The following is a 72,089-nucleotide window of genomic DNA, read 5'->3' on the forward strand; positions in this document are numbered from 1 at the left end:
AATATATAAAATGCTAAATATCAAGTAGCAATTATGACACAAAAGTCAAATAAACATGTAGCAATTAAGGCATGAAATCAAGGCATAATAGTAGGAAATGAAAATAAGAGAATCAATTAATATAACAATTAAATCATGAAATAAGGCAATTAGTGAAATACGTAAAAGCATGAAAACAAGCAATTTGATGACCTATAGACACTCGTCACCTCGTCTATATGCTGCTACACATGAAATTCATGTAACACATAGTTCAAGGGTTCTATTCCCTCAAATCAAGGTTAACTACGACACTTACCTTGCTTCACAATTCAAGTGATCACTCGACCATGACCTTTCTTTTCAAATTAGTCTCCAAATCAATCAAACATAGCAATTTATTGGCCAACAATTCAATTGGAGCTTTAGAAATTGTTCACAAAAATCAAATCTCCGGTCAAACTTTAGAAAATCAAGCTTTATAAAATTAAATCTTTTATTTTTTTTCAAAAACTAACGGAAAACGTGCCCACACACCTTGGAATAACTTTAAATTTTGTATACAAGTCATAAATATTGTTACGAAGCTGATCAAACTCTCAGAATCCAAATCGGGACCCAGTATCAAGAAAAATCCAATTATGGCCAATTTAGAAATTCTTTAAACCTTTAAATTTCTAGTTTTGGTCAAATGTAATTCGAGCTAGGAACTTCCGAATTCGATTTCGGGCATACGCTAAAGTCCCAAATCATGATACGGATTCACCGGGACTGTCAGAACACTGATCCGTGTCTGTTTTCTCAAACCGTTGACCGAAGTCAACTCAAATGAGTTTTGAAGCATTATTTTACATTTTTATTAATTTTTCACATAAAAGTTTTTCGAAAAAATATATGGACTATGCACACAAGTCGAGGAATACCTAATGGTGCTATTCGAAGTCTCGGAGCATAGAATTGAATGTTAAATTTAAAGATGACCTATCGGGTCATCACATTCTCCACCTCTAAAACAAACGTTCGTGCTCGAACGGAATTAGAAAAGTACCTGGGCTGGTGAAAAAGTGTGAATATCTACTCCGCATATATGACTCAAACTCCTAGGTAGATGCTTCAACTGGCTGATCTCTCCACTATACTCGAACTAATGGATAACTCTTAGACCTCAACTATCAGACCTGCCGGGCTAGAATAGCTACCGACTCCTCCTCATAAGTCAAATCTTTGTCCAATTGGACTGAGCTGCAATCTAACATATGAGACGGATCACCATGATATTTCTGGAGCATAGACACATGGAACACCGAATGAACTGCTGATAAACTAGGTGGTAGTGCAAGCCTGTAGGCTACTTCACCCACCCTTTCAAGAATTTCAAAGGGTCCGATATACCTAGGGCTCAACTTGCCCTTCTTTCCGAACCTCATTACACCCTTCATAGGTGAAACCCTGAGCAATACTCTTTCTCCAACCATGAATGCAACATCACAAACTTTACGGTCGACATAACTCTTTTGCCTAGATTGAGCTGTGCAAAGTCGATCCTAAATAATCTTGACCTTATCCAAGGCATCCTGTACCAAATCGGTACCCAACAACCGAGCCTCTCCTGGTTCAAACTAGCCAACTGGCAAACGACATCGCCTCTCGTATAATGCTTCATATAGAGCCATCTCAATGCTCGACTGGTAGCTGTTATTATAGGCAAACTCCACAAGTGGCAAGAATCGATCCCAAGAACATCCGAAATCCATAACACAAGCGTGAAGCATATCCTCCAATATTTGAATAGTGCACTCACATTTTCCGTCCGTCTGAGGATGAAATTCTATACTCAACTTAACCCGCATGACTAACTCACGCTGTGCATCCCTCTAGAAGTGCGAGGTGAACTGCGTACCTCGATCAGAAATGATAGACACGGGCACACCGTGAAGGCTTACAATATCGTGGATGTAAATCTTCGCTAACCGCTTTGAAGAATAGGTAACTGCTACTGGAATGAAATGTGCTGACTTGGTCAACCTGTCCATAACGACCCATACTGCGTTGAGCTTTCTCTAAGTCCGTAGGAATCCAACAACAAAATCTATAGTGATACGCTCCCACTTCCACTCAGGAATTTCTAACTTCTGAAGCAAACCACCAGGTCTCTGATGCTCGTACTTGACTTGCTAACAATTTAGACACCGAGCTACATATGCAACTATATCCTTCTTCATTCTCGTCCACCAATAATGTTGCTGCAAATCTTGATACATTTTGGCGGCACCCGGATGAATAGAATGCTAGGAAGTGTGGGCCTCTTCAAGAATTAATTCACGAAGCCCATCCACATTAGGCACACAATACGACCCTGCATCCGCAAAACACCATCATCCCCCATAGCAACCTGCTTGGCTCCACTATGCTGCACATACAAGCAAATGAGGATCATCATATTGCCGCTCTTTGATGCGCTCATACAAGGAAGACCGAGCGACTGTGCAAGCTATAACCTGACTTGGCTCTAAAACATCTAACCTCACGAACTGATTGGCCAAATTCTGAACATTTGCAGCTAGCGACCTCTCACCAACCGGAATATACGCAAGGCTGCCCATATTCACAACCTTTCTACTCAAAGCATCGGCCACCACATTGGCCTTTCCGGGGTGATATATAATGGTGATATCATAGTCTTTCAACAGATCTAACCATCTTATCTACCTCAAATTGAGATCTTTTTGTTTGAACAGATACTGTAGACTATGATGATCAGTGAATACCTCACATGACACACCGTAAAGGTAGTGCCTCTAAATCTTCAGCGCATAAACAATGGCTGCCAATTCTAAGTCATGAACATGGTAATTCTTCTCATGAACTTTCAACTGCCTCGACACATATGCAATCACCCTGCCATCTTGCATTAATACTGCACCGAGCCCAATACGAGATGCATCACAATACACCATATAAGATCCTAAACGTGTAGGCAATACCAACAATGGCACCGTAGTTAAAACAGTCTTGAGCTTTTGAAATCTCAACTCACTCTCGTCTGACCATATGAATGGAGCATTTTTCTGGGTCAGTCTGGTCAATGAGGTTGCTATGGATGAAAACCCCTCCACGAACTGGCGATAATAACCTGCCAGACCTAGGAAACTCCGGATCTCTGTTGCTGAAGTAGGTCTAGGCCAATTCTGAACTGCCTCAATCTTCTTAGGGTCCACTTTTATGCCTTCTACCGATACAACATGCCCCAAAAAGGCAATTGAGTTTAACCAAAACTCGCATTTTAAAAAATTGGCATATAAGTGACTATTCCTCAAAGTCTGAAGCACAATCCGAAGATACTTCTCATGATCCTCTCGACTGCTGGAGTAAATCAAGATATCATCAATGAATACAACCATAAAAGAATCCAAATAGGGCTTGAACATACATCGGTTCATCAAATCCATAAATGCTGCAGGGGCATTTGTCAGCCCAAATGACATCACTAGAAATTCATAATGCCCATACCGAGTCCGAAAAGTTGTCTTAGGGACATCAGATGTCCTAATATTCAACTGATAGTAACTAGACCTCAAATCGATCTTTGAAAACATCTTGGCACCCTGAAGTTGATCGAATAAGTCATCAATTCTTGGCCACGAATACTTGTTATTGATAGTAGCCTTGTTCAACTACTGATAATATATACACATCCATATTGAACCATCTTTATTCTTTACAAATAACACTGGTGCACCCCAGGACTAGACGCTAGGTCTAATGAATCCCTGATCAAGCAAGTCTTGTAACTGCTCCTTCAATTTCTTTAACTCCGGCGGGGCCATACTGTATGGTGAAATAGAAATGGGCTGGGTGTCCGAAGCCAAATCAATACAGAAATCAATATCTCTGTCGGGTGGCATCCCCGACAAATCTGTAGGAAATACTTCTGAAACTCACGGACAACTGGGACTGAATCCATAGAAGGAACATCTGCACTGGGATCGCGAATATAAGCCAAATAAGCTAGACACCCATTCTCGACCATACGCCGACCTTTCACATAAGAGATAACCCTGCTGGTAGAATGGACATGAGTCCCTTTACACTCTAATCGAGGCAACCCCGACATGGCTAAGGTCACCATCTTGGCGTGACAATCTAATATAGCATGATAAGGTGACAGCCAATCCATACCCAAGACAACATCAAAATCTACCATATCGAGAAATAGAAGATCCACGCTAGTCTCAAGACTTCCAATAGTAACCACACATGAATGATAGACATGATATACCACGATAGAATCTCCCACCGGCGTGGACACGTACACAGAAGCACTCGGAGAATCACGAGGCACAACCAAATATGAAGCAAAGTAGGAGGACACATAGGAATAAGTAGATCCCTGATAAAATATAATTGAGACATCTCTATGGCAAACTGGAACAATACCTATGATCACGACATCGGATGACTTGGCCTCAGGCTTAGTTGGGAAAGCATAAAATCGGGGCTGGGACCCACTACTCTGAACTACATCTCTGGGACAGGCCCTAGCTGGTTGGCCTCCATCTCTAACAGTCTAACCTCCACCTCTAATAGTATGACCTCTACCTCTAGCTACCTGATCCCTGCCCCTAGCTGGCTGGGCGGGCGCTGGAGCAACCGGTGCCGGTATGATGGCTCAAGAATCCTGCTGAGATCTGTTGCTCGACAACCTAGGGCAATGCTTTCTGATGTGACCAATTTTCCCACACTCATAACACCCATTCACTGCCGTGGTTGCTGAAGCTGAAGCTGACCCGAACGTGCCAGATAACCTCTGTAGTGACTCTGGAGTGGTGGTGCACTGATATGAGCTGAATGTGCACTGATAGGGCAATGCCTCCTGATGTGACCAATGTTCCCACACTCATAACACCCATCATGCTGCCATGGCTGCAGAAGCTGAAGCTGACCCAAACGGGCCGGATAACCGCTGTAGTGACTCTGGAGTGGTGGTGCACTGATAGGAGCTGAATGTGCACTAAATGCTGGCTGCCCAGGGTAAGGCATATAAGGACCATGACTCCCTGAAGCACCGTGAGATGCCTAGAGTGCTGAATAAAATGGCCTGGGAGGATGACCTTTACCATAAGTACCCTACCTCCAAATGAGGCGCCTCTAAAATTACCGAAATGACGGAGCCTCTTATCTGACACTGGTCCTCTCTCTCCTGAGCACGAACTAACTAGATCCGCCTAGAAATATTCACGGCCGTCTGGAAGAAAATATCACTCCTATCTCCTTGGCCATCTGAAGCCTGATAGTATAAGTGAGTCCATCAATGAATCTCCTCACTCTCTCCCTTTCAGTAGGAACCAAAATTATGGCAAGACGTGCTAAGTCCATAAATCGAGTCTCATACTGACTGACGGTCATGCTACCCTGCTGAAGGCGCTCGAATACCCTGCGGTACTCCTCTCTCAATGTAATAGAATCAACTTCTCCAGAAATAGCTGTGAGAACTGCTCCCAGGTAAGTGCAGGCGAACCAGCTGGTCTAGTAAATACATAATCTTCCCACCACCTCTTGGCGGAGCCACTCATATGAAACATAACAAAATGGACCCTATTGCTTTCAACTATTCCCATATTCCGCAATACCTCATAGCAGCGGTCCATAGAGTCCTGTTGGTCCTCAGAAGGTGCATCACTGAAATGAATTGGAAATAGCTTGGTAAACTTGTCCAACCTTAACAAAGCCTCAGAGGACAAAGAGGGCCTATCGCCCGCCTATGCCGCAATAATTGGCTGAACTACCCGAACTGGCGGGGCTGCTGGAGCCTGATACTAGGGAGCTATCTTCTTTGGAGTGGGATTAGTGGGAGTTTGTGCTCCTTCCCCAGCCTGTGAGATGTCTGGTGCCACTGGAAATGTACCATTCTAGGCCACACCCTCCATAAAGCTAAACAAACAGACTAGAGCGTCCTGAAGCAATGGAGTAGCTATGAATCCTTCCGGGACTTGAACTGGTCCAACAGGTACAGTCTGAGCTGGAACCTCCTCTTCGAAATTCACCTGAGGCTCCACAACAGGTGATGCTGCTCGAGCTCGAGGCTGAGCTCTACCTCTGCCTCGGCCTCTGCCCCTAGTCGCAGCTGTCACTGAGGGTTCCAACTCCTATCCGACTGTAGATGCAGTGCGTGTTCTCTCCATCTACGAGAGAATAAGAATAGAAGAGTTCAATCATCAATGATGGAATAAAATCGCATGACAGAGAAGAATAGAAGTGAAATTGTTCCTAAACTCCATAGCCTCTGAAAGATAAGTACAAATGTCTCCGTACCGATCCTTCAGACTCTACTAAGCTTGCTCGTGACTCATGAGACCCAGGTAACCTAGTGCTCTGATACCAACTTGTCACGACCCGAAATTCCCACCTTCGGGACCGTGATGGCGCCTAACATTTCACTTGCTAGGCCAGCCAACGTTAGAATAATTTTAACTATTGTTTTACAATTTAATTTAATTAATAATAAAGAAACCAAATAACTGAAATAAAATCTGAACTAAAGTGAATAAACCAAAATAATAGCGATATCTAAATACCATCCCAGAACTAGCGTCACAAATGCACGAGCTACTAGAATAATACAAATAAAGGTCTGAATAAAAATAAAGTTGTCTGAAAGAAAATACACAGCTAAAATAAAGTATAAGGGGACTTCAGAGCTGCGAACGCCATGCAGCTATACCTCAAGTCTCCTCTGATAGCTGAATCCGAGCAAGTCTACGATATGCCGCTGGGACCAACTCCGGTATCTGCACAAGAAGTGCAGAGTGCAGTATGAGTACAACCGATACCATGTACTCTGTAAGTGCCGAGCCTAACCTCGACGAAGTACTGACGAGGCTAAGGCATGTTGTTTTTATTAACCTGTACACAATAATAATAATAGTAGGAATAGAGGTAGAACATGTAACTCATATCAACAATCGAGGCCAATTCGGCAATCACAATCAATTATTACTTTTATCATTCTATTGCGGCGTGCAACCCATTCCCATAATATAATCTTTCAATCAATTTTGTTGCGGCGTGCAACCCGATCCCACAATACAAACTTTTATTCAATTCTGTTGCGGCGTGCAACCCAATCCCCAATATATCTTTCAATCAATTATATTGTGGCGTGCAACCCGCTCCTTAACAATATCATATATATATATAAAAATAATATATATATATATATATATATATATATATATATATATATATATATATATATATATATTATTTTTATTTCTGTTGCGGTGAACAACCCGCTCCAACAATATAAATTAACAACACTTATACGTAAGACTATTTCAATAAATGCCATAATTAATATGAAACTATAAGGCAACAAGGTATACAATAATTATGATTTATGTAGGAAAAAAATTGGGACAAGTAACAAATAAGCATGGAATCAGGGAGGAGATAGGCAATTTAATATATGAAATGCTAAATGTCAAGTAGCAATTATGACACAAAAGTCAAATAAGCATGTAGCAATTAGGACATGAAATCAAGGCATAATATTATGAAATGAGAATAAGAGAATCAATTAATATAACAATTAAGTCATGAAATAAGGCAAATAGTGCAATACGTAAAAGCATGGAAACAAGCAATTTGACGACGTATAGACACTCGTCACCTCGTCTATATGCCGCTACACATGAAATTCACGTAACATATAATTCATGAGTTCTATTCCCTCAAGTTAAGGTTAACCACGACACTTATCTTGCTCCGCAATTCAAGTGATCACTCGACCACAGCCTTTCCTTTCGAATTAGTCTCCAAATCAATCAAACATAGCAATTTATTGGCCAACAATTCAATTGAAGCTTTAGAAATTGTTCACAATTCGAAAGAGACTTAATTTAAGTCATTTTCGGATAAGTCAACCGAAAGTCAATGTGGGGCCCACTTTTCGAAACTCGATAAAAATTCATGAAATTCGAACTCCCATTCCGATACGAGTTCAACCATACAAAAATTATCAAATTCTGACATCGGATCGCCTTTTAAATCTTCATTTTACATTTTTGTAAGATTTTATAAAAATCTTATTTTCTTCAATTAAATTCACGGATTCATTGTGTAAATAAGTATGGAATCATGAAGTATAATCAATTTAGGATAAAGAACACTTACCCAGTTCAAACTCGTGAAAAATCCCTTTGAGATCGCCCAAATCCGAGACTTAAAACTCAAAAACGAGCAAAAACATTAAACTCCCGAATTTTAAGCAATCTACCCAAGCAAGTCACATCTTTGAAATGCGACTTGTCTCATTATTTCTAGGCAAAAATTGCAGTACTAGTATTCAGTAAATCAATCATAACTTTCTGTACAAATGTCCAAATGATGCATGGTTTTCCTTTCTGGAAACTAGACTCAAAGAGCTACGGCTTTTATATTTTGATCATCTTCAAATTTCGTATAGAATGCGAGATATAAGCTTCCAAAGGCAGCTCTGTGTAGCAGAAATTTCTCGCGTTGCACACTACTGTAGCAAAAAACCTAGAGTTAAAAGTGGCCTAGAAATGGTCCGAAACTACTCCGAAACTCACCCGAACCCCTCGAAACCCCGTCCGAACATACCAACAAGTCTGAAAATATATTATGGACGTACTCAAGGTCTCAAATTACACATAACAATTGCGAAACTACAAATCGCGCGTCGATTCGGACTTATGAGTTTATGAAATTTTCAATTCTATAACTCGCGCCGAAACATGACAAATCAATTCGAAATTAACTCAAATTTTGCGTACAAGTCTCAAATGACATAACGAAGCTACTAAAATTTTCGGAACCATAATCCGAACCCGATATTATCAAAGTCAACTCTCGGTCAAACTTATAAATATTTCAAAACTTCAACTTTCCAATTTTTTGCCAAAATGCGCCGAATTGTCCTACGGACTTTTAAATCCAAATTCGGACATATGCCTAAGTCCGAAATCATCATACGAAACTATTGGAATCCTTAAAATACCATTCCGGAGTCGTTTACACGAAAGTCAAATCTCCGGTCAAACTTTAGAAATTCAAGCTTTATAAAATCAAACCTTTTATTTTTTTCAAAAACTAACAGAAAATGTGCCTACGCACCTCAGAATAACTTCAAATTCTGTACACAAGTCATAAATATTATTACGAAGATGATCAAACTCTCGGAATCCAAATCGGGATCCGGTATCAACAAAAATCCAATTATGGCCAATTTAGGAATTCTTTAAACATTTAAATTTCTAATGGCGATAATTCGAGTTAGGGACTTCCGAATTCGATTTCGGGCATACGCTCAAGTTCCAAATCATGATACAGATCCACAGGGACCGTCAAAATACTAATCCGGGTCCATTTACTCAAAACGTTGACCGAAGTCAACTCAAATAATTTTTGAAGCACTATTTCACATTTTTATCAATTTTTCACATAAAAGTTTTTCGGAAAAATATACGGACTATACACATAAGTCGAGGAATGATGAATGGTGCTATTCGAGGTCTCGGAGCATAGAATTGAATATTAAATTTAAAGATAACCTATCGGGTCATCACACTAAAGAGGCTATATGGACTAATCATATGTACATTTATTTTCAAGAGTGAACTTCTAGTAGATAAATAAAATATCTCAAAATTGCACATGAACTAAACACACTTCTAGAACTAATTCATGTTCAGTACTGTATTGCCCAAAACAATTAGTAAGACAGGAACAACATGAAAATACCTTTTATATTATCAGGCAAAAGAAATCTACATGACTTTGTAATGATTTGCTCGCCGTGGGAGCATGTCTAGGTAGGAGTTTGGATCTTTTCAAAATTCATATCATCATCAATGAGAGGTTTGTGCATACAAGGAAGAAATTGAAAAATATATTATTCGATGAAGATAGAATTTGCCAAAGAAACACGGGCAATATTACATGCACAGATATAAGATCATGCCTAAACTAACGAAAGGGTAATGTTCCTTTGCATTTACAGTCGCGCAAATTACAAATTTCAAACCCTGTAGTTTCCTAATACTTTATGAGTTTGAATGAGAATACTCAATTTTTAAGAACTACCCTATCTGCTAAGAATAAAGGCTAAACTGATATGAAAGAATTATAAAAAAAAAAAATCTTTCTTTCGCTAATTAGATCGAGGAAACAAACAAAAATTTTAAGAAATTCTTTCTTGTGTTTTTGTAACGACCCGACCGGTCGTTTTGAACATTTGTATTCCGTTAAGTTATTTGAAGTCTTGAGCAGCATCATATAATGTATTATGACTTGTGTGAATCTCGGTTTCGATTTTTATTCGGAATTAATTTGGAGAAATGAATTTCATGATTGAACCTTTAAAGTTGGAAGAGTTGACTAAGTTTGACTTTTTAGTATTTGACTTCAAATTGGAGTTTTGATGGTTCTGTTAGATCTGGATTGTGATTTTGGACTCGGACGTATGCCCGGATTTGCATTTAGATATTTCTAGAAGGTTTCAGTGCTAATTGGTGAAAGTTGGAAATTTGAAGGTTTGAAAAATTCATAAGTTTGAACGGGAGTTGACTTTGATGATATCGGGTTCGGATTGCGGTTCCGGGAATTTGAATAGCTTCATTATGTCACTTGGGAATTGTGTGCAAAATTTGAGTTCATTATGCATTGATTTGATATGTTTCAGCGCGAGTTATGGAAGCTGAAAGCTCAAAAGTTCATTAAGTTTAATTTGAGGTGTGATTCATCATTTCGTTATTGCTATGTGTGATTTGAGGCCTCGAATAGGTCCGTGTTATATTATGGGACTTGTTAGTATATTCGAACAGGGTCCCGAGGGGGTCCGGGTGAGTTACGCACGTGTTCCGGATCATCTTTCATTCATGTATGATGGCTGGCCTCTGCTGGATCTGGTGTGACCACACATGCGGAGCTGCAAAAGCGGCAGTAGCATCGCAGAATCAGAGACTCTGCCGGGGGTAGGAGTCCGCAAATGCAGAGTTTTCTTCGCATATGCGACGGCGCAGATGCGCCGCATGAGGGGCAGAAGCGAGAGGCAGTGCAAGTGCGTGAGGTTTGTTCGCACATGCGTTTGCGCAGAAGTGGAGATTTTCCGCAGGTGCGATGGGCTGACTGGCAGTGCTCTTCCACATGAGCGAGATTTTTGGTCGCATGCGCGAGTCCGTAGAAGAAGAAATTGGTTCGCAAATACGAACGACACTAGACAGAAGCTATATCATCGAGGGTTGGTTGTTTTATTCTCATTTTTTAGACTTGGAACTCGGTTTTGGGAAACTTTGGAGAGGAATTTCACTACACGAATCAGGTTTCGAGCCGTTCGGAGGTCGGTAAGTATGAGATGATATTTTTGGAGTCTCATTTGGCGCTCGGTATTGAATTTGACTTGTTCGAGGTAAGTAACACTTCTAAACTTGGTGCTGAGGGTATAAAACCCCGAATTAAGTGTTATGTGATTGGTGTTGAGATGACGCGCATGCTAGGTGACGAGCATGTGGGCGTGCACCGTATGAATTGTGATTTAGTCGATTCAATGGGACTGTGTAGCTATCTTATCTGAACATTTTTACTGTACTCTATGTGTTAGAGCTCGTGAGCTGTAATTTATGTTATAAATCATGTTTAGGCTATATGCTGGAATTATTAGGACCCACAATGGTCGTTCTTTGCTATTGAGTTATTTGCTTAATTGCAGTTATGTACTCAGTCGCATTCATCATTACATATCATATCTCAGTCTCTGTTATCATATATTGTCACATCTCATATGATTGATTAGGGCTGCTTTGCATTAGTGTGGTGAGCCCGAGAGACTGAAGAGATTGATGACTGAGTGAGGCCGAGGGCCTGTTATGAGTGATATTTATGGTATCGGGCTGCACGCCGCATTATTGATTCATGCCAGAATTTGGCTTATTATAGTGCTTAGGCTGGATCGGCCCCTCCGGAGTCTGCACATCCACAGTGGGCGCAGTTGCTATGGATTTTTGGGCTGGATCTGCCTTGGATTCTTTTGCATTGGGCTGGATATGCCCTGGATTCATTTGTATTGGGTTGGATCTGCCCTGGATTTATTTATATTTGGACTGGATCTGCTCTGTATAGTACTGAGTGACTGAGTGTGCTGAGTATTGAGCATGTTGAGTGAGAATACGAGGCAGTGAGATTGAGTACTCCGAGAGTGTGATTACGTTAGTTCATAACCGGGGTGCATTGTATGTGACATGCGTACTTGCGATACATGCATAGAAATGCATTTTCTCATGCTACCTGATTTTGGTGACATTCATGATTTCACTTGCATATTGACATGTAGGTATAGAGATGTACTTTGCTCATGCTATCTAAAAATGAAACATCTTAATTAATGTTGAAATATTTTTTGGGAGAAATTATAGTTTTTAGATATTTCTCATATCTCTGGTGATTTGGTGAAAAGAACTGAGTTTTACTGACATCTTTGAAAAACATTCCAATTTTTTCGTAACTGTGAACGAGCTGAGCATCGTACCTCTAAATTATTTCTTGTACCATTTTTATTATGTTGTTATGAACTATTGTTGGCTATTGGCGTTGGACTCCGACCCTTGTTCTACCTCGTCACTACTTTCAATCTAAGGTTAGGTTTGTTACTTATTGAGTACATGGGGTCGGTTGTACTCATACTACACTTCTGCACCTTACGTGCAGATGTTGGATGCTGATGTTGCTGTGTATGGTGGGGGCTGAATTTGAAGATGTACCCGTATTTCGGTCATAGCTGCTCTTGATTTTGGTAGCTTTAGAATTTTAATCTGTTCATGTATATTTCAAACAGATGATGTATTTTATTTCATACTAGATTTGTAAATTCTAAATCTTAGAATCTCATGATTTTGTACTACCAGTCCTTGGAATTTTGTATAAAAGTTCGGTTATTTTATCATCATTGTCTCATCAAATTTTATTGGAATTGATTTATTTTTAATTGGCTTATTTAGCGGGTTGGGTTAGGTATTATAACGATTAGTTGGATTTTGGGTCGTGACAGTTTTTTATATTTTAAAGAAGGGAAAGGTTTTTGTATTAGGTCGATAAAAATACAGTATATCATGATGGTGTTGAATCAATATAAAAAAATGGATCCTAGTAAATTGAATAACTTAGTCCAATTATAGAGAATTTTAGAAACGAAGAATCAAATCTTTTGGCCGAAAACATCGTTAAGCTATGCCAAAAATCTCTGCAATATCCTTAAGTATCCATGTGGACAAAGGATATCCATAAAGCTTATCAAAGTGAGCAGATCTTTCATTGCACACTTTAAAAATTAAATAAAACCCACAATCATGTGTGCATGCCATCCCACTGTCATACTCAAGATATTCATTGTCTGATCCCTCAAAGTTTGTTTATAAAATACATATATAAATCAACCTATTTGTTCTATCATGTAGTGAGATAGTGAAAGCAGTGTCCCCTATTCTCTAGAAGCTTTGCATGTTTCTTTACATTGCAATGAGCCACTTGACAATATAATATTAACCCAAACTGAAACACTTACCTGGAGTGATTTCGAATGCTAAAATCAGTGTTTTGATGCTTCTTTCAGATTTAAGTTCCTCTAGTTCTGCCTTCTCAGCAATGTTCAAGAAGACTTCTTCTAGCACTGTAAGAATGTGGATGTTCCGAATGCCAAACTACATTTAACTATTTCTATCTCAGTAATGAACTTCTAATGCAGGCGTGCCAATAATATCATGTAAGCAAAATACGAGAAATATTGTAATATTAAATTATTAATACGTCTGCAGATTCTCCTTGTCGTGAGGAATAACAAATGCCAAGCACGACTTATCTTCCTCTTTTTGTGACATCTAAGTCAAGTCAAACAAAAAAAATTAAGTCATGAGCATGAGTTTATTAATAATAGAAAATATTAAGAAAAAAATCTTAGCAAAAAGATATGTCTGAAGAATTCTTTGAAAGTCTCGTTACATTTCCTGTCTATCCCATTACTTGTGGAATTCACATCATCAAGGCAGTAAAGTATGCTCTTTTACATAACTCCAATTTGATCAGATAAAATATTGACTTCCTCCATAGAATGTGTTGTCAAAATGATTTAGCGCCCTTGCTTTATAGCATCAATTACAATTGCAATGCTATGCCTATTAAAAGTGTAGAAGGCTTCTGTAACTTTAGATTCGTTAGTACTGCACTTGAGATGCATAATAGCAGAATGATTCAGATGCTTGGCAATTTACTGATCGACCATCTATGACTTCTGCACTATGACATACTAACCGAATAATGAAAAATCACAGAGAACGATTTTAGGGTGCAATTTTCCCCGATGAATTTTTCGATGAGAGAAAAAAGGGAACTATACGTTTTGTTTAATCTAATATGCAAGAGGAGAAATTCAGTTAGTTTGAAAACTGACGGTGGAGAGGGGGAATGGAGGAAGTGGTTGTGGTTGGTGGTTTCTATTGTTTGAAAAAAAATTAAAAATTCAAAAAATTTGAATTCTAAAAAACACGTGTCCTTCACATTTCTTTAAATAAATTAAAATACCAAAGAAAGTTGGAGAATTTTTCAAAAATATTTGCATGTGTCAAATTTAATGTTATGCCACTTGTCATCATAACATTTCTCCTATTATATATTATATATATATATATATATATATATATATAAATAGAATAGATATAGATTTTAAATTTTACCCTATTGTTCTCAATAATACTATATGAATTTTAATTAATAAAATCTCTATTAAATTAAAGTGTAACGAGCCGACCGGTTATTTTTCTTTCTAGATCCCATTCCCCTAATTAAGACTCCCCGTATACGATCTTAATATTTTATGACTTGCGGGGATGGTTAGTTCGGGTTTGGAAGGGTTCGGGTTGAAATTGGAATACTTAGTTTTCGAATATTGGCTTAAAATGATTAAGTTTGACTTGAGTCAATGTTTTGAGTAAACGACCTTGGAACCGGGATTTGACGGCCCCAATATGTTCGTATGATGATTTTGCACTTGAGCGTATGTTCGTATCGAGTTTCGGATGACCCAGGAGCGTTTCAACACTTAATATTGAAAGTTGGCACATTGAAGGTTTTTCAAGTTCTTTAAGTTTGGTTTGGAGTATATTCTGGTGTTATCGAGGTCCGTTTGGGATTCCGAACATGGAAATAGTTCCATATGGTGATTTATGACTTGTATGCAAAATTTGGCGTCATTCTGAATTGATTTGATAGGAATCGGACGCGCGGAAGTGTTTTTAGAAGTTCTTGAATCTCATGATTTAATTAATGGATTCGTGATTCTAGATGTTATTTCGGTATTTTGATCGTGCAAGCGAGATCGTACGGTAATTTTAGACTTGTGTGGATGTTTGGTATGGTGCCCCGAGGGCTCGAGTGAGTTTCGAGCGCGGTTCGAAGAGTTTTGAAGATCTTCAGTTTTGTTGGTTTTTGACTGGTTCTTCAGGTCTCGCAAATACGAGTTCTTGTTCGCATCTGCGAACCTCGAATTTGCAAGAATGGATTAGCTTTTGCGAGGTTGGGGTAGAACGGATAGATTCGCATTTGCGAAGGAGTTTATCGCATATGCGAAGTCACCTGGGCGTAGCATTTTTCGCATTTGCGAGTTTTCTTCTGGTTTTGCGAGATGCCATGCTTTGCATTTGCGAGCCTTGTGTCGCATTTGCGACTGAGACAAAGTTGTTTAGGCTTCGCATTTGTGATGCCTTTGTCGCATCTGCGACCTCCGCATTTGCGAACCAGATGTCGCAAATGCGACATCTGTGACTGGTGAGTGGGCTTTTTATTACAGGACTCAGCTTCATTTCTGTTATTTCCCACTTGGTCTTAGGCGAATTTAAGAGCATTTTTGTGGGGGAATTTCATCAACATCAAGAGGTAAGTGTTCCCTATCAATTCTTTAGCTAATTACACGAATCATGGGTAGATTTAACATGGAAAACTTTTGAAATTAAAGGGGATTTGTGGAAAAACCTAGAGTTTTGGTAAAAATGAGATTTGACCACGGAATTGGTTATGGAATTAAGTAAAAATTATATGTTTGAGTTCGTGAGGCTATAAGTAATATTTATCTTCAAAAATTTTCATAATCCGGGCACGTGAGTCCGGGGGATGAATTTTAAGAATTTTTCAATTTGGGTTGGGTAATTACTCTAATAGCTAAATTATTTGTGAGTGTATATTGATTAATTTGTATAACATTTGACTAGCTTTGGATTGTTCGACACCAAGTTGAGGCTTTAGAGTGAATTCGTGGGTCGTAAAGTGAGTTTGAGACGAGGTAAGCCTCTTACCTAACCTTGTAAGAGGGAATTTATCCCATAGGTGTTTTAAATTACTATCTGCTTCTAATTGTGGGGGCTACGTACGCACGAGGTGACGAGAATCCGTGTCACGACCCGAAATCCATACCGTCGTGATGGCACCTAGCCCAACCCGCCAGGTAAGCCAATTAACAAAATAACAAACTATAATAACATTGGTGTGAATCAAAGATGAGATACCTGAATTTTATACAACTCCCCAAGGACTGGTAGAACAAATCATGAGCTTCTAAGATTTAAAATTTACAAAGCTGGTATGAAATAAAGTACATCATCTGTTTGAAATATACAGGAACAAATTAAAATTTTAAAGCTACCAAGATCAAGAGGCATCTATGACCAGAATGCAGGTACATCTTCAAATCCACCTCCCTCCGTGCACAGCAACATCAGCATCCAACATCTGCACGCAAGGTATAAAAGTGTAGTATGAGTACAACTAACCCATGTACTCAATAAGTAACAAACCTAACCTTAAGTTGAAAGTAGTGACAAGCTAGGACAAGGGTCAGGGTCCAACTCCAATAACCAGCAATAGTTCATAACAAGATGATAAAGATGGTACAAGAAATAATTCAGTTGGTTCACAGTTACGAAAAATAGGCATGCTTTTCAAGTATAACAGTAGATCCCGGATCTTTCACCGAAAACCTAAAAAATATATGGATAAGCTTGAAAACTGCAGTTTTTCCAAAAACCTTTCAACAATAAACAAGATGTTTTATTTTCAAATAGCATGGGAAAATTGTATATCTCTATACCTACATGTCAATATACATGTGAAATCATGCATGTCACCCAAACCGGGTAGCATGAGGAGATGTATCTCTATCTCTGTATCTCAAGTACGCATGTCAAATGCAATGCATCTCAATGATAAACTCATGTACTCACACTCTCAGAGTACTCAATCTCATTGTCTCGTATTCTCTCTTATAATGCTCAATACTCAGCACACTCAATCACTCAGTACTGTACATGGTAGATCCAGCCCAAACATAATGACTGCTAGCAATTGCGTTCACTGGGGGTGTGCAGACTCCGGAGGGGCTCCTTCAGCCCAAGCTCTATAATCCGCACGAACAACTCACGTGCTATAGTATCAATATCTGGATCCGCACAAAAAACTCACATATTTCATGGATAACTCACATGCTATACTATAAATATCTGGATCCGTACAGACAACTCACGTGCTGCACGAGCAACTTATGTGCTATAGTATCAATAATTGGATCTACATTGATAACTCATGTGCTGCACGGACAACTCACGTGCTATAGTATCAATAACCTCACAATCAAGCCCTCGACCTCACTCAGTCATTAATCTCTCCAGTCTCTCGGGCTCACAACACTCATATTAAGCATCCCAAATCAATGATATGAGATGTGATGATATATAATAACAGAGACTGAGACATGATATGCAATGAGGAATACGACTAAGTACATAACTGCAATTAAACAAATAACTCAATAGCAAGGAATGACCACTGTGGGTCTCAATAGTGCCAGCATATAGCCTAAACATGGGTTCTAGCATAAATTACAGCTCAAGTGCTTTAACACATAGAGTACAGTAAAAATGTTAAGATAAGGTAGCTACACAATTCCATGGAATCAACTAAATTATAGTTACTACGGTGTATGCCCACACAACCGTCACCTAGCATGTGCATTACCACACCATCAATCACATAGCACGTAATTCGGGGTTTCATACCCTTAGCACCAAGTTTAGAAGTGTTATTTACCTTGAACAAGCCAAATCCAATACCGAGCAAGCCAAACAATTCTCCAAAAATGCCATCCCGCGCGTACCGACCTCCGAACGGCTCAAAACTAGCCAAAAGTCACTCAAATACATCAATTAATGCCAAAGGAAACAATTCCAAATGATAAAGGCCGAATTTTAATCAAAAGCCCAAAAATTGACCAAGACGTCAAACCTGGGCCTGCACCTCGGAACCCGACGAAACTTATAAAATCCGACAACCCATTAAATTACGAGTCCAACCATACTAATTTCACCCAAATCCAACTCCGAATCGATGTTCAAAACTCAAAAACTCACTTTATGAAACTTTAGGCTAAAACCCTCAATTTCCTCTTTAAAGTTCATCAACCAATTGCCAAAATTGAAGGTAGATTCATGAAATATAGATAAAACCGAGTTAAGGATGCTTACCCCAATTAGTGAGGTGAAATTCCTCTTCAAAGTCGTCCAAAACCGAGCTCCAAGTCTCAAAAATGAGAATAACACGACCAACCCTCAAAAATATAGCTTCTACCCAGCACTGTTCCCATCTGCAAAGAAAATATCCGCTTCTACGGCAACATCACGCTTCTGTAATCACAACTAGCCAGCCAACCCCTCACACCTGCGGAACAATATCCGCTTCTGCAATATCGTAGGTGCGAGATCCTCATCGCTCCTACGCAAGACCCCACTTATGCGCCCAAACTCACCGCATCTGTGGCTTCGCAGATGCGAAGAAACCTTCGCTTCTGTAGCCTCCTGCTCCCAGCTGAACTCCCGCCTTTGTGATTCCACTGCCTCATTTTTGGCTCCGCACCTGCGCCCATAGCTTCACAGGTGAGGTTACACCAGAAGCCCAGCCACACCAGCCTAGCCAAAAATGATCCTAACGAACCGAACCTCGTCCGAAACTCCTCCTAGCCTCTCGGACCCCGTCCGAATATACCAACAAGTTCCGAAACATAACACGAACCTACTCGAGGACTCAATTCCTGGAACCACAATCTGAGTCCGATACCATCAAAGTCAACTCCTGGTTGAACTTGTGAACTTTTCAAACCTTTAAATTTTGACTTTCGCCAATTAGAGCCGAATCCTTCTAGGAACATCTAAATGCAAATCCGGGCATACACCCATGTCCAAAATCACCATACGGACCTAACGGAACCATCAAAACTCCAATCTGAGGTCAAATATTAAAAAGTCAAACTCGGTCAACTCTCTCAACTTAAAGCTTCAAACATGAAATTCATTCTTCCAAATCAAACTCCGGATCATCTGAAAACCAAATCGATGATTCACACAAGTCATAATACATTATACGGATCTACTCATACCCTCAAACTACCGAGCGAAGTGCAATTGCTCAAAATGACTGGTCGAGTCGTTACATCCTCCCCCACTTAAACATACGTTCGTCCTCAAACGTGCCAAGAAGTTGTTCCGAAGCTTTCGAACAGCCGTGCAACCTTACCATGCACATACCCGGGGGTGATACCACATCACCCTATTCCATATAGGCCCGACAACAAAACATAACTGAAGATTATAACTTCAACCTTAGCCGTAAACGATAGAATCCAATTTCCAATATAAAAAATTTCCTAAAAGACCCGAACCTCGTGTGTACACACAGTATAAGTCTGAACAAGCTGTATCAAGCTATTACCGTAACCCAATATGAATTCATATGACATACCATACGACTCGCATACTCGTAGCAAAATTTTCGATCACAGTAGCTGCTCAAAATAACCCAATACCGGTAATAAACCTCATATCAAACAAAACCTCATTCTAAAACCTTCGTATATTGCCGATGATGAAATAAACACCCATAAACTCATAACCACTCATTAGATCAACAAGCCATGGAGCCCCCTCTCCTTCGACAAGAACTATAGCCAAATTTCTAAGCCGACTTCCAATATTATTCTTCCAAACATACCGTAATCAAATATGATAGTATCCATCTTAGGCCCAATGACCTTACCTCATCAAGCACAACTATTTCATTGACATGCCACACCAATACTACTTAGAATCATAACCTGTGCTACCCGTGCACTAATAAGAAACAATTCAAATGTACCCAAAAATGGAAAATGACTCAAACGAGAGAACCATCCCGCAAGCTCAACAAGTACCACCACAACGCAATGATAAGTATCCATCATACACAGTAGAACCAAAACACACAAGCCTAACACAAAGAATCATGTCCTATCATAGCCCAACTGCAATACGTGACCCCATCTAAACACGGTTCCATATGAAATATCTCAAGCCACCATGCTCAAAATCAATAATCGCGTGCAATTTGACATCAAATACACAAAGTGCATGACCATAACCATGGAGAAGCAAATGACACAATACCACACAAACCCGAAAGAACATAGCCAATGCGCAATCAATCACTCAACACCTGAATACCCATCTCGCTCAAATTCCACTACAAGGCCCAAATAGAATCGCACCACATGTGCATATAACCAACATATCACAACCCTTAGTCGCATAGAAGAGTAACTCATAGAATATATCTGAACACAAATGAGCTCAACTCTAATCGAATGACATATCCCTCAACCATAGCAGTATGAAATCAACCAATCCGACCCGGTGTAGAATAAACATCCTCATTGGGCCTACCAATGGGCCCCAAATCAACTCTGGTCATCCACAAATAGATAAATAATCCCCTGAAAGTCCACAATGACCTAACCATAATACATACCATTATCTAGCTAGCTTTGGCCACATTTTTCATAGTCCACAACCACGAAACAATCTGCTCCTGAGAACTCCTGATCTCCAAGTCCATAGAACAAATCAATCACCATATCTTATCCGAACTCTACCGCCTGAATGTCTAACGCACCTCTCATACACGATTATCCCATGAGGAATACTTCTAAAATTCTTTCGTGTCACATAGCAAAATTTGAATATCAGTAGTCACTCAACCAAGCGAGTACAACAATACCAATGAAGCATCCGAAAGTCAACACACAGTGCATCTTCTGAAATGCGCACCCTTCTCAGAAATTACCAAGTAGTTATAGCATCCATCTAAACATCAGAACCGTCCATGTCGTCTAAGAATTTATGATCTTCCCTTAAAAACTGACCTTGACCTTGAACATTCAAATCTCAATCCCACACAACACATTACAACTATCATGCCATCATATGAAAAGTATGAGAATCTCATAATCAACTCTAAGTCGCAAGCAAACTACATAGTCAATTGGCCAGGAACCTTCCATTTGATCTCATCCAGGAGAAAATCACAATAAGTAACATGTTCCTCACGCCAGTAGGAAATATACACCTCTAACCCTGCTAGAAATCCTCGAGAGCACTTTGAAACCTATTTGCACACAATCAAGCCGTCAGAACTGAATTTCTCTAACTCAACCAAGCCATGCAGGTCGCCAAATCCAAGGGTATTGCCGTCGAGCACCTATAGAGACTCACCACCTCATAAGTACCCAAAGAACTGATCATATCTATTACCTTGTTGATCCAACCTACTATCAAGTTGTACTATTTCTCTGAGTTCCTTCTGAATTACCCTCAAGGTAACACTTCTTATTGCCAGAACACCACGATCCTTAACCAAAATTCACCCCGCGAGATCGTAAAATAAAACTGCACCGCCCTAAGGCCCATAAGCTGATGTATTCAATCTTAAGTACCCCAAAAGTACCACAACCGAGATACCCATTTTAAAGAGACCTTCTGTGAATCTAAAGTCATTTTCCTCCACCTTCCTGATACCGAAATGTAAAATCTATAATGACATAGAAATACCGTGAGTCTCAACACCATCCAACGTAAATATCAGATCCTATCCATATGCTAATACGGAAAAACTCACAATTGCTACATATAAATCTTGAATCCATTATATCCTTCTCAAGAGTCATACATTATGCTCAAATCTCAATTGCATCGCCCAACGGGCCAAACGACCTATGCCCCATTAGCACAACAACACCCAAAGAAGTAATCCACACCTCTAAGCTACCAAGCAATTTCCTACTCCACACGCTCCTTCACGAATAACAACTCAATCATCACATGATTCCCATATACCCATAAAGTGTAACATAACCTGTATTGAGAAATTTCTTTACTCGAGTCATCCTCGATCTCAACCTCTGCAAGTCATAACCGATCCACAAGTATGCCTCAGACCAAAACCAATACAACACGCAACCATGCAATCAAATCATCGATAACAGACTCCCCCACTTAGCTCAATGCCATAGAATAGAACATCTGATAACTCACCATACCCATACTCTATTACTGCCATAATACCGCAGGGAGATTCAACTAAATCCTTCATAAGCTCACATAACACAAACCATATAGTACCTCAAATTATCTACTAAGCTCGCATACATCCATATGATGATCATGTCAACTTTCTCAACCAAATTCAAATCTCAACACATACACCCCGCTGGTAGAAAAGAAACTCTCCACACAATATTATAAGGGACACACCTCCGTAGATTTCTCCGTAGGAATTAATCCACCTGCTTAGCCTCAAATTGGCATCTTGCTATACCTTTTCGCAGCCATGATTACTACGCCATCACTTAATCTTCCTGAGTTTGAACTCACAACAAGACATGAAAATCTACTTTATTCCACAATTAAACAACATGAAAGATCTTTCAACACACTCATAACTCGAGACTATACGTCTCGTCAAGACAACAATCAAGCACCCATAAGTCCTTTTCACATCCCAAGCAAACTCTTCCCGTCACATTCAAACTATCTGAACACTTCTCATAGGCACTTCATACTCATCATATGGCCATCCAGCCACTCATTGAGCCACAAATTCCGCTCATAGGGACACTAACAGATATATAAGTCCAAAAGCACATGCTCATACAACCGAAATCCCCTTGAGCAAGCTATGGTCAAACCCGGCCTCAAGTCCTCCAGACTGGCCTATCATCATCATGCCAAAATCACATCTCGCACCTCATCCATGGAATCACAAGCTGTCGATGTGCAACTAATACTGAGCGCTCACATGCGCATACGAATGCGTGGAAGGAATTCAAAAATTTACGCTTTAAGCTGAATCAATGCCGTATGATAAGGAAAGAAAGATGGAAAGTTTATCCTAAATTCCATGTAGCCTCTCAAAGATAGGTATGGACGTCATCATACCGATCCACAAGACTTTATTAGACACTTGCTCATGACTTGTAGAACCTATGAACCTAGAGATTTGATACCAACTTGTCACAACCTAAAATCCAAACCGTCGTGATGACACCTAGCCCAACCCGCTAGGTAAGCCAATTAACAAAATAACACAATATAATAATATTGATGTGAATCAAAGATGAGATAACTGAATTTTATACAACTCCCCAATGATTAGTACTACAAATCATGAGCTTCAAAAAATTTAGAATTTACAAAGCCGGTATGAAATAAAGTACATCATTTGTTTGAAATATAAAGGAACAGATTAAAATTTTAAAGCTACCAAGACCAAGAGGTAGCTATGAACGGAACGCAGGTACATCTTCAAATCTATCTCCCTCCGTGCACAACAACATCCAGCATCTGCACTGTGGTTTTTCCAAAAACCTTTCAACAATAAACAAGATGTTTCATTTTCAGATAGCATGAGGAATATGCCTACATGTCAATACACAGGTAAAATCATGAATGTCACCCAAACCAAGTAAAACCAAGTAGCATGAGGAAATATATCTCTATGCCTGTATCTCAAGTACACATGTCAAATGCAATGCATCTTAATGATGAACTCATGTACTCACACTCTCAGAGTACTCATTTTCACTGTTTCATATTCTCACTCATCATGTCAATACTCAGCACACTCAATCACTCAGTACTGTACATGGCAGATCCAGCCCAAACATAATAACTGCTAGCAACTGCGCTCACTGGGGGGTGTTCAGACTCCGGAGGGGCTCCTTTAGCCCAAGCGCTATAATTCGCACGGACAACTCACGTGCTGCACGGACAACTCACGTGCTATAGTATCAATATCTGGATCCGCACGGACAACTCACGTGCTATATGGATAGCTCACATGCTATACTATCAATATCTGGATCTGCACGGACAACTCACGTGCTATAGTTGCAATAACCGGATCCGCACGGACAACTCACGTACCGCACGAACAACTCATATGCTATAGTATCAATAACCTCACAATAAGGGCCTCAGTCTCACTCAGTCGTCAATATCTCCAGTCTCTCGGGCTCACAACACTCATATTAAGTAACCCAAATATATGATATGAGATGGGACGATATATAATAATAGAGACTGAGACATGATATGCAATAAGCAATACGACTGAGTACATAATTGCAATTAAACAAATAACTCAACAGCAAGGAACGACCACTCTGGGTCCCAATAGTGCCAGCATATAGCCTAAACATGGTTTCTAGCATAAATTACAGCTCAACTACTCTAACACATAAAGTACATAAAAAATTTTCAGATAAGGTAGCTACAAAATTTCATGGAATCGACTAAATCATAGTTACTAAGGTACACTCCCATACGCCCTTCACATGGCATGTGCGTCACCTCAACATCAATCACATAGCATGTAATTCAGGGTTTCATACCCTCAACACCAAGTTTAGAAGTGTTACTTACCTTGAACAAGCCAAATCCAATATCGAGCAAGCCAAGCGATGCTCCAAAAATTCCATCCCGCACGTACCGACCTCTGTACGGCTCAAAACTATCCAAAAGCAACTCAAATACATCAAGTAATGCCAAAGAAAACAATTCCAAATGATAAAGGCCGAATCTTTAATCTATAGCCCAAAAATCGACAAAGAAGTCAAACTCAGGCCCGTACCTCGGAACCATACAAAACCTATAAAATTCGACAACCCATTAAATTACGAGTCCAACCATACTAATTTCACCCAAATTCGACTCCGAATCGATGTTCAAAACTTAAAAGCTCACTCTTTAAAACTTTAGGCTAAAAGCCCCTGTCTCCTCTTCAAAATTCATCAACCCGTTGCCAAAACGGAAGATAGATTCATGAAATATAGACAAAACCAAGTTAAGGGTGCTTACCCCAATTTGTGTGGTGAAATTACTCTTCAAACTAATCCGAAACCGAGCTCCAAGTCTCAAAAATTAGAATAACACGACCAACCCTCGAAAATATAGCTTCTGCCCAGCACTGTTCGCATCTGCGAAGAAAATAGCCGCTTCTACAGCAACATCATGCTTTTGCGATCACAACTAACCGGCCGACCCCTTGCACCTGCGGAACAATATCCGCTTCTGCGACATCGCAGGTGTGAGCTCCTCTTCGCTCCTGCTAAAGACCCCACTTCTGCGCCTAAACTCACCCCATCTACTCCTTCGCAGATGCGAAGAAAACTCCTCTTTGCAGACTCCTACTCGCAACAACACTCCCACCTCTGCGATTCCATTGCCGCTTTTATGGCTCCGCACCTGCGCCCATTGCTCAGCAGGTGCGGTCACACCAGAAGCCCAGCCAAACTAGCCTAGCCAGAAATGATCCAAACAAATCGAACCTCATTTGAAACTCATCCGAGCCACTCGGGACTCCGTCCGAATATACCAACAAGTTCTGAAACATAACACGGACCTGCTCGAGGCCTTAAATCACACATAACAACATCAAAACGATGAATCACACCTCAAATCAAACTTAAATGGACATTGAACTTTCAACTTCCAAAACATACCCGAAACATATCAAATCAACTCGGAATGAACTCAAATTTTGCACAAAAGTCCCAAATGACATAACGAAGCTAATCCAATTCTCGGAACCATAATCCGAGTCCGATACTATCAAAGTCAACTCTTAGTCGAACTTGTGAACTTTCCAAACCTTTAAATTTCCACTTTCGCCAATTAGTGTCGAATCCTTCTAGGAACATCTAAATGCAAATCCAGGCATACACCCGAGTCCAAAATAACCATCTAGACCTAACTGAACCATCAAAACTCCAATCCGAGGTCAAATACTAAAAAGTCAAACTCAGTCAACTCTCCTAACTCTCAAACATGAAATTCATTCTTCCAAATCAAACTCCGGATCACCTGAAAACCAAAGCGTCGATTCACACAAGTCATAATACATCATACAGAGCTACTCCTGCCCTCAAACTACCGAGCGAAGTGCAATTGCTCAAAACAACCGGTGGGGTCATTACAATCCATGCATATCTACTAATCATGCTTAAGTCCGGGTAGTTTTAGGATCCAAATCTTGAAATACTTGTATTGTTTGCACTACACTTGTTAATTTAAGTGCCTAAATTATATTGAAACTTGATAAAGGATTCGTAAAGGCCGAATTTCACTTACTTTGAGTTTTGATGGGTTATTTGACCGTTAATGGAAATGGGCTCCCTTGTGTATTAGTCTTGTGATAACTTTTAAATCGGATTTTCATAGAGTATTCTCTCTTATTGTGGAGCGGGCCGAACGACTCGATAGTATAATAAATGCATCTATGGTTCGTTTCGCTCGACCCTCAACATAAATCGTGCTTGTTAAATGCTTGGAGCCCGAATACACTTGATATATTTTCATGACTTGAGAGGTTATTATTTATTTATTGGCTCGAAATTGATTTGGAGTTAGTATGTGTTAGTTGGTGATTTTGGAATTTACTATCAGTTAAAGAATTATTTATTTGCTGCTTGCTATTATGTTATTACTATTATTATTCACATATTTCATGCCTATTTAGAATTTTTATATTTTATTATTAGCCCATAGTAAGTGTCGATGTCGACCCCTCGTCACTACTTCTTCGAGGTTAGACTGGATACTTACTGAGTATATGTTGTTTATAAACTGACGCTATACTTCTGTACTAATCGTGCAGGATCTGAGGTAGGTACATCTAGTGTTCATTCCTGAGGCATAGTGGTGAGCTTCTCTCTGAGTTCGTTCTGCAGCACCCATAGTCTCTCTCTTTTGTATTTACTTTATGTCTATATCATTTCAAATAATAGCTTAGGTGTTTTGTATATTCTACTAGTTGGTCATACACTTGTGACACCGGCTCTTGCGATCATACTAGTAGACACTTTAGGGATTTTGAGTATTTATTTCAGCAAATTTTCTCTTTTATTGGTTTACGCTTTACCTATTTAATTTTCCACTTTTCATTTACTTAATAAATAAAAATCAACTACTTTAAAATTATTAATAGGAATAAATACATGGCTAGTTCATCGTTGGCTTGACTAGCGATGACGTTGGGCGCCATGACGGCCTATAAGAGGAATTGGGCCGTGACATAAAGAGAGTTGTATAGTCATTGAATAACCTTTTTGTTATGTATTTATCTTTATTATATTATCCAATATTTAGTATTATTGCATTGTTAATAAAAATATTTATTAGCATATTACTATCACGACCCAAAACTTAGCCTGTTGTGATGGCGCCTAACATGGTAATAGGCAAGCTGACATTTCAAAATATTTCCAACACTTTAAAAATGAAAAATTAGCTAAAGTAGTTTAAATAATTAAAGCTCTCTTAAAACTGGATGGAAAATCAAAGCTCAATACGGAAGTCCCCAAAACTAGGGTGTCATTGAGTACATGAGCGTCTATACACCACAAGTCATAGAATACTGTCTATGAAATGCTGAAACTAAATACATAAAGCTAAATGATAGGGAGGGAGAGTCAAGGTCTGCGAATACCGGGAAGCTACCTTGAAATCTCCAAATGATGAGGCTGCACGAATAATCAACACCCACCGTGACCAGAAACACCTGGATCTGCACACGAAGTGCATCGTGGAGCGTGAGTACAATCAACTCAGTAAGTAACAAGACTAACTATTGGACTGAAAGTAATGACGAGCTTCAAGGAGACAGTTCAATTACAGAAAATACAATACAGGAAAATAGGCATGCTTTCAAGTTCGACATTTGAAGTCAAAACAGTTAATTCATGTCAAGTTCAATTGAAACAAGATATAGTATCTCTCAGATATTTCATGACAGTGATATATGCCAGCTGAAGTACAACAATAATGAAATCAAGTGCATATACTCAAACTAACAGTCACTCAGTCCTCCCATTCACTCCAACCTCACAGTCACTCATTCCTCACAATCTCTCATTTCTCCCCGACACTCGGCACTCGAACCCGATACTCGCGCTCACACTCAGTAGGTACCTGCGCTCACTGGGGATGTACAGACTTCGGAGAGGCTTCTTTAGCCCAAGCGCTATAATAAGCCAATCATGGCATAAATCAATAAAACTTGTTACGGCGTGCAACCCGCTCCCAAAAATATTCTCACAATCAGGACCTCGACCTCACTCAATCATCAATCTCTCCAGTCTCTCAGGCTCTCAATAATCACGATAATCAGCCTAACCAACGATGATATAATGTATCAATAAATAACAATAGAGACTAAGATATAATATGTAAGTAAAACTGTGACTGAGTACAAAACAACAATTTGGCATATAATTCAACATGTAACACGACCTCTGTGGGTCCCTACAGTACCAACACATAGCCTAAACATGATTTATAACACGATTTGCAGTTCAATTGCTATAACACATGTAGAATATATGGATAATAACAAATTATTTAACTCTACGGTTCCTTGGAATTGACTAAGTCATAATTCCTATGGAACACGCCCACACGCCCGTCACCTAGCATGTGCGTCACCTCAAAACCAATCACATGACACATAATATGGGGTTTCATACCCTGAGAACCAAATTTAGAACCGTTACTTACCTCAATCCATGCAAATACCTACTCCAACACGCCCTTGCCTCGCGAATCGGCCCCCAAATGCCCCAAATCTAGCCACAAATAGTTTGATACAATCAACACAATCTAAAGGAATCAATTCCACAAGAAAATACTAAGTTATTAATCAAAAGTCAAAAGTCGACTCAAAAGTCGGCCCCGGGCCCACTTCTCGCAATCAAGTAAAAGTTACAAAATCCGAACACCCATTCAACCATGGGTCCACCCATACCAAAATTACTCAATTGCGATACCAAAATCTCGATCAAATCCTCAGAATTTGGCCGAAGAACGTTTCTCCATTCCCCTCCCCCCCATATTTTCCACCCCAAATCACTAATTAAATGATGAAATAAAAAATATAAACATGGCATTTAACCAAAAATAAGTACGAATCACTTACCCCAATCACCCATTTAAAAACCCCTAGACCTCAGACCTAGAATTTTTGTCTCAAATTTCCGCTGTCACTATAGCAGTGAACAGTGCCAAATAGTACCGTGAATAGGTCACTATTCATCGCGGACAAAGCTGGAGCTTTAGGCTTCAATGGCCACAATGGCCGGCGACCAGCCAGCTTTTTCGGCTGGTCTGCCCTCCCCCAGCGTTGCACAACAACATACAACAACTAACTCCAACCCAGCTCCTCTAGATTACTCTAAGATTTTGAAACCAAATTCTTTAAATCCTCCAGCGATGGCTACTGCTGCAGCTTCAATTCAACCCATTCCATTGCGAGGAGCAGTGTATTTGAATGGCCAACCAGTGGTTAAATTCATAGAGGCAGAAGTAGATCGAATGAATGTGATTGAAGGCCTCCAATATGCTGTTGTTGGCAAGCTTTCATATGGATCTCCGGAGATTCATGAGCTTCGCCGAATAATTCCAACTCAATGTGGTATCAAAGGTGAGTGTAATATAGGATTCCTTAGAGATAGTCATGTGTTAATTAGATTAACTCTATGGCAAGACTTCCTCGATTTCACATCAAAAAGTACGTACTACATCAAAGCCAAAGATGGGTATGAATACCAATTGCGTACTCTTATCTACGATGCAAAATTTAAGGCGGGTAAAGAAACTCCGATGGCGGTGGCGTAGATTTCTTTTCCTGGACTGCTGCCTACCTTTTTTTGTAAAGGAAACTCTATTTTCTTTGGATACAGCTGTGGGAAGGCCTGTGTGTCTTGACGCGGCAACTACAAACAAAACTAGGCCGAGTTGCGCAAGAGTAAAAGTTCTTATCGATTTATTGGCTGAACTACCTAAAAAGGTGCGATTGGATATTGATAATGAAGCCTCTGGTGGTGTTCGAACAGAATGGGTGAGAATTCAGTATGAGATGCTACCAAATTATTGTAAGGAGTGTAAACTACAAGGACATGATGAAATTGAATGTTGGCGTTTGCACCCCGAGCTTATTGAGAATCGAAGTAGCAAGAAAAGGAATGATCTTGCTGAGTTGAACAACTGGAATACTGCTGCTGATGAACAAGGAAAAACCAAAAATCACACTACCCCTTTAATGATTCTCACGAGTGAAAAAGTAGTCGAGAACGTAGGTGAACAGTGGAAAGAAGTTCGGGATAATCGGGGAACCAACAAAAATAACAAAACCCAGGTACAAGGGCAAACTGACAATGCAATCGTGCCAGTGAATGTTGGTATACAACAGGTGCACAATAACGTTTCACTGGTGGAGGTCGAAGAAGATCAGACAAACAAGGAAAAAATTTGCAGTATTAGAGGAGGAACAAAGTGATATAATCGAGAACAACCAACTAGGGGAAAAACCAGTCTTCAGTTCTAAAGATGGTCCTACTCCTTCTGGGATTCAGTCCACAATCAACTGGGTTTATAGAAGGTTTGGGACTAGCAAAGATGAGCTAAAACAACTCAATGTGACCACAAACCAATCTTGTCATGCGATTCTATCTCAAACATTTAAAGATTCTGGCAGATTGAGGATCTTGATGAGGTAAACTCTACAAAGGTCTTATGGAGGGATGCAGTTGAGGTTAAGGATGATCAGCTAGGCAAAACAAAGACAACAGAAGACAAGGTGAAGAAGGACAACAAGCCAAGCTCACCTGACGATAGGCTGGCGACGCCAGGCCTAAAGCCAGGCTCACCTGGCGATAGGCTGGTGACTCTAGGCCTAAAGCCAGGCTCCCCAGGTGTTAGGCTGGCGACGCCAGGCCTAAAGCCCGGTTCACCTGACGAGGAAGCTACAGTAAACCCCAACCTTAGTGCCACTGGAGAGATTCTGGCCTATGTGGATGATGTTGTGGCGTATGTCTATGAGCTACAACTCAAGGAGTATGAACAGGCTAATGAGCGGGCAATTGTTCCAAGAGCATCTGTTGAAATAGAGGGAGTGCCTATGGAATCTGGAACTGATCAAACTATGCAACTACATATTAATGTTCCAATTAAGACTCCTCTACAGAATTTACATGATTTAGTTACACACAATATGACACCAATTGATTAAGACTTATTGAGACAAAATCCAATGGAGGATGAAGGAGATGATGAATCAACTGTAGAAATCTTCAAACAAGTGGCTAGGGAAGGGGATTTATCACCCACAACTAGTGCTAAAAGAGGTAAAAAAGAAGAAGAAGAATTAGAGTAAAGATCCACCACAATCTTCAATAATAATGCCAGGAGGGCAACGTCTCTATCTAAATGATGATGATCAAAACATTAATATGAAAGATAAGGTCTGTGAATACACAACAAGCCTTTCCTAGGGTGATCAATATGAATAAGGAGCATAATTTTTTATGTAGTTGCATTGATGGAGTCTTTTCAAAAGAAGGGACTCATTAATAGATATAAAAGGAGGTTGAATATGGAGACTACTTATGCAAAATTAATGGGCAAATATGGTTGTTTTTTGATGCAGTGGTGGAATGGAAATTAGTGGAGGATACTGAGCAACATGTGACTGTGAGAGTGTTTCACCATGACCTGGGGCAGCACATGATGATGGCATTTGTTTATGCAAAATGTTCAGCAATGAAGAGGTTGGATTTGTGGGATCACTTGTATTATTTAGCAAGTGATATGGAATTACCATGGTTGGTAGGAGGAGATTTCAATGTGATATTGTATGAATATGAGAAAATAGGGGGACTTCTAGTACACCCTCCTGAATATGAGAATTTTGCATTTTGTGTAAACTCTTGTGGTTTGTTTGAGCAAGGGTACAAAGGAAGTCCATTCACATGGTGGAATGGGAGATCTAATGCTGAGTGTATCTTCAAGAGATTGGATAGGATTTTTGTGAATTTGCCATTTCAGAACATGTTGCCAACTATTGAAGTTGAGCATCTAATTAGAACTGGATTAGATCATGCACCAATGCTAATGACATGTGGGGTGCAGACAACCAATTTTGTCAAGCCTTTCAGATTCTTGAACTTTTGGACAAAACATGCTACATTTATGGATGTGGTGAGGCAGAATTAGGAAGCTGATTTCATAGGGGATCAGTTTTTGATGTTCAAGCAGAATATCAAGACAACACTCTCAAAATAGAGTAGGGAAACATTTGGTGATATCTTCAAGCAATTTGCTATTTTGGAGGACATTGTTAGGGTAAAGGAGATGTTGTTCGAAGAAGAACCTACAACTGAGAATAGGATTGTGCTTCAAAAGGCTCAATCTGAATTGAAGAAATACTTGAGTATTGAGGAGAAGTATTGGAAGCAAAAGGCTGGGATGACTTGGTTTGCTGAAGGAGATAGGAATACAAGTTTCTTTCACAATCATGTCAATGGCAAAAGAAATAAATTACAACTGAAGAGGATCAAAAGTGGCAGTGGGGGTATGGATTGAAGACCAGGAGCAATTGGCTACAACTGCAGTGGACTTCTATAAAAAACAGTTCACAAATGAAGGTGATGCTTTTGAATTTTCCTTGCTCAATAATGTACCTTCAATGGTCACTATGGATCAGAATTTGGAACTTAGAAGATTTCCAACAATTGAAGAAGTAAGGACAACAATTTTTGAGCTTAGTGGGGAGAGTGCTAGTGGCCCTGATGGACTAACTGGCTTGTTTTATCAAACATGCTGGGATGTTATTGGTGCTGATATACACAACATGGTGCTATACTTCTATGGAGGAGCTGCATTGCCTAAATCCATCACTCGTACCAATCTAGTATTGCTGCTCAATAAACCTAGAGTTGAGACCTTCTCTGACTTAAGACCTATTAGTTTGAGCAACTTCATTAACAAGGTTTTGTCTAGGGTGTTACATGCCAGATCAGAGAGTTTTTTGCCATCACTAATAGCTCCTAATCAATCCGGATTTGTAAAGGGTAGGAATATATTTGAGAACATCTTATTGACTCAAGAAATTGTCACTGACATAAGGTAAAGGGGAAAGCCAGCTAATGTGGTAATCAAGCTTGATATGGCTAAGGCCTATGATAGGGTTTCATGGAAGTACTTATTGCATGTGCTAAGAAAGATGGGATTTTCTGAACACTTCATTAACATGGTGTGGAACTTGATGTCAAATAACTGGTATTTGGTATTAGTGAATGGGCAGTCCTCAAAGTTCTTTAAGTCGACAAGGGATGTGAAACAAGGGGATCCCCTATCTCTAGCATTGTTCATTCTGTCAGCTGAGGTACTTTCCAGGTCTTTGAATAAGCTCTTTGAAGACAAGTCATTTGTGGGATTTGGAATGCCTAAGTGGTCGGATCCTTTAAACCACTTGGCGTATGCTAATGATACGATAATCTTTGCATCTGCTCATCCTCCCTCTTTGAACAAGATTATGGCAGTGTTGGGGAACTATGAGAAGATATCAGGTCAGATGATCAACAAAGATAAGAGTTCATGCTACATGCATTCAAAGGTTGATAATGGATTATTTCAGGCAGTTGGAGCTATTACAGGATTTGCAAAAGGTAAATTCCCCTTCACATATCTAGGGTGTCCTATTTTTTACACTAGAAGGAGGAAGGACTACTATGAGGATCTTATTAAGAAGGTGAAGGCTAAATTGCATTCATGGAAAGGAAAACTATTGTCGTTTGGAGGAAAGGCAACACTCATCTCTAGTGTGTTGCAAAGTATGCCAGTTCACATGTTATCAGTCCTTGATCCACCAAACAACATTCTGGGGCATCTACATAAGACTTTTGCTAGGTTCTTTTGGAGCACAAAGGAAGAAGGGAGAAGCAGACACTGGGATTCATGGAAAAATCTTTGCCTTCCTAAAGAGGAATGGGGGCTAGGTTTTAGGTCCTTAAATGATGTCTCAAGGGCACTGCTTGCTAAACTATGGTGGAGGTTTAAGACCACAAAAACTTTGTGGTCTAATTTCATGTGGAATAAGTATTGCAAGAAGGAGCTACCAACAGTGGTACATTTTAGGGGAGGGTCTCATGTTTGGAGACAAATGCTAAATGCTAGGGAAGAAGTAGAACATGAGATCGTATGGGAATTGAAGAGTGGTACAACTAATATTTGGCATGAAAATTAGACTGGATTGGGTGCACTTTATCACGTATTACCTGAAGACTTTCCAATCAATGAAGGTCTTCAGAAGGTGGCAGAACTGCAGCAAGGGGAATCATGGGATGATCAGCTGCTAGATCAAATTTTCAATGAGGAAATTGCAGAACATATAAGGCTAAATGTGCACTATGAAGGCAGTGAGGGATATTGGGATAGGCCATACTGGATACCAACTCCTTCAGGCAAGTTTAGTGTTAGCAGTGCTTGGCAAATATTATGGCATAAGGCTGATCCTAATCAGAAATTCAAGTTAATGTGGATTAAAGGTTTCCCATTCAAGATATCCTTCTTCTTGTGGAGATTGTGGAGGCAGAAAATAGCCACCGATGACATTTAGAGGAGGCAAGGGTAAATGGTGATATCTAGGTGTTGGTGTTATCAGCAGCCCCAAGAGGAATCCATTGAGCATATATTTGTCACAAGTCCTACTGCCTCTAAGGTATGGAACTTGTTCATGGGGGCTGCTGGAATTTCTGTGCAATTGATTCAATTGAAGCAGATTGTAAGGCATTGGTGGTATGCTAAGTGTTGTCCAAAATTAAAGCCACTATTTCAAGCAGTACCAACTATCATCACTTGGGAGATTTGGAAGAGAAGAAATGCAAGTAAACATGGTGGTTTAGTGTCCACAAATAGGGTGATTCATGAGATAAATAGGACATTGCATCAACTGGCAAGGGTGAGAGTAACATGGCAGTTTCCTTTTCATGGTTGGTACAAATGTAATGCGGATGGAGCTTCAAAGGGCAATCCTGGACCTAGCTCCCTAGGCTTTTGTGTGAGGGATGATGAAGGTGATGTGGTGTATGCTAGGGCAGTAGACCTGGGAGTGACAACTAATGTGGTGGCTGAAGCTAAGGCTATTCTTCAAGGGTTGGAATATTGTGTGGAGCATGATCTTCACCCTCTCATACTGGAGACTGATTCATTGGTGATGAAGAAGGCGATAGAAGGGGAATGGGATCCTCCTTGGGTAATTGCATAGGATGTGAAGAAAATTATAGAGATGAAGGACAACTTCAATGTGATCTTTCAACATGTGTTCAGAGAAGGCAAATCGGTGACGGATTTTATAGCTAACATTGTGTTCTCTTTTGCAGGTACATCTGAGTTTCATTCATTCTCTGAACTGCCTAGTGCAGGGAGGAGGTGATCAATCTAGACAAATATCAATCACCAAACCTTAGGGTTAGGATAGCAAAGAGAAGAACCCAGACTGATGGCTTCACAGGATTGGACTCTGCACAAACTGATATGTCCAAATACTAAGGAAACTGCTGAACCCATCATATGGTATTTTTGGAGATTGTTGAATCATTTATCAGTGGTATTAACATGATTTCATGCTCAATCTGAGGATGGTTTAGCAATATTTAGAATGATGTCTACATTAAAGGTTCTAGTAGGGAAGGCTCTGAGCTTACAAGATCACAAAAAGGCACAATTTCAAAGGCTGGCCTTTGCCTTGCAAAGCCTACTTAAAGCCAGCTCATGCTTGGCTTTTGCCTTGTAAAGCTTGGCTAAAGCCAACTCATGCCTGGATTTTGCCTTGTAAAGCCTGTCTAAAGCCAGCTCATGCCTGGCCTTTGCCCTGTAAAGCCTGCCTAAAGCCAGCTCAAGCTTGTCTTTTGCCTTGCAAAGCCTGCCTAAAGCCAGGCTCCTCTTCTACACATTAATCTTGATGAGTGAGCACATGATTAATACTTGAACAAAATCAGTCCACTGCATATGGAGATCATATAGTAGCTACACTTGGAAGACTATGCTGGCTTCAACTCTGTGGTGGAGATGTTTGGAATTCATTTTAGCCTATGGACAATATACTCTAGCACCTGGTGAGAGCTTGATAGGTGCTGCTTGGTATTTTCCAATGACAATTAGATTCACATACACTAATAGGAGAAGGAAGAATTTTACTTATCATGTTGTAATAGCTAGTTCATTAGATTTTAGCTTTTCTATCTTTTTAATAACTAGTAGATTCATGCAACTTCAACTTTTATTTTGGTTTGGACATCTTGTAAGCTTTGCACCCATTTTGGGATTTTATTTATATATTAGCCACTAGGCAAAAAAAGAAAAGAAAAAAGACATTGATATGTTCAATAAAAAAAAATAAAAATCACCCATTTGAAAATCTCTCCAAGAATCGCCTCCCACCGAGCTCCAAAAATCAAATTGTGAAACTCAGCTCAAACCGTCGTTTTGAAATATTTAAGTCTCTTTCCAGATATCCTTCATTGGGAAGCACAACAAATGTTGCCCCACTAAATAACCTTATGCAAACACAGAGACTTCAATGCGAACGCGAACCACTACTTCCTCATAGCTACGCGATCGCGTCCACCCTCACGCGATCGCGACACACAAACGCGTGTGGACCAGCTGCCTCCTCTCCTCTCCGCGAGCGCGGCTATGCCCACGCGTTCGTGATGCTCTGTATGGCCAACCTACACGATCGCGTACCCTATTTTGCGAATGTATAGAGTAAAACTCACCACTTCCCCAAATAAGCCTACGCGATCATGGACCTGTCCACGCGATCGCGTATAAGGAAACCAGACATAGACACCAGAAAACTTCAGCCATAATACCAAGTCCAAAATGGATCCATCCGAAACTCACCCGAGGCCCCCTGGACCTCAACCAAACATACCATCAAGTCCTTAAACATCATATGAACTTAGTCGAGCCTTTAAATCACATCAAACAATGCTAAAACCATGAATCGCTCATCGATTCAAGACTAATGAACTGTTGAACTTCTAACTTCTATATTCGAAGCCGAAACCTATCAAATCACGTCTGATTGACCCCAAACTTTGCATACAAGTCACAAATGACACAATGGACCTACTCAAACTCCTGGAACTCCAATCCGAGCCCGATATACACAAAGTCCACTCTCGGTCAAACTTCTAAATTTCCAACTTTCTCTATTTCAAGTCTAATTCAACTACGAACCTCTACTTCACAATCCTGACATACTCCTAAGTCCAAAATCACCCAACGGAGTTAACGAAATCATTAAAACTCTATTTCGCAGTCGTCTACACATAAATCAACATTCGGTCAACCTTTTCAACTTAAGTTTTCAACCTTGAGACTAAATATCTCAATTCATTCCGAAATCTTCGGACCCGAACCAACCACCCCGGCAAGTCATATAACAACAATTAAGCAGGGAATGAATAGTAAATGGGAGAAGGGGTTACAACTCTCAAAATGACCTGTCGGGTTGTTACTATTACTTTGTTTAATATTTTTATCTACTACTTTCTTTTTATAATATAATAGAAAATATATATTTTATTACTTTTGAAATATTTTTTTTATTTTAAATTTTATCATATTGTTCTCAATAATATTATCAGAATTTTAATGAATAAAATCTCAATTAAATTAATGAGACTTATATAGGCATCAAATGACTTTTTTGTTCGGTATTTTCCTTTATTATATTATCCAATATTTAGTATTATTGCATTGTTAATAGAAACATTTATTAGCATATTATTTTATTTAATTTTTAAATGCTACTTTCGTTTTATAATATAATAGAAGATATATTATTTTATTTTATATTTTATTCTATTATTATCAATAATAATTTTTGAATAAATAAACTTTTTAGTTTTAAAAAGAAAAACAAAAATTATTAAGAAAAACAAAGAAATTTTGAATTGCCATTATTTTTTGTAATTTTAGTTTTTTATTTTAAAATAATTTAAAAACTCCAAATTGAAACTATTCTCCAATTTGAATGGTCAGTGCTTTTTGTTAATTTTCATTTTTTACTGTAAAATATTTTTATTTTATTATTTTATAAATATTAAAATTCAAAAACAATAAATAATAATCAATTATTAACTAAATAACTAATTATGAACTACTTATGCCATGTGGCATTTTCTAGGCTACCACTTGGCTTAAGGAGAGCGTTTTTTCTCTCCTTGTAATAATATATATTTTGTATACACGTAAAACCAAGCTTATGATGCACCCCAGCCTACGACAAGATAAGACAGGCTCGAGACATGGTGGTAAGGGACCGAAATCGAGCCAAAAGTCCCACCGAGCCAGAATCCGGGGCATGACGTATGCCCTCGAGAATGTCGAGGTAATGGTTCCGGAATCGATCCTAGCCTCGAACGACTTCGAAGAACATTGTCAGACAATCAAGCATAGCAAACAGAAGGCCGAAACATCTGTGACCAGCCGGATATCACGACGGGGATCTCGGCACGTATCGATAAGGAACCGACAATTAGTTAATCATAAGATTTTTTTATCTTTTATAGAGTTGTACCTAAAGTAGGACTCCCTACTATATAAAGGGGGTCTGATACTTCATGAAGGATATTGTAACACGCATAAGCAATATATCGTTATTTTCTCTGTCACTAGATCTTTCTCTTTTTCATTGGTGCCGGCCATGACTCGAGGGTGACTATTTCACTAAGGTTGGAACTATCCTACTCGTGTGGGTTGAATTTATTTTATCTTTGTTTATTCTATAGTAACTTTATTTATCGCTTTGTATCGAATTAATCTGCGTATCCTAAATACCACTCACAAATTTAATTGTTATCCGATTTTAAGGGTAAATAATTTGGTGCCCACCGTGGGGCTAAGGATAATAGTGGCTATTTAATACAAACTTCTATAACACACCCTATTTTACACTTGTTCTTTGAAGTGTCTCTAATTTAAGGCCAAAGTTCAAAATGTCGAACTCCCAATCAGCCCCTCTAAATGTGGATGCTGAATCCGGCCACCATGGCGAGAACAATAATGTAGCACCCGGTAACGAGCCCCCCTCGCTGATCTCGACGGAGTTCCAACTGCGGACCCGATCGATGCTAGCTCGCATATGGCCATCAATGCAAATTTTCCTACCGATCCAGAGAATAACGTCCGTAAGGAAAGTCTAATCAATCGCCTAGAATACGCACATCGATAAAGGTGACGGGATCAATTTGCGGGTGATCTTTGAAATGTTACAGGCTCAATAGGCAGTGATAGCCTAGTTGCAGAACCAAAGCTGGGTGCCAAGTAGAATTGAGCTCGGGCCATCCTGGGAAGTTACCCGCAAAAATGAACCGATCACGGGGAGGCCAAATAAAAATGAATCGAGGACCAACACCGAGATCATAAAGATGCTGGAGGAACTGACAAAACTGATAGAATCGGGAGAGAAGAAAATCAAAGCCAATGACAAGAATATGGAAACCAAGAATTCCAGGGTCGACCAAATCCCATGAGCACCACCAATATTAAAGGGCCTGGATTCTAAGAAGTTTATTCAAAAACCTTTTCCTCCGAGCGCAGCTCCGAAGCCGATACCTAAGATGTTCTGCATGCCCGAGATTCCTAAGAAAAATGGAACGACCGACCCAAATGAGCATGTGACCTCCTACACGCACTCCATCAAAGGGAACAACTTGGAGGATGATGATATTGAGTCTGTCATGCTAAACAAGATCGGGGAAACTTTGTCCAAGGGAGCTCTGCTATGGTATCACAACCTACCTCCTAATTCTATTGACTCGTTTGCTATGCTTGCATATTTCTTCATAAAAGCACACGTCGGGGATATCAAGGTTGAGACCAGGAAGTTAGAGCATTTCAAAGTGAAACAGAGGGATAATGAGATGCTCAGGGAATTCATGTCCCGGTTTCAAATGGAATGGATGGACTTACCTCCGGTCGCGGACAATTGGGCCGTTCAAGCCTTCGCCCAAGGACTCAATGCTCAAAGCTCATTGGCTTCACATCAGTTGAAACAAAATCTGGTGGAGTATCCAACAGTTACTTGGGCCGATGTGCATGTCACGACCCAAAACTAACCATCGTGATAGCACCTATCGTGGAACTAGGCAAGCCAATTACTCAACCAGGTCAACCAAACTAAAGAGAGAAGTTGATCGTGAACCAAGATCGAGCAGGGATCGGTATCAGCCATATAATAGACACCAAAGAGGTAGTGGGTCTGGGCGAAACCCTGTGAGAATTAAAATGAGGAGTGATCAAGGTCAAAAAAACCGAGGACTCATGAACAAAAAAGGTTTCGATCGGCCCATCAGGCCTAAGGAAGCACCAAGGCTATCGGAGTACAACTTTAACATCACCGCCGCCACCATCATATCCTCCATTGGACGTATCAAAGTCACCAAATGGCCTCGACCTCTACAGTCCGATCTAGCCAAAAGGGATCCTAATCTAATGTGAAAATATCATGGAACTCATGGCCACAGAACAGAGGACTACCGATAATTAAGAGGGGAAGTACCCCGGCTATTCAACAATGGACATCTCCAGAGTTACCGAGGGATCGAGCTAAGAATCATTCCAGGAATAGAGATTCTAATAAATAGATCAAGCAGGAAGAACCTCAGCACGTCATTAACATGATCATCAGTGGGGTCGACATCCCCCAGGGGCCTATACTAAAGCGCACCAAAGTATCCATCACAAGGGAGAAACAGACTCGGGATTACATGCCAGAGGGGACCTTGTCTTTCAATGATGAGGATGCCGAAGGGATCGTGCAGCCCCACAATGATGCATTGTTAATATTTGTACTCATAAATAAATCTCAAGTTAAGCGTGTGCTAATTGATCCAGGTAGCTCAGCCAACATCATTAGATCGAGGGTCGTAGAATAGCTCGGTCTACAAGATCTAATCGTGCATGTGGTCCAAGTTTTAAATGGATTCAACATGGCATGTGAAAATAGATGAAGTAATAGATATAGAAAAAGACATTCAAATTTTCCAACAAAATCAACTAAAATTACTCAACCCTAAAATATTATATGATGTAGGACATTTCTCGAATAGTTCATAATTATATAGACATTATAGAGAAGAACAATTATTAGCCATAGGAAGAAAGGTTGCAACGTTAAACCTGATTAATCCTGAATCAACAATACAAATAAGAAATTGTAAAAAAGCATTTAATGCATATGAGATTAATAGTAATAGGATTAAATGGACTAACTAGATAGAATTTAGGAACAAAAGTGTTGGTTGTAATATATGATGATAGATGGTCAAGAATTCTGTAACCACCGGACCTATCGTTTTGTTTTCTAGATCCCAGTTCCCCTAATTTAGATTCCCCATATGTTCTTTTACTATTTTATGACTTGGGGGGGGGGGTGGTGGTGGTGGTTGGTTCAGGTTTAGAAGGGTTCGGGTTAAAATTAGAACACTCAATTCTTAATAGTGGCCTAAGATGACCAAGTTTGACTTGAGTCAACATTTTGAGTAAACGACCTCGGAACCGGAATTTGACAGTCCCAATAGGTCCGTATGATGAATTTGGACTTGAGTGTATGCTCAGATCGGGTTTCGTATGACCTGGGAGTGTTTCTGCGCTTAATATTGAAAGTTGGCGCATTGAAGGCTTTCAAGTTCTTTATGTTTGGTTTGTAGTAGGTTTTGGTGTTATCTAGGTCCGCTTGAGATTCCGAACCTGAAAATAGTCCTGTATGATAATTTAATACTTGTACGCAAAATTTGGCGTCATTCCGAGTAGTCTAAGTATGATTTGGCGCGTTCATAGCTAGTTGAAAAGTTTAAAGTTCATAACTCGATTCAATTTGATTTTGGGGTGTGATTCTTCGTTTCAATGTTGTTTTATGTGTTTCGAGAGGTTGAGCAGGTCTGTATTATGGTTATGGACTTGTTGATGCATTTGGACAGGATCCCGGGTGGCTCGGGTGAGTTTCGGACTGCCCAGAGCTAAATCCCAAAAATCTGGTATGCTGGTTCTGGTTTCTTTCTTCGCGATCACAAGGGCTGTATCGTATTTGCGGAGAAGGAAAAGGTAAGGGGCTGAGATTTATTCTACCAGTTCGCGACCCCTTGCCCAAGTTCGTGAAGGTCTGAGACCTGTAGCCTCCGTGTTCGCATGAAGGGGCCCGGGTTCACGTAGGGAGAAAAGCCTAGAGGGTGTGAGCTCATTCCTCTTCGCGTTCACGAGCTGGAACCCGCGTTCGCAAAGCTTAGGCTTGTCAGCCTTCAAATTTTCACGTGGGTCCTCATGTTTGCGATGATCTCTTTCCTAAGCCCTAGGCAGATTGCCTTCGTGATCGCGATGGCTTTTCCACGATCGTGAAGAAGGGACGCCTGGGCAGTGTCTTTTAAAAATGTTGGGACTTAAGTTTTTTGGTTCAATGCTTTCACTTGTTGGACGATTTTAGAGCTCTTTGAAGAGGAGTTTTTACCTAGCACTTTGAGGTAAGTAATCTCTAAATAATATGAGTTTAATACATGTATTTTGGGTAGGTTCTTAACATATAAATTCAAGAAATTATGGATTTAGTTGAAAAACCTAGGTTTTGATAAAAATAAGATTTAACCACAAAAGATTATGGAATTGGGTAAAAATTATATATTTGAGTTCATGAGATTATGGGTATGTAGCGACCCGACCGGTCATTTTGAGAAGTTAAGTCCCGTTTGGCAGCATAAGGCACTGAGCAGCTTCGTGTTATGTGTAATGACTTGTGTACGTGGTTGAATTTAGTTACCAGATGATTCGTAGTGATTTGGGACACTTGGTCCCTAAAACGAAAGCTTAAGTCTTAGGATTTTGACCGTAGTCAGAACTGTGTGAAGACGACTTCGGAATGGAGTTCCGTTCATGTTGTTAGCGCTGATGGGTGATTTTGGACTTTGGAGCATGTCCGGACTGTGAAAATGAGGTCTGTAGCTGATTTAGGCTTGAAATGGCGAAAGTCAAATTTTTGGAGATTTTGACCGGAAGTGGAATTTTTGATATCGGGGTTGGAATGCGATTCTGAGAGTTAGAAAAAATCCATTATGTTATTTGGGACTTTCCTGCAAAATTTGACATCATTCCGGGTTAATTTGATAGGTTTCAGCGCGAGTTTTAGAAGTTGGAAGTTTTGAAAGTTCATAAGTTCGATTCGTGGTGCGATTTGTACTTCGGCGTTGTTTGATGTGATTTGAGACCCCGAGCGAGTCTGTGTTAGGTTATGGAACTTTTTGGTATGTTTAGACGGGGTCCCGGAGGCCTCGGGTGAGTTTCAGATGGGCTACGAGTCATTTTTCCCTATTTTTGAACTGCTGGTTCTGGTGTCTGAAGTCCTTCTTTGCGATCGCGAAGCTTCTTTCGCATTAACGAAGTGTCTCTGCTGACTGCCTCAATTTCCTTCTTCACATTCGCGTAGTACGCCTCGCGATCGTGTAGCTCTACACATTTCTTCCATCGCGTTCGCGTAGTAGAAACTAGGCCCTGAGCACTGGAGGTCGTTACTCTTCGCGTTCGCGTGTTTCCCTATGCGTTCGCGTAGGTTTCCGTCTCTTCTTCTCCGCATTTGAGAGCGTGTCTTCACGTTCGCGAAGCAATTCCTAGTAGCCTTAATTTTTCTTCTTCGCGAACACGTCCCTTTCTCCGCATTCGTGATGCTTTCAGACCTGGGTAGAATATAAGTTTTTCCAAATCGAGGGTTAGGCCATTTGCATCATATTTTGACTTGTAGAGCTCAGTTTTGAGCGATCCTTTGTGGGTTTTTCAAGCAAATCGATTGGGTAAGTGTTCTGCACCTAGAATTTAATATATTACATAATTTTATCTTTATTTTTATCATTTAATTTGTGTTTTGAGTTGAGGAAAAGTGAGTTTTTTGAAGAAAATTTTCAAAAATGAAAAATCATGATTTGTGGGATGAATTGGTATTGAAATTTGATAATTTTAGTATGGTTGAACTCATATCGGAATGGTGTTCGAGTTTTGTAAAATTTGTCGGGTTCCAAGATGTGGGACCAGGGGTCGCCTTTTGCACCGATTTTTAGAGTTTAATAAAGATTGAGGCTTTATGGTCCGGAATAATTCCTTATGAGTTTTATTTATGCTTTGAACTTATTTTGGTTAGATTTGAGCCGTCCGGAGGACATTTCGCCCGAGAAGTTTATTTTTTATTATCAGTCTGTCTTCTTTGAGTTAAGTATCTTGCTTAACCTTGTATGAGGGATTTTCCCTTAGGATTTGAGTCTTCTATGTTGATTGTAGTCCATGTACGCGAGGTGACAAGTGCGTACTCAGACTTATTTGTGGAAAGTTATCCTTTTAGGGTTCTTAGGTCCTTATATTCACTGAGTATGAACTTGTTCTTGATATGATTAAGTTCCTATTTACTAGTTTCACCTCTATATGCTTTAATTTGAATTAATTGTTTCAGGATTCATTCTTATTGCCTATTTGACTTAACTAAAGATTTTACCTCTTTTATTGTCATGCTATCTTTTCATAACTGCTTATCTTTATTTGGAATTATTATTATCTCATCCTATAATTGTTTAGTCTTAGTTGAGGTTATGATTATCTTTTCACTGCTTATCCTTAATTGAATTGTTGAATATCCTTCGAAATTTCTCAACCTTAAAAGAAGTTAGATATCCTACATCTTAGTCGACTTGTTATATTTGGAATTGTTTGACTCGTGTTAGCTTCCATGTTGTTGAAATGTATATTGTAAGATCATTGCTACATATTAGTTTTCCCTTGTTGAGTTGTTCTCTTTACGCCTAACATCCTTTATTGTGGTTATTCCTTGTGAATTGGTTCAACCGTTTCTTTGTGATTTAGAGTTCTTGAGTTGATTTACTTGTCGTACTTTGTATTATTGTCATTGTTGTTATTGTACTTATTGTGGTGATGCACAAAGTTTCTGCCGTGCGATCGTTGTTATTGTGATGCACGAGATTTCTGCCGTGCGATTGTGGTTATTATGATGCATGAGGTTTCTGCCATGCGGTTGTTGTTATGGGGTTGCACGAGGTTTCTTCCGTGCTATTGTTACTATTGATATTTGTACATGTGGCATGATAATGCGCAACCCATATATATGGTTGCGCATGTGGCGAGACAAGGCGGGAACATTATTATGCACATGTGGTGAGACAAGGCGGACATTTACTTTACTATTGCACATGTGGTAAGACAAGGTGGGATGTATCATTGATTGATTTGTGATGATTTGTGATGGCATGGGGGCATTCTGTTGTTGATAATTGTGTGGTGGTACACTTACCTGTATGAGCTTTATCTTGTGAAAGTTGTGAGGAAATATTCTACGTGTTGTTTGTTCTTTTTTTCTTTATGCTTATTTGCTAGTATGGACTATGTTAGGATACTTGCACAAGCATACATGTAGTTAAGAACTCTTATCGGATAAGAGGTTTTCTTGATATTGTTGAGCATAGATGCCCACCCTTGTTTACTTGCCTTCTATGTGAGAATGGCTCTATTGGCACGTGAGTCGTCAGTGCGGTTATGAAGTGTAATGAGGGCACAGGATGCCAAGTGTTGGGATTCAGGTATTGAGACCCGTGAGTTGTGATTTGTCCGAGGTTCGGTACCTCATGGAGTTTGATGACTAAAACCTGATGTAAAAGCGGTTGTAGTTGCTGAGTTATTACTTGTCCTTGTTGTATTTGTGATTCCGGATTTAGGTTGTGTTCCATTCACTTTTCTATGTCATTTTTTATGATATTCCGCTGATACTTGTTGTTTCCTTTCTTATTGCCATTACTGTATTGTGAGCCATATTGCACAGTCTCTATGTAGATATAATATATCTGTTGTTCATATACTATACTTGTTCAGTTTATTAGACAAGTGGGTGTCTTGATTGTTCCTCGTCAATACTCCACAGAGGTTAGTCTTGATACTTTCTGGGCACAGCTGTGGTGTGCTCATTCTACACTTCTGCACATTTTTATGTAGATCCAGGTATTTGTTCGTTAGCAGCTGTGCGGGTCGTTGCTGTGGAGACTCAAGGTAAACCTGATGCTGCGTTTGTAGGCTTCAGAGTCACCTTCAAGTTATCGTTTTGCACTGTTTATTCTTGTTTCTGGACAGTTATATTGAGAAGTTTTCTAGCAAACACTCTATAGAGCTTATGACTTGTACTGCCGGTATTGGGAATTGTAAATTTTGAGAGATTTCTATATCAAATTGTTAGATGATATTTAAATAATATTGTTGTTTCAATTAATGTTAGGCTTACCTAGTCCCTAAGACTAGGTGCCATCACGATACCCAATTGGAGGGGAAATTGGGTCGTGACAGGGTAATATTTATCTTCGAAAATTTCCGGAATCCGGGCACGTGGGTCTGGGGGGGATTTTAGGAATCTTCCAATTTTGGGTGGGTAATCACACTAATAGCTAAATTATGAACTTGTAAGTGTATATTGATTAATTTATATAATATTTGGCTAGCTTCGGATTGTTCGGCACCAAGTTGAGGCCTTATAGTGAATTTGTGGGCTAGAAAATGAGCTTTGGGACGAGATAAGTCTCTTGCCTAACCTTGTAAGAGGAAATTTACCCAATAGTTATTTTAAATTACTATTTGCTTCTAATTGTGGGGGCTACATACGCACGAGGTGATGAGAGTCCGTGTCTAGTTACAAATTATGCTTACGTTAGGGTAGTTTTAGGACCCAATCATGAAATACTTGTATTGTTTGCACTCTACTTGTTAATTTAAGTGCTTAAATTATATTGAAACTTCATAAGGGGTTCGTAAAGTTTGAATTTCATTTACTTTGAATTTTGGCAAGTTACTTGACCGTTAATAAAAATTGTGCTCCTTTGCATATTAATCTTGTAATTGCTTTTAAATCGGATATTCGTAGAGTATTCTCTCTTCTTGTGGAGCGGGTTGAACGCCATGGCAGTATAATAGATGCATATATGGTTCGTTCCATTTGACCTTCGGCATTGTACACATTATTCTGGATCATGCCGTGCGACTTCGGCATAAATCGTGCGTGATAATGCTCGAAGCCCGATTACACTTGATATTATATTTATGACTTGAGAGGTTATAATTTATTTATTGGCCCGAAACTTGTTGGAGTTAGTACGTGTCAGTAGGAGATTTTTAAATTGAATATCAGTTAAGGAATCATTTGTTCACTACTTGCTATCTTGTTATTAATATTCACATATTCCATGCCTATTTAGAATTTCTGCATTTTAAATTGTTGGCCCATAGTAAGTGTCGATGTCGATTCCTCGTCACTACTTCTTCGATGTCGATCCCTATTCTACTAGTTACTCATACACTTGTGACACCGGATCTTGAAAACATGCTAGTAGACACTTTATGGTTTTGAGTATTTATTCTCCATATTTGATCTTTCATTAGTTTACACTTTACTTTATTATAATTTTCACTTCTCATCTACTTAATAAATAAAAGTCAACTACTTTGAAATTATTAAAAGAATAAATACATGACTAGTTCACCGTTGGCTTGCCTAGCGGCGACGTTGGGAGCCATCATGGCCTATAGGAGAAATTGGGCCGTGGCAACATAGTATTAGAGCACTAGGTTCACGTTGGTCTCGCAAGTCATGAGCAAGCCTAATAGATTCTTGCGGATCGGTGAGGAGACGTCCGTACTTATCTTTGAGAGGCTATAGGGTGTTAGGAAACTACTCTTTCTTCATCTCCTTTTGTGTAGTTGATGTTGTGCTAAGTATCTTTCTCTTATTCTCTCATAGATGGTGAGAACGCACGTGACAGATGTACCCGACCATGGATGAGCTGCTCCTCCTGTTGCTAGAGGTCGAGGTAGAGGCCGAGGGAGGGCTCCAGCTCGTGCTGGAGGACGAGTGAGTCCTAGAGTTTCTCCAGTTGTGCCACTAGTGGATCCAGTGGAGGATCCTATTATTGAGGAGCAAGGCGAGGTGCCTTCCACGGAGCCGGCCCCAGTGGATTTCATGTCCGCACTAGGATTTTAGGAGGTCATGGGCCGTATGCTACGATTCATGGATTCGATGACGCAGGCTGGTTTATTTCCAGTAGACCCATCTCAGGCGGGAAGGGGAGCACAGACCCCTACAGCTCAGGCTCCGGGGCATGCTGCTGTCGTATATCAGACCTCGGGCGCACTACCCGTGGGCAGAGCTTAGCCAGTTGCAGTAGCTATACCAGAACCCATACGAGCTGCGGCCGATGAGCCGTAGAAGCTATTGTATAGATGGATCAGGCTACATCCTCCTGCCTTTGGAGGTGAGCGGCATGAGGAACCCCAGGACTTTATTGATCATTGTGGGGAAAGACTACACAACACGAGGATATTAGATTCCCACGGGGTGGACTTTACCACCTTTCAGCTGGAGGGCAGGGGCCGTAGATGGTGGTAGTCATATTTTCTCAGCAGATCGGCGGGTTCTCCTCCGTTGACTTGGGACTAGTTCACACGTCTCTTTCTAGAGAGAGATATTCCACCCTCTCAGAGGGAAGAGTTGCGAGTTCAGTTCGAGAACCTCCAGCAGGGTCAGATGTCGGTGACTGACTATGAGGTGAGATTCTCTGAGTTGTCTCGCCATGCACTTATGTTACTCCCCACCAATGCAGAGAGAGTGTGGAAGTTTGTTACGGGTTTTCACTCTGGTATCCAGGCCACTATGACTCGAGAGGTTGAGATGGGGACTCCTTACGGGCAGGTTGTGGAGATAGCTCAGAGTATCGAGGGTGTTCATTAGCGGGGCCGAGAGCATATGCCGAAGGACAAGCAGTTTCAAAAATCTAGATGGTTTAGTGGTGTTCTGTTGCAGGGCAGAGGTCATTTTGTGATGGGTCAGTCTAGCAAGCCCACATATTCATCTTCGCTGCCTCCTCGGGGTTCTCCAGTACGTCCCTATTTCAGTGCTATCCAAGAGAGCTCCTACCGTCCACCGACCATTCAGGGTTCCTCCTGTGGAAGTTCAGGTCCCCAAAGTTCTACTCAGGGTCAATCATTCTCCGCACCGAGGGGTTGTTTCGAGTGCGGGGATCTTGGTCATGTGAGGAGATTTCTACCGGAGGCTTCAGGGCAAAGAAATACAGTAGGGTCATCAGTGTATGATTTCATCACCAGCCGCCGCACCAGCTGTCCGGCCGCCTAGAGGCAGAGGGCATGTGGGTAGGGGCCGTCCTAGAGGTGGAGGCCAGTCAGGTGTCACCTCAGTTAAGTTCTATGCTTTTCTAGCTAGACCAGTTGTAGTAGTCTCAGATGCCGTGATCACAAGTATTATTTCTTTCTGCGGTAGGGATGCTTCAGTACTATTTGATCCAGGGTTTACATATTCATATGTTTCATCTCTGTTTGCTTATTTTTTGGGTGTTCCTCACGAGTCCTTGGGTACTTCTGTATATGTGTCCGCACCAGTGGGCGACTCTATTGTTGTGGATCGGATCTACCAGTCCTTTATCGTGACTTTCTGTAGTTGTGAGACTAGAGAGATCTTCTATTTCTCGATATGATCGACTTAGAGGTCATACTGTGCATGGATTTGTTGTCTCCATATCATGCCGTCCTTGATTTCCATGCCAATACTATTACCTTGGCGATGCCAGAGTTGCCAAGATTGGAGTGGAAGGGTTTATCTATCAGTACATCTAGTCGTGTTATCCCTTTTCTGAAGGCTCGACACATGATCGATAAGGGCTCTATGGCTTATCTAGCTTATGTTAAGGATACGGTTCCAGATACTACGGCGATTGATTCAATGCTCATGGTTCAAGAGTTCTCCGATGTGTTTCCTTATAATCTACTAGGCATGCCACCAGATTGTGATATCAATTTCTATATTGATTTGGATCCAGGTACCTAGACTATCTCCATTCCACAGTACCGCATGGCTCCGAAAGAGTTGAAAGAACAACTTGAAGATTTGCTAGCAAAGGGGTCCGTCAGACCGAGTGTGTCATCTTGGAGTGCACCGGTGTTGTTCATGAAGAAGAAGGATGGGACTATGCTGATGTGCATTGATTACCGCCAGTTGAACTAAGTTATGATAAAGAACAAATACCTGTTGCCGCGTATTAGTGATTTGTTTGACCAGGTTCAGGGTGCTAGGGTGTTCTCTAAGATCAACTTGAGATCAGGGTAGTATCAGTTGAAGATTCGTGATTCAGATGTTCCGAAGACGACTTTCTGGGTTAGACATGGCCACTATGAGTTTCTAGTGATGTCCTTCGGCTTGACCAACACCCCGACGACGTTTATGGATTTGATGAACCGGGTGTTCAGGCCATATATTGACTCATTTTTCATTGTCTTCATTGATGACATATTGATCTAATTGCGTAGCATGGAGGAACATGAGCAGTATTTGAGAGTGGTGCTTCAGACCTTGCGGGAACATAAGCTATATGCTAAGTTCTCCAAGTGCGAGTTCTGGTTAGATTCTGTGTCATTGTTGGGGCATGTTGTGTCAAGTGAGGGTATTAAGGTAGATCCCATGAAGATCAAAGCAGTTCAGAGTTGGCCTCATCCTAACACAACGATCAAGATCAGGAGCTTCTTGGGGTTAGCAGGTTATTATCATCGGTTTGTGGAGGTCTTCTCATCTATTGCAACACCTTTGATAAGATTGACCCAGAAGGGTGCTCCATTCGGATGGTCCGATGATTGCGAGGTGAACTTTTAGAAGATCAAGACCGCATTGACTACATCACCGATGTTAGTGTTGCCTTCGGTTCAGGGATGTATATGGTATATTGCGATGCTTCACGCGTTGGCCTGGGTTGTGTATTGATGCAGGAGGGGCGAGTTATTGTATATGCTTCACGTTAGCTGAAGCCCCACGAGAAGAATTATCCCGTGCATGATTTGGAGCTTTCCGCAATAGTTCATTCTCTTATGATCTGGAGGAATTATCTTTATGGGGTGTCATGTGAGGTTTACACTGATCATTGCAGCTTGCAGCATTTGTTCAAATAGAGGGATCTTAATTTGAGGCAGAACAGGTGGCTGGAGTTATTAAAAGACTAAGATATTACCATTCTTTATCATCCGGCCAAGTCGAAGGGTGTTGCGGATGCCTTGAGCAGAAAGGCTGAGAGTATGGCCAGTTTGGCATTCATTTTAGTAGAGAAGAGGCCATTAGCTTTGGACATTCAGACCTTAGCTAACAGACTTGTGAGGTTGGATATTTTTGAGCCCAGTCGAGTTCTTGCGTGCGTGGTGGCTCAGTCTTCCTTACTCGAGCATATCAAGGCTCGTCAATATGATGATCTGCACCTGTTGGTTCTCAGAGAGACGGTACTACATGGTGGTGCCAAAGAGGTTACTATCAGTGAGGATGGTGTTCTGCGGCTCCAGGGTCGCCTATATGTTCCTGATGTTGATGGCTTGAGGGAGATAATTCTAGAGGAGGTACACATTTCTCGGTATTCTATTCATACAGGGGCTACGAAGATGTATTGCGACCTGAGGTAGCATTATTGGTGGTGGCGGATGAAAAAGGACATAGTTGAGTATGTGATGAGATGTCTAAATTTCTAATAGGTCAATTATGAGCACCAGAGGCCAGGTGGCCTACTTCAGCGCATGGATATACCTGAGTGGAAATGGGAGAGCATCACTATGGAATTTGTAGTCGGGTTGCCGCTGACCTTGAGGAAGTTTGATGCAGTTTGGGTCATTGTCGATAGGTTGACCAAGTCGGCACACTTCATTCCGGTTGTGACTACGTATTCTTCAAAGAGATTGGCCCAGATTTACATTCAGGAGATTGTTCGGTTGTACGGTGTGCGTGTTTCCATCATATCAGATAGAGGCACTCAGTTTACTTCTCATTTTTGGAGGGTAGTACAGAGCGAGTTGGGGACACAGTTAGAGCTCGGCACAACCTTTAATCCGTAGACTGATGGGCAGTTGGAGCAGACGGTTCAGATCTTGGAGGATATGCTCAGAGCATGTATGATTGACTTCGGAGGGCAGTGGGATCAATTATTGCCTTTGGCTGAGTTTGCTTATAACAACAGTTATCATTCCAGCATCGAGATGACTCCATTTGAGGCTTTGTATAGTCGGCGATGTCGTTCTCCCACCGGAAGGTTTGAGCCCGAAGAGGCTAGGTCATATGGTACTGATTTAGTGAAGGATTCCTTGGAGAAAGTAAAGTTGATTTAGGAGTGACTTCGCACAGCACAGTCCAGAAAGAAGTGTTACGCGAATCGGATGGCGCGTGATTTATCATTTATGGTGGGCGAGAAGGTTCTCTTGAAAGTCTCATTGATAAAGGGAATCATGAGGTTCGTGAAGAAGGGCAAGTTGAGCCCAAGGTTTATAGGCCATTTGAGGTGTTGAGGCGAGATGGAGAGGATTCTTATGAGCTTGCTTTGCCTCCCAGTCTATCGGGAGTTCATCCAATTTTCCACATGTCTATGCTCTGGAAGTATCATGCCGACATGTCGCATGTGTTAGACTACAACACGGTTCAACTAGATGAGAGCCTGGGTTATGAGGAGGAGCCAATTATCATTGTTGACAGGCAGGTTCGCCAGATGAGGTCCAAGAAGATTTTTGAGGTAAAGGTTCAGTGGAGGGGTCAACCAGTCGAGGAGGTGACGTGGGAGACCGAGGAGGACATGCGAAGCAGATATCAACACCTATTCGGCACTCCAGGTATGATCCTAGACCCATTCGAGGACGAATGGTTTTTAAGAGGTGGAGAATGTAATGACCCGACCAGTCATTTTGCTTTCTAGATCTCTGTTTTCCTAATTAAGACTCCCCATACATGCTTTTACTATTTTATGACTTGCGGGGATGGCTAGTTCGGGTTCAGAAGGGTTCGGGTTGAAATCGAAACACTTAGTTCCTTAATAATGGCTTAAAATGGTCAAGTTTGACTTGAGTCAGCTTTTTGAGCAAACAACCTTGGAACAAGGATTTGACGATCCCACTACGTTTGTATAATGAGTTTAGACTTGGGCGTATGCTCGGATCAGGTTTTGGATGACCCGGGAGCATTTCGGCGCTTAATATTGAAAGTTGGCGCATTGAACGTTTTCAAGTTCTTTAAGTATGTTTTGGAGTAGGTTTTGGTTTTATCGAGGCCCATTTGGGATTTCGAGCCTAGGAATAGTCCCATATGGTGAGTTAAGACGTGCACGCAAAATTTGGCGTCATTTCGAGTAGTCTTAGTATGATTCAGCGCGTTCGGAGCTAGTTGAGAAGTTTGAAGTTCATAACTTGAATCAATTTTGTTTTGGGATGTGATTCTTAGTTTCAATGTTATTTTATGTATTTTGAGAGTTCAAGCAGGTCTGTATTATGGTAAGGACTTATTGGTGCATTTGGACGGGGTCCCGGGTGGCTCGAGTGAGGTTCGGACCGCCCGGAGCTAAGTCCCAAAATCTAGTGTGCTAGTTCTGGTTTCCTTCTTTGCGATCACAAGGACTATGTCACGTTCCCGGAGAAGGAAAAGGTAAGGGGCTGAGATTTCCGCTACGCGTTCGCGAACCCTTGCCCACATTCGGGAAGGTCCGAAACTTGTTGTAATGACTTGACTTATCGTTTTGAGCTCTAGTGCACTGTTTGGCGGTTTGAGGCATTGGGTAGCTTCACTTCAGGTATTATGACTTGTACGTGTGGTCGGAATTAAATTTCGAGAAGTTCGGAGTTGATTTGGATAGAAAATTTCAATTTTGAAAGCTTTAAGTAGAAGAATTGACTAAGGTTTGATGTTTGAGTAAACAACATCAGAATCGGGATTTTAAGGTACCAATAGGTTCATATGATGATTTCGTACTTGGGCGTATGTTCGGGTTGAGTATCGGGTGATCCGGGAACATTTCGACGCCTATTATAGAAGGTTGACATTTTGGAAGTTTAAGAAATTCTTAAGTTTGATTTGAAATAATTTTGGTGTTATCAATGTCTGTTCAAAGATATGATCCTTGGAATAGGTTCTTATTTGTGACTTGCACGCAAAATTTTGTGTTATTCCGGGATGTTTAAGTATAATTCGGACACGTTCGGCAAAGTTTGAAAGTTTAAAGAAAGGTTTCCATTGTCGATTCGTAATTTTGATGTTGTTTGATGTAATTTGAGGCTTCGACTAAGTTCGTATCGTGTTTTGGGTGCGTTGGTATATGTGGTTGAGGTCTCAGGGGCCTCGGGTGGATTCCAGGTGATCAACGGATCGGATTTTGGACTTGAGGAAAAGCTGGAAATTTTGATTGCTGGTGTTTTTGCACCTGCGCATGAAGGACCGCAAGTGCAGTGTCGCAGAAGTGAGGCAGTAGCTCGCAAAAGCGACCAAGGCAGGGCTGCACTGAGGTCACGGGTGCGAAGAATTTTTCCGCACCTGGGCGATCGCAGAAGCGAAAATGAAAGCGCAAAAGCGGATTTGTTGCGGGAAAGGCTAGGACCGCAAATGCGCTAGACTTTTCACAGAAGCGGAATCGCACCTTCAGATGAGGCGTCACAGAAGCGCTGGAGGGGCTGCAGATGCGGTTGGCGACCTTGGTTGGATTCTCACAAGTGCGAGCTTGATGCCGCAGAAGCGACCATGGGATCGCAGATGCGAGGTAGCGCTGGGCAGGCTTGATTTTATACGGGATTCAACCAATTTTCTTTCATTCTCTCTAGGCTTGGGCGATTTGTGGAGATCTTCAAGGGGATATTTTCATCAACCATTGCAAGGTAAGTAATTCCCACATAATGTTAGTGAAATACATGGATTATATGTGGATTTAAACATGAAAAATTCTGGAAATTGTGGGAATTTAAGAGAAAACCTAAAAATTTAGAATTGTTTGATTTTACCGCAAAATTGGACATGGAATTGGGAATAAATCATATATTTGGGTTCATAATGTTATGGGTAAAGTTTATCTTCGAACAATTTTGGAATTCGGGCACGTTGGCTCGAGGGTTGATTTTATTTACTTTTTGCGCGGAGTTGGGTATTGTTATAAATTGTTAAGTTGTAAGTATTGGAGTGTATTTTGATTGATTTGCATGTCCTTTGACAACTTTCAGAACATTTGGCTTGGAGTTAGAGTGTTAAGGTGGCGTTGGAGCCGGTTATGGAATTTCGGAGCGAGGTAAGTCTCTTGTCTAACCTTGTGAAGGGGAAATTACCCCCTAGGTGATATTTATTATTATGTGCAACTAGTGTTGAGTGCTACTTACGCATTAGGTGACGAGAGTCCGTATGTAGCTGAAGCATGTTTATGTCCGGGTAGACTTAGGACTTTATGATGTAATATTTGAATTGTTTGGACTCATTTTGCTAGCTTAATTAATTGAAATCTTAACTGAAATTGATTTAGAAAAATATAAACATATTAGGCCGAGCTTTATCACCTTGAGTTGTTGCCAAGATATTTGATAAATGTAAAGGGGTATATTCATTATTGTGCCCATGTACTGTATTGTATGTACGTGCCTCGTAATTAGATAATTTCCTTCCTTTCTTGTGGAGCGGGACGAACGCCCCGACAATATAATAAATGCATCTATGGTTCGTGACGCTCGACCCTCAGCAATGTACACATTATTCTGTATCGGGACGAACACCCTCGGCATAATTGTGCGTTATATCGCTAGCAGATAAAATATTCACTAGATTGTCCTCTCACTGATACCCGACAGTGTAGATGGTATTTCCCTATCCATTCGATACTGGCACTTGATACATCTGTGCTGTTGAGATAGAATACGAGATCGAGAAATCTATGTCTTTAAAAGAAACCTTTTGGAAGGTTATGTAACTTACAGTTTTACCCCATTATTATTGTTGTGCTTCATAGCTGCTTATGATTTATCATACTGCTTTATTGGACCTCTAGTAAGTGTTGATGTCCACCCCTTGTCACTACTTCTCCGGAATTAGGCAAGATACTTACTGGGTACACGTTGATTTACGTACTCATGCTACACTACTGCACTAATTGTGCAGGATATGACATGTTCATTTGGTGATTATCTTGGCGCGTGGCGCAACTGTTGAGGAGACTTTATGTGAGCATCGCAGTCTACAGAGTCACCATCGTACTTTTATTTTATCTTGTCTCATTTACATTCTAGAAAGATATTGTATTATTATTGTACTCCTTAGCAAAGGCTCATGCACTTATGACATGGGGTTTTGGGATGCACTGGTTGATGCTTATGGTTCTGTATATTATCATCACCTTTCATTTTTATTATAAACCACTACTTTTGTACGTCCCCATGGATTTAAAAGTATAAATTTTCTTTCTTATTAAAATTTATGATTTCGAAAGTAATAAAATGAGTAATCAAATTGATCAATCACCGATGGCTTGCCTGACGGTGACGTTAGGCGCTATCACGACCTATATTAGATTTTGGGTCGTGACACCTGTGGCCTCCACGTTCGCATGAAGGGTCCCGCATTCGCGTAGGGAGAAAGATCTGGGGGGTGTGAGCTTATTCCTCTTCACGTTCGTGAGCTGGACCCCGCATTCGTGAAGCTCTAGCTTGTCAGCCTTTGCGTTCGTGTGTTGGTCCTCGCGTTTGCGATGACCTCTTTCCTGGGCCCTGTGCAGATTGCCTTCACGATTGCGATGGCTTTTGCGCAATCGCGAAGAAGGGATTCCTGGGCAGTGTCTTTTAAAAATGTCGGGACTTATGCTTTTCTGTTTATTTCTTTCACTTGTTGGATGATTTTAGAGCTCTTTGAAGAGGGGTTTTCACCTAGCACTAGGGGTGGGCATAATACTGAGCGAACCGAAAATTTTGGTTTATTCGGTCGGTTTGCGGTTTATTATTTTAAAAAGTTCGGTGTTCGGTTCGGTGGTCGATTTTAAGGGTTTGGTTTTCGGTTAAACCAAAAAATCGAAGAACCGAATTCTGATACTACAATTTTGATACTACAATTTCAAGTTCACACTCTTGACTCTTCAATTGACCATGAAAATTTCAAATGATTCACGAAAATTCACCGAGAAATTGATGAACTACGAGAACTAATGCAAAAAAGGTTTAAGCTAAAACTGGTACCTTTTTATCTAGTGGAAAATCAATATTTGGAGTAGAAAATAGTCTTCTAGCGGTTTAATCGACAAAGCATGGAATAACTTGGAAACTCTCCTAAGCTAAAAAGTCTGTAGTTTTTGCTTAAGGTTCAACAAACACGAGATGATTTCGTTGAAGACAGTTGTTTCAACATGGGTTAGTTGCTTAAGGTTCAACATGGGTTAGTTGAATACAATAGAAGCATTTGCATAAGCTGCAAAAAGTAATCTATTTTCGTTGTTTTTTACTATTTTTGTCATGGCTTGAAGTCGAAAATCGAACCGAACATGAATAAACTGAACCAAACCGAAGTTATTATGGTTCGGTTTTGGTTATTAAAATCACAAACCGAAAACCAAATTAATCGAAACTAAATTCTACAAAACCGAACTGAACCGACCGATGCCCACCCCTACCTAGAACTTTGAGGTAAGTAATTTCTATACAATATGAGTTTAATACTTGCATTTTGGGTAGATTCTTAACATATAAATTCAAGAATTTATGGGTTTAGTTGAAAAACCTAGGTTTTGATAAAAATGGAATTTAACAACAAAAGATTATGGTATTGGGTAGAAATTATATATTTGAGTTCGTGAGGTTATGGGTAAAATTTATTTTCGAAAATTTCTGGAATCCGGGCATGTGGGCCAGGGGGTGAATTCTAGGAATCTTCCAATTTGGGGTGGGTAATCACTCTAATAGCTAAATTATGAACTTGTGACTGTATATTGATTAATTTATATAATATTTGGCTCGCTTCGGATTGTTCGACATCAGGTTGAGGCCTTAGATTGAATTTGTGGGTCGGAAAGTGAGCTTTGGGACGAGGTAAGTCTCCTGCCTAACCTTGTAAGAGGGAATTTACCCCGTAGGTATTATAGATTACTATTTGTTTCTAATTGTGTGGGCTACGTACGTACGAGGTGATGAGAGTCGGTGCGTAGCTACAAATCACGCTTAAGTATGGGCAGTTTTAGGACCCAATCATGAAATATTTGTATTGTTTGCACTCTAGTTGTTAATTTAAGTACTTACATTATATTGAAACTTGATAAAGGGTTCGTATTGACCGAATTTCACTTACTTTGAATTTGGCGGGTTACTTGACCGTTAATACAAATTGTGGTCCCTTGTGTATTAATCTTGTAATAGGTTTTAAATAAGATATTTGTAGAGTATTCTCTCTTCTTGTGGAGCGGGCCGAATGCCTCGACAATATAATAAGTGTATCTATAGTTCATGTCGTTCGACCCTCGACAGTGTACATATTATTATGGATCGGGCCATACGACCTCGACATAAATCGTGCGTGATAATGCTCGAAGCTCGATTACACTTGATATTATATTTATGACTTGAGAGGCTATAATTTATTTATTGGCCCGAAACTTGTTGGAATTAGTACGTGTCAGTTGGAGATTTTTAAATTGATTATCTTTTAAGGAATCATTTATTTACTTCTTTCTATTGTCTTATTTTAAATTGATGGCCCATAGTAAGTGTCAATATCGACCACTTGTCACTACTTCTTTGAGGTTAGACTGGATATTTACTGGATAGATGTTGTTTATATACTCACACTACAGTTTTGCACTAATCGTGCAAGATCTGAGGCAAGTGCATCTGGCATTCATTCAAGCGCGCACCGCCGTTACCCTGAGGCATAGTGGTGAGCTGCGCTCTGAGTCCGCTCTGCAGCACCCGCAATCTCTCTTTTGTATTTATTTTTTTTCTATTTTATTTCAGACAGTAGAATAGGTGTTTTGTATATTCTAGTAGTTGCTCATACACTTGTGACACTGGGTCTTGAAAATATGCTAGTATACACTTTATGGTTTTGAGTATTTATTCTCCGTATTTGCTCTTTCATCAGTTTACGCCTTTCTTTACTATAATTTTCCACTTCTCATCTACTTAATAAATAAAAATAAACTATTTTGAAATTATTAAAAGTATAAACACATGACTAGTTCACCGTTGGCTTGCCCAGCAGCGATGGTGGGCGCCATCACGGTTTATAGGAGAAATTGGGTCGTGACAAAATCCATAATAGGTCTAACGGATGTAGACATGACAAATAATGGAGGAGTATTTTATATAAATTGAATACTTTATGATAAACTTGACGGAATTTGGAAAAAATATTAAAATAGGAATACAGACCAAAGGATATGAAGAAATGAATAATGGAAATAACTTATTAATGTGTGTAGGATTCATAGAAAAAATGGTGACTAATAGTAACACAAAATTTAAAATTAAAGTAGATGATGTAATAGAATTAATGGGAAATAGAAGAATAAAATTGATAAAGCCCATTACAATAAACCGAGAAGAATATGCGGGATTATAATGGAATTTAGAAATTTCGGCAAGACAAAAATATTAAAACCGGAATATCATTTAATGTATACCAACTCTAAAGGAGAAACCTCAATTAGGTTTACGGATTATAATACTACCAGAGAGAACTAGATGATGAAACTGAAAGTACATTAGAAAATACTGAATTTTTGAATATTGAAATAGCACAAAATGACTTTGAAGTGGATACAACCTTAGAAAAGGCACGATAACTTACTAAGAAATATAAAAATAAGACATTCCAATGTAAATGATGTAAATTGGAAAAATTAACACTAAGCGAATTATAAGAGCATTTTAAGAAATGTGAACTAAGGACATATAATTGGGGATATAGAGCATAAAGTATTTCACAAACAAAATTAGAAAGTTTTGATAAAAGTTTAGGAGAAATACAAGATAGTTATGAAGAAATAGAAGCAGATTCAATAATAAGCCAAAAGGAATTAATGGAGTCAACTAGTTTTAGTCCATTTCAGAGAACGACCCAACAAAATACAGTAGATACAAGTTCAAGAAATGTACCTAAAATAAGGGTATATAGAATATGTCAAGTAATAGCAACAGAAAATATAAAACCACCAGGAAAAAGGATACCTATAGAGGAACCTATTAGGTTACAAGAAGGAGGTAATAAAGGCAAAATACTAAATATAGCAGCCCATGATCCACAAATGTAGAATTCGGTAATAGACCTTAGGAAAGGGATAATAGTAGAACACTATATAAAAACTTATCACGATACAAATGCAGAAACAATGTATAAATATATGAAAACTTTCTTAGGAGAATCAACAAAAGGGTTATAGGAAGCTTACAAGTCTTAATTCCCACAAAAATTCCAAGCTTTACTATCAATGGGACCAAATCCTTATAATTTCACATATAAGATACATGGTTTAATAACAGGAGAAGATCCAAATAATTGATTAATCATATTACAAAGAAACACATTAATATTACTAGAACAATTAAGTATAAGTAGTTGGTTTCGCATAAAGAAATTCTTAAATGATTATTTCTATTACTATCAGTGGTGTCACGACCAAAAACTCACTATAGGTCGTGATGGCGCCCAACGTCGCCATTAGGCAAGCCAATGGTGAACTATCACGTAAATTTTTTATTTTATTACTTTCGAAATCATAAACTTTTATTAAGTAAGGAAATTTGAACCTTTAAAATTCACTGGTAGATACATAATTAGTGTTTCATAAAATAAAAGGTGATATTAATATGCAAATCTATAAGCATCAACTAGAATATCCCCAAAATCCGGTGCCACAAGTACATGAGCATTTACCAAGGAGTACAACAATAATACAACATATGTATGGAATGTAAATAAGACAGGATAAAGTAAATAGTGCGACAGAGACTTTGTCGGTTGCGATACGTAGCCTGGAATGCAACTCGCCATAAAGTCTCCTCAATAGCTACGCCTACACGCCCAGATGTCCACCAAATGAACTTGTCAGATCTTGTACATTTAGTGCAAAAATATGGCATGAGTACGTAAATCAACGCGTATCTAGTAAGTATCTTGCCTAACCCCGGAGAAGTAGTAACGAGGGGCCGATATCCACACTTACTAGAGGTCCAATAAAGCAGTATGCTAAATCCAAAACACATATGAAGCACAACAGTAATAGTGGGATAAACCTGTATCCAACATAATCTTTCAAAATTTCTTTTAACAATATAAATTTCTCAATCTCATATTCTATCTCAACAGCTCGAAAAATATCAAGTGACAATATCAAATGAATAAGGAATACCATATGAAATGTCAAGCATCAGCGGAAGGATAATCTCGTGAATATTCGGACTGCTAGCGATATAACACACGATTATGCCGAGGTCGTACGACCCGATCCACAATAATGTGTACACTGCCAGGGTCGAGCGACACAAATCCTCGATGTATCTATTATACTACCGAGATGTTCGGCCCACTCCACAAGAAAGGATGAAACTTATCGAATCACGAGGCACATGCTTACAACACAGATACATGTGCATAATAGTGAATATACCCATTTACGTTTATCAAATATCTTGGCAATAACTCAAGGTGATAAAACTTGCATAATATATATATATATATATATATATATATATATATATATATATATATATATATATATATATATATATATATGTTTCTAAATCAATTTCAATTGTAATTTCAATTAAAATGAGTCCAAACAATTCAACTATTACATGATAAAGTCCTAAGTCTACCCGAACATAAACATGCTTTAGCTACATACGGACTCTCGTCACCTCGTGCGTACATAACACCCACAACTAGTAGAACATAACAGTTACATCACCTAGGGGTAGTTTCCCCTCTCACAAGGTTATACAAGAGACTTACCCCGCTTCAAAGTTCCATAACCTGCTCCAACGCCTCTCTAACCCCTCAAACCAATGCCCATCGATCCGAAACTAGTCAAACAAGGTAAAAATCAATCAAAATACACTCCAATGCATACAATTTAATAATTTATAATAATTCTCAACTCTGCTCGAAATGTCAACAAAGTCAACCCTCGGGACCACGTTCGCGGATTCCAAAAATTCTTGAAGATAATCATTACCTATAACATCACGAACTCGAATATATAGTTTATTCCTAATTTTAGGTCCCGTTTCGTGTTCTTCAAAATCTCACAATTTCCACCAATTTCCATGTTCAAATCCATGTATAATTCATGTATTTAACTCACAATGTGAGGAAATCAATTACCTAGTGGAGGATGACGAAAATACTCCTTCACATATCGCCCTAAGCTCGGCTCTAATGGAAGATTCGGGATAGAATGCGCCAAAACCCGTCTTTGCTTACGCATACACTGCCTAAACGACCTTCATCACGAACGCGACACTGCCCTCGCGTTCGAGAAACCCAACCCGCTTTAGCTCCAAAATCCTTCTTCATGATCGTGAAGACAGGTTCGTGAACGTGATGCCTTACCAGGCCTGACCATCGCGAATGCGGCACCATCCTTGCGAATGCCTAGCCCAAGACTCCCAGGACCTGTTTCCCTTACGCGAATGCGACCAGTCAATCGCGAACGCAGAGCACAACTACCCAGACCTTCGCGAACGCGACTGCCTTATCACGAACGCGTTGAAAAATGTCCTCCAGTCCAACACCTTCTTTGCGAACGCGTCTCTTCCTCCGCGTTCACGAAGAACAAAACCAACACCAATAAACCAACAACAACAATTCATCCAAACTTGGTCTGAAACCACCCTGAAACACACCCGAGGCTCTCGAGACCCCCCGTCTAATCACACCAACAAGTCCCAAAACATGACACAAAGCTGCTTGAGGCCTCAAATCACACCAAACAACATCAATACTACGGATCAACGATCGAAACCTTTCTTTAAACTTTCAAACATTCAAACTTCAACGAACACGTCCGATTTATACTTAAACATTTCGGAATAACACCAAACTTTACGTACAAGTTATAAATCACAGTACAAACCTATTCCAAGGCTCAAAACCTCAAACAGACATCGATAACACTAAAGTCCACTTCAAATCAAACTTTAGAAATTCTTAAACTTTAAAAATGCCAAATTTCTATAATAAGCGCCGAAATGCTCCCGGACCACCCGATACTCAACCCTAATATACGCCCAAGTCTGAAATCATCCTACGAACCTTTTGGAACCTTTAAATCCCGATTCCCAGTTCGTTTACTCAAAGTCAAACCTTAGTCAACTCTTCCAACTTAAAGTTTTCGAATATAGAATTTTCGTTCCGAAATAACTCCGAACTTTTCGAAATTCAATTCCGACCACACGTACAAGTCATAAAACATGAAGTGAAGCTACTCACGACCTCAAACTGCTGAACGACGCACTAGAGCTCAAAACGACCAGTCGGGTCGTTACATTCTACCCTACTTAAACATACGCTCGTCCTCGAGCGTGACAAGAACCCTTCTGGAGTTGTCCAAAATCACCATTCAACACCTCGTGCATCTACCCGTGTCTCCACAACCCATGTGAGCACATTAGCTCAAGCCAGACTGAAGATCCTCCCTATAACCTTAGCTAACAAGCCTTAGAACCAAATTTCAATATATAGAATTCTCCACGAGACCCAATTTTTAACATACAAACACTGCATCAATCACTACACACTGTACCAAAACATGATCATGCACCTATGCTGAAATCACACCATGCACCACATAAGTCTTTTGCCCATAATAACATCCTCCGACCACAATAGCTGCAATTTCACAAGTCCAATGCCCGCAATACACCTCATAACACATATAAGCCCTGTTCCAACTCACGCAATACTGCCACGATAAAAGAGATATGTAAAAACTCATAACTACCTAACCAAATAAATTAATCATGGAGTCCCTTCACCTGACAAGAACCATTACCTCATTTTGAACTGAATAACGATATTTTCTCTCTAATATACTCTACATAAATCTAATCACACTGATCTCATATCCAATAACATCGTCTCACCCAATACAAGCTTCTCGGGCAATAAGCAACCTCAAACACCGTCTAAAATCTCATTCAGCACCATAAAAAATGCTAAATAGATACAACTTGAATGTGACACATAGGGAAGAATGAAATCTAGCAAAGAATCACCAGCCCGCGTAACGAAAAATATGGCCAAACCGATATTATGGCTATATCTCAGGGATGGGAAAGAAGGTACACAAAATAAGTATAAGGAACTGTACTTAACATCTCACTGTTGCGGCGTGCAACTCGATCCAAACATTACATTTTGCGGCGTGCAACCCGATCCACACTATATACCCGTGGCGGCGTATCAGTCGATCCAAATAATATACCCATGGCGGTGTGCCACCCGATCCATACGTAGAACAATAAGGAAACACCCATCAATCCGAAATGCTTATACTTACAAAATGCCAGAATGTTGACCACAAGCACGCTAAGTGCATAATACAACCCTGGGGAGACGGATAGTGCCATACGCTACAAAAACCAAGCAGGACTAAGGTGCAATAAATGACCTGCATCTACAGAACCATCTTGCTCATATAGTACCACAAGCTACATGGGATCACAACACATGTGCGAATAATCAAGCCGACTCACAACCGACCTGGCACAATAGAGTATTACATGAAATAGCTGACGACGAGAATAAATCCAACGTCTGAAGACTCTTCCATAAGCAATGATATGTCGAATGAACACATCTGACCTGACATAGAGCACTCATTCACATTAGACCAACCAACGGACCTCAAGCCGATTATGATCATACCATACTGGGCCAACAACCTTTCAATGATGCACAATGGCCATATTCAAGACATACACGAGCAACCGTCCAATCTGGAACAAACTCCCACAGTCCACAACCAAAGGAATAGAGTGCCTTTCGGGCATAAACTCTCACATTAGCGATAGTACCAGAATCTCCATACTTGGTTACAATTTTCCCGTGGGATACACTCTCACGACCTTCCGCACTAGGTAGAAAAGTCTGCACCTCCATACCACAAACCGTACTAATTTTGTAAAGCAAATCACGAATCCACAAATCAATACACAATGCCTCTTCCACAGAATACCATTCTCAGGCGACACTAAAATAATGCCAGCTTACTCTAAAGATCTTAATTCTTCCCCTGCCCATCCGAGCTCATGACATTCTTATCAACACCGAGCCGCAAACTTGATCCTGAACTTCTAATTCCCATACCTCTCACTGCACCTATCATGCCGCTATACAATAGTACAAAAATTCATCATAACCCCTGAAATACTAGTAGAATAAAAACTTTATTGGCTAGAAACCTTTCACTTATTTCATTTCAAAAGAACCATTGCAACACGCAACTGAATTGCCACGACCGCAGAAAATACAATCCTTAAGTCGCGGTCTAAACCATCATAACTCTTCCGGGATCCATTTACACCACAAGGCCATATGAATCGAATACCTCCCAAACCAAGAAAATTATGGTGGTTGTAAAGCCCGTACGCACAACCACAAACCACCTGTATAACTTAACACGCTGAAGGAACTGATCATCGCCACAATCATGCTGATTCAAACCATTACTATCGACCTCACTTCTTCCAATTTACTCTTGACCTTTCTTAGAAATAAAATAGCTCCATTCAAAATATAACAAAACGCAACAACACTCATCCCGAGTGACCCAATTCACGAGACCGCATCGTCTAAATATCCATGAACTATCTCATGCCCTCCTTATATGCACAATAGCATATCCAACTAGTACACCTATTCTAAAAGACCTTCTACGAATCCGAAGCTATTTCTCTTTATCTCCAATCCTACCCCGCAAACCCAATGATAACATAGAAAATTTCCCCAAGTAATCTTCATATTCTGCTGCAAAAAACCCAGTATTTACTCATACAACAAACCAAAAAATCCTTAGACACCGTGCTTACATCCTTGAACCCATTAGAACCACTAATTAGACTCTCCCACTCTGACCTGGTCCCAAATGTAATCAAACTCCAACGCTCTGTTGGCACATGGACACTCCCAAAGAAGCAACCAGATGGATTATTTTCCTTGTACATCACATCCACAAGAAGCATAAATTCTGAGTCTTCCCAAAATCTGCACATGAATCGATAAGGCAAAATATAGCACACATTCATCAAGTTCTTTGCTCGAATTACCCCTGATGTTTTCTTTTCTTAGTCCTAAATAATCCACCAATGCACTGATAACCAAAAACTGCACAAGCAGACAACCACGTGATCCAATTGTAGGCGGTGGGCTCCCCCACTTAGCTTTAAGCTACAAGCACATAAATCTTGAACCCACAAAGATTCTTCCTTCTCAATCACCATGATCTCGCATAGTTAACCCACCAAATTTCTCGTAATCTCTTGTTAAACCTTTCATGAGCATTTTGAATTATCATCCACGATCTCATATTCGACCTCCTGCTGGGTAGTAAGTAGAACACTTCATAGAAACTTCATCAAAATCATGCAACCGCTAACCTGCTCCTAGGAGATAGCCCACCTATTAAATCCCATACCGACATATTCCAATGACGGTGCACTTGGTACAACTACCACGAAATCAGTAAACCCTCCTGATCCCATGCTCGTCAACCAGCTGTAAAAGTCTGTCATTCCCCATTGATATTAACTGAAAGTCCGACAATACGTTCCAATTTCTAAGTCACGTTACATCCAAAAACGATAATCAAGCTTTCACACCCCATTTCATTTCAAGCAAACTCCTCTCTGCCATATTCAATCTTCCTCAATACAGTAGCCACCAACCCAAATAAAATCTGTAGACCTAGTCACTTTCCACCATGAGTCCCAAGTCGCTCTAAACGTTCTCAAGGCACGTGGCAATCCTACCACAAAATCCATACGCTACTCTGCCACTCCCACTTTGGTTAAACCATCTCCTTAGGAAACTTATCGACCTATGTTGTTCATACTTGACCTGCTAGCAATTCAATGACCACGAGACACCTCCCACCATGTCATTCCTCCTCCTTTGCTCCCAAAATACTACCTCAAATCATAATCCGTCTTTGTAGCACCCGAACGGATAAATTACCACCAACTCTAAGCCTCCTGTCACGACCTAATTCCTCCTATAGGCCGTGATGGCGCCTAACGTCGTCGCTAGGAAAGCCAACGGTGAACTAGCCATGCATTTATTCTTTTTAATAATTTCCAAGTAGTTGATTTTTATTTCTTAAGTAAATGAAAAGTGAAAAATTTAATAAACTAAAGCATAATCTAATAGAAGAGCAAATATGATGAAATAAATACTCAAAAACCATAAAGTGTCTACTAGCATGTTCCCAAGACCCGGTGTCATAGGTGTATGAGCAACTAGTAGAATATTCAAAACACCTATGCTACTGTCTGAAATAGGATAGATAGAGAGTAAATACAAAAGAGAGACTACGGGTGCTGCAGAACGGACTAAGAGAGAAGCTCACCACTATGCCTCAGGATAATAAGGGTGCGCGCCTAAATGGACCCCAGATGCACCTGCCTCAGATCCTACACGATTAGGGCAGAAGTGTAGCATGGGTACATAAAAAATATGTACCCAATAAGTATCTAGTCTAGCCTAAGGAGTAATGATGAGGGGTCGACATCAACACTTACTACGGGCCAATAATAAAATACATAAATTCTAAATAGGCATGGAGTACAAGAATAATAATAATAACACAATAACCAGCAATAAATAAATTGTTCTTTAACTAATAGTCAATCTAAAAGTCTACATTTGACACATGCTAACTCCAACAATTTCAGCCCATTAAATAAATTATAACCTCTCAAGCCATAAAATAATATCATGCGAAATCGGGCTTCGAGTATTATCACGCACGATTTATGCCGAGGTCGTACAGCCTGATCCAAAATACCGTGTGCACTACCGAGGGTCGAATGACACGAACCATAGATGCATCTATTATACTGCCGAGGTGAACGACCCGTTCCCATGAGAGTAGAGAAGTTTACCTCGCTCGCGAAAGTACTTACGACGCGAGAGGACATGGGTTTCTCAGAGTTATTATGTATTTCCTCAATTCTTCCCAAAAATAAGAAATCTAAATTGAAAATTTGCAATTTTAAAATCCCTAGTCTCACCTCTATTCAAGACAATTAATATGCATAATAAACATAATAGTACATTTAAAGCATAATTAGATCTAAGACTAACCGGACATATCATGAAATATAGCTACGCACGGACTCTCGTCACATTGTGCGTATGTATCTCCCCATACAAGTAATACACAACAAAGGTACACCTAAGGGGATGAGTTCCCTCTTACAAGGTTAGGCAAGAGACTTAACTCGTTCTCAAGCTCACTTCTAGTCCACAAATCCACTCTAAAGCCTCGACTTGGTGCGAATCAATCTGAAACTAGTCAAATATTATATAAATTAATCAATACACACTCACAAGTTCATAATTTAGGCATTTGAGAAATTGCCCAACCCAAATTGGAAGATCCCTAAAAATTACCCCCAGGCCCACGTGCCCGAATTTCGAAAATGTTGATAAATGTTACCCATAACCTCACGAACTCAAATATATAATTTCTATCCAATTCCATAATTATTTTTGTGGTTATATCCCATTTTGATCAAAACTTAGTTTTTTCAACTAAATCCACAATTTCTACAATTTATGCGTTAAGAATCTACCCAAAATGCATGTGTTAAACTCATTTTGTATAGATATTACTTACCTCAAAATTCTAGGTGAAAACCCCTCTTCAAAGAGCTCTAAAATCGCCCAAGAAGTGAAAGAAACGAAATAAAATAGCCTAAGTCCTCACATTAAAAGCCCTCACTACCTCTAGCGATTCCGCTTATGCGGACCTTGGGTCGCACTTGCGATGCCGCACCTGCGGAAAATCTATCGTAGGTTCGGTTCTAGCCCAGGCGGCCTCCCTTCGCTTCTGCAGGTCCACTTCTACAGATTCTTCTCCCCTCCTGCGTGCACGTGCTTGCGGACCAAGTCCGCTTCTACGCCCCTAGGCCACCTTGGCCATTTCTGTATCGACGGCTCAAGCTCCGCATCTGCGACCTCGCAGGTGTAGATTATTTCTCGCACCTGTGCTCCCAGGACATCTCCACAGTCCTCGCACCTGCGATGAACCCACCACATCTGCGTGACCGCATCTGCGGTCATTCCCTCTGCAGGTGTGAAGACACCAGATTCAGCAGCAACAACACTCCCTAATTTCATAGTTCCAATCCGTTTTTGATCTCAGTTTCTCCCGAGGCCTCCGTAACCCTGTCCGAGCATACCAAAAAGTTTGTAACCATAATCCAGACCTGCATGAACTCTCAAAACATGAAACACAACATCAAAACTAAGAATCATACTCGCAACCAAATCGAATCAACTTATGAACTTCAAGTTCTTCCAACTTACTCTGAATGTGCCAAATCATACTTAAACTACTCGGAATGACACCAAATTTTGCGTGCAAGTCACAAATCACTATAAATAACTATTCCTAGGATTGGAATCCCAATCAGACCTCGATAACACCAAATCCTACTTCAAACTAAATTTAAAGAACTTGAAAACCTTCAATCTGCCAACTTTCAATATTAAGCGTCGAAACGCTCCCGGGTCATCCGAAACCCGATCCGAACACACGCCCAAATCCAAAATCATCATACGAACCTATTGGAACCGTCAAATCTCGGTTCCGAGGTCATTTACTCAAAACATTGACTCAAGTCAAACTTAACCAATTTAAGCTAATATTAAGGAAATAAGGTGTCCAAAACTTAAATGTGGTTCTTTTTGCCAAGTAGGAAGGAAATAAGTGTAAAAACAAAAGAGTGACTTATCTATGTATAATGCTCTTTTAAAGAGCGTTATACATTAACAGACGTTTTGGACGTTAAGGTATATCACTCTTTAAAAAAGTGCTATACATATAATGCCTTTAATAACAACGCTATATGTATAGCGCTTTTTTAAAGAGCGTTATACCTGTTTTGTGGGCACACCAATAAGTCTTCTGCATTTAACTAACATAACAATAATTCAAATGGGTATAGCGCCCTTTAAAAGAGCGCTATACCTAAACAGAATTCAGCCCAAAAGATCTGCCATAATCTCAGCCTTTTTCTGAGGATCCATAGCAAGTGTCTCAAAAGTTCTGGGATGTTTAAAGGTTACCGACTCCCAAGGATGGCCTCTGGAATCAAGTGAACCCCCACGTGATTTCGTGTACAATAACCGATCTTGGTTTTTCCTCTGAATTTCATTTGCTTTTTCCATGATAAAATCTAGATGAGACCCCAACACCATTGCTTTGTCTTTCTTCTTGGCACGTAGGCGGAGTCTTCTTCTGAACATCTTGAAAAATGGCAAGTTGTTTCTTGTGGATTAAAGAGAGGGAAAATGAGTCTAAAAAGGTGCAAGCTTTTTGTTTTGAGATGGGAATTGGGAAGAGAGTTGGCTGGCAATGAGAAAGAGTGTAATCAGATACTAGTATACAAATTATAGGGAAAACAAGGGACCACCCAAAAAACAAGTCTAACGCTCTTTAAAAAAGCGCTATACATATAACGTTGTTATTAAATGCGTTATATGTATATCACTTTTTTAAAGAGTGATTTAACTTAACGTCCAAAATGTCTGTTAATATATAGCGCTCTTTAAAAGAGCGTTATATATAGATAAGTCACTCTTTTTTTTTTACACTTATTTCCCTCCTACTTGGCAAAAAGAACCACATTTAAGTTTTGGACTCGAAAATAAGTGTTCCGATTTTAACCCGAACCCTTCCAATCTCGAACTAATCATCTCCGCAAGTCATAAAATAGTAAAAGCACATGAAGGGAGTCTTAATTAGGAAAACGTGGATCTAGAAAGAAATATGACCGGGCGGGTCATTACACCTCCTCAAAGATCATCTTTCTCGAGCCATCAACACTAGAAACACTGATTAGACCCTGAAACCACCTTACACTGCCATCTCTAATAATCGCTGCTCAGGCACCATCCCACAACACCCTGCCCCGAAGGCAATTCAAAGGAGTCCATAACACCAAAGAGCCTTAATACGTTTCAAGAAGAATGACTACACCACCTCATAAATGAGAATTTCCACCAAGTTCGAAAATATCCGATCTCGCTACTCCATCAACCAAGGCCTGAAAATCCAAAGTCCAGTTTCCTCTCCTCTGCTGGAAATAAATGCCGAACTTCTAAACTATGAATCGAGTAGTCATCCTTCCGAGTCATTTATTGTCACGGCACATAAATAGGCACCTTACCATTTACACCAACACTGCGCGATAACCACTCATAAACATCATAATGCACCATTCATAACCACGAAACCGTAGGTAACACTAATACTTATACTGAAATGATAGAACATCCCTCCATGAGGCGATGCCAATAGCCCAATCGGATACGCAGGGAGAAACAATCTGCACCACATCTACAGTACCATTACAATGCCCAATTGATAACCATCGCTCCACGTCACATAAGATTGAGTAGGAAGGAAATGAAGGCATAAGCTTCAATGGAATCAAATCACACGATGAGGAATCAAAAAGGGAAGTTCTCCTAAATGCCCTGTAGCCTCTCAAAGATAAGTATAGACGTCTCTATACCAATCTACAAGACTCTACTAGACTTGCTCAGGACTCGTGAGACCCAAATGAACCTAGAGCTCTGATACCAAGTTGTCATGGCCCAAAACCCACTATAGGCTGTGATGGCACCCAACTTTGCCGTTAGGCAAGCCAGCGGTGAACTATCACGTAAATTGTTCATTTTATTACTTTCAAAATCATAAACTTTTATTAAGCAAGGAGATTTACACCTTTAAAATTCACAGG

At 40.0% G+C, this 72,089-nt stretch overlaps 2 protein-coding genes across 2 annotated transcripts; both read left to right on the plus strand.

Moving 5' to 3' along the window:
- The first annotated feature begins 31,476 nt into the window (after nucleotides 1–31,476).
- Nucleotides 31,477–33,354, plus strand: LOC142173465 (uncharacterized). Its single transcript, XM_075239062.1, has 4 exons — nucleotides 31,477–31,570; nucleotides 31,873–32,423; nucleotides 32,508–32,724; nucleotides 32,837–33,354. Exons 1-4 carry the CDS (start codon nucleotides 31,477–31,479, stop codon nucleotides 33,352–33,354), a joined length of 1,380 nt encoding a protein of 459 aa, XP_075095163.1.
- A 1,503-nt stretch (nucleotides 33,355–34,857) lies between these two features.
- Nucleotides 34,858–35,692, plus strand: LOC142173466 (uncharacterized). Its single transcript, XM_075239063.1, has 2 exons — nucleotides 34,858–35,436; nucleotides 35,606–35,692. Exons 1-2 carry the CDS (start codon nucleotides 34,858–34,860, stop codon nucleotides 35,690–35,692), a joined length of 666 nt encoding a protein of 221 aa, XP_075095164.1.
- The last annotated feature ends 36,397 nt before the right edge of the window (nucleotides 35,693–72,089 follow it).

The sequence above is a fragment of the Nicotiana tabacum genome, chromosome 19, assembly GCF_000715075.1.
Source record: "Nicotiana tabacum cultivar K326 chromosome 19, ASM71507v2, whole genome shotgun sequence".
Lineage (NCBI taxonomy): Eukaryota > Viridiplantae > Streptophyta > Magnoliopsida > Solanales > Solanaceae > Nicotiana > Nicotiana tabacum.

What these genes read in the sequence shown, in the direction of transcription:
- LOC142173465 (XM_075239062.1), top strand. Translation starts at nt 31,477, where the DNA reads ATGGAGGATGAAGGAGATGATGAATCAACTGTAGAAATCTTCAAACAA. An exon ending in ATGCTACATTTATGGATGTG is followed by an intron (nt 32,424 to 32,507) that starts GTGAGGCAGAAT and finishes CTCTCAAAATAG; the next exon opens with AGTAGGGAAACATTTGGTGA. An exon ending in TGAAGGAGATAGGAATACAA is followed by an intron (nt 32,725 to 32,836) that starts GTTTCTTTCACA and finishes CTACAACTGCAG; the next exon opens with TGGACTTCTATAAAAAACAG.
- LOC142173466 (XM_075239063.1), top strand. Translation starts at nt 34,858, where the DNA reads ATGGTGATATCTAGGTGTTGGTGTTATCAGCAGCCCCAAGAGGAATCC. An exon ending in TACTGGAGACTGATTCATTG is followed by an intron (nt 35,437 to 35,605) that starts GTGATGAAGAAG and finishes TCTCTTTTGCAG; the next exon opens with GTACATCTGAGTTTCATTCA.